Source organism: Nicotiana tomentosiformis, chromosome 4 (assembly GCF_000390325.3).
Source record: "Nicotiana tomentosiformis chromosome 4, ASM39032v3, whole genome shotgun sequence".
In the NCBI taxonomy this organism is placed as follows: domain Eukaryota; kingdom Viridiplantae; phylum Streptophyta; class Magnoliopsida; order Solanales; family Solanaceae; genus Nicotiana; species Nicotiana tomentosiformis.
Window position 1 is genome coordinate 52341421 of NC_090815.1, and position 72089 is coordinate 52413509.

At 39.9% G+C, this 72089-nt stretch overlaps 3 protein-coding genes across 3 annotated transcripts; 1 reads left to right on the forward strand and 2 right to left on the reverse strand.

The window, feature by feature from the left end:
* Positions 1-19391: 19391 nt before the first annotated feature.
* On the reverse strand, positions 19392-20012 carry LOC138909678 (uncharacterized). The gene has a single exon (XM_070200888.1). The coding sequence runs from the start codon at positions 20010-20012 to the stop codon at positions 19392-19394; it is 621 nt and encodes a 206-aa protein (XP_070056989.1).
* A 26685-nt stretch (positions 20013-46697) lies between these two features.
* On the reverse strand, positions 46698-47675 carry LOC104112418 (uncharacterized). Its single transcript, XM_009622341.2, has 2 exons — positions 46789-47675; positions 46698-46722 (listed from the first exon to the last, which is right to left on the reverse strand). Exons 1-2 carry the CDS (start codon positions 47673-47675, stop codon positions 46698-46700), a joined length of 912 nt encoding a protein of 303 aa, XP_009620636.2.
* A 12764-nt stretch (positions 47676-60439) lies between these two features.
* Positions 60440-61042, forward strand: LOC138909679 (uncharacterized). Its single transcript, XM_070200890.1, has one exon. The coding sequence runs from the start codon at positions 60440-60442 to the stop codon at positions 61040-61042; it is 603 nt and encodes a 200-aa protein (XP_070056991.1).
* Positions 61043-72089: the final 11047 nt, after the last annotated feature.

Consider the following 72089-nt stretch of genomic DNA (forward strand, 5'->3'; position numbering starts at 1 on the left):
TGAGCACATGCCTATCTTTACCAGCTAACATGAGGAATGATACATCTCTATGCCTACATGTCAAATATACATATCAAGTGAATGATTTCATGGTGTTATCCCCACGTACTCTCACTTTCAGCATACTCAAGTTGTCTGTCTCGAATGCCCACTTCATCACACGCACACAATCACTCAATATTGTATGGGTGCCTAGGATCAATGCCCCTCACCAAAGCACATGTATGTATATCATTGTGCCTGCGCTAACTACTAGTATGTCAGACTCCGGAGGGCGGATCCTACCCAAGCGCTAATCAAAAGCAAATATTGCCTATTGCAGCGTGCAGCCCGATCCAAATAATAAAAAAGCCAATATGGTCCGTTGTGGCATGCAACCCGATACAAATAACACTCTTAACACGGCTCTAAGGCCCACCTCTGTCATCAACCTCTCAAGTCTCACGGGCTCTCAAATCTCATATCACTCAGCCCAACAGCACCACATATGGAAAAGAATAACAACGTGCGATGTAAAAATGAATGATGAACAGAGACTGAGATATGGTATGCAAATGAAGAATCATGACTCAGTGTATAGTTACAGTTAAGTCAGATAACCTAAAATAACAGAAATAGTCTCATTAGGTATCAACCAAATAATCACATAGCCTTAACATGATTTCTAACATAAATCACATATCAGATAGTCAAACAAGTAGGGGGAACATGGATATACCAAGATATAACAGCAAAACAAGTCTGGTAATAGTCTAAAAATTAACTCGGATCTTGATTACCCCGATACACGCACGTGACCTAGCATGTGCATCACCTCAACACATCACAAATAACATAGTTCCCAGAGATAATTACCCTCTAATCCAAGTTTAGAAATATTACTTACCTCAAACCACACAACTCAATACTCCAAAAAGCCCTGTCCTCGTGAATCGGCCTTCGAGCGAGTCGAATCTAGTCAAAGCAACTTAATATCATCAATAATAGCCATAGAAAATAATCCCAAACAATAAACCTAAAGTCTTGAATCAAATATGCAAAGTCAACCAAAAAGGTCAACTCTGGGCTCGCACCCCGGAACCCGACAAAATTCACAAATTCCGAACACCAATTCAATTACGAGCCCAATCATACTAATTTTATCTAATTCCATCCACAAATTAAACCCCAAATCACCAAATCTTAGTCTCCAACAACACAGTCTAAAATCCCTAAATTTCACTTCAAATTCACATAAACTAGGTGTAATAATCAATGGGTAATCAATATCTAACATCAAAAGTGATTAAACTTTACTTACCTTTTCAATTGTAGCAAAAGGCCCTTAGCCGATTTCCACAAATTCACAATGAGAAAAATAACCAAAACCCTAGTCTTGAATCAAATATGCAAAGTCAACCAAAAAGGTCAAATCTAGGCTCGCACCTCGGAACCCGATAAAATTCATAAATTCCGAACACCCATTCAATTACGAGTCCAACCATGCTAATTTTATCCAATTCCATCCACAAATCGAACCCCAAATCATCAAATCTTACTCTCCAACAACATAGTCTAAAATCCCCAAATTTCACTTCAAATTCACAAAAACGAGGTGTAATAATCAATATCTAACATCAAAAGTGATTAAACTTTACTTACCTCTTCAATTGTAGCAAAAGGCCCTTAGCCAATTTCCACAAATTCACAATGAGAAAAATGACCAAAACCCTCGTTTTAAAAGTCTGCTAGTGATTCTAGCACCTGCAACTCACTTAACTGCATTTGCGGTTCCGCATGTGCCGTCCTAACGTCACATCTGCGATTCCTCATCAGCCTCTAGTTTTTCACTTTTGCAGATGCACCCTCACATTTGCGAGTCATCTTCTGCGAAAGTACAACCGCACCTACGAACTCTCAAGCTTCCATCCAACTCTGCATCTGCGGACCACTTAGTGCACGTGCACATCTACATCTACGGCTCCACCTATGCACCTGCGCACCCAGCCTTCCTCCGCTTATGCGTTCCTTTCTTCGCATCTCCGCGCTCGCAGATGCGAAAAATCCGTCGCATCTGTGGCCTTCTCCAGCTCCAGCCAATTATGCTTTTGCAATCACCGGGCCGATTTTGCGGCCTCGCACACGCGGCCAAATCATCACAGGTGCAATTGCACCAGAACCTGCAATCTTCAGCATTTTCCCCAAGTCCAAACATGATCCGTCAACCATCTGAAATACCCCCGAGGCCCTGGGACCCCATCCAAATACACTAACCAGTCATAAAACACGTTACGAACTTACTCGAAGTCTAAAATTACATCAAACAATATCAAAATCATGAATCGCACTCGAATCCAAACCTAATGAAACTAATGAACTTCAAACTTCTAAAACTCATGACGAACAATATCAAATAAACTTCAAATGACCTCAAATTTTGTACACTGGTCCCAAATAACATAATGGACCTATTCTAACTACCAAAACTAAAATTTTAGCCCGATATCAATAAAGTCAACTCTCGGTTAAACTTATCAATATTCCAAACCTTCAACTTTTCAACTTTTGCCAAAAAGCATCAAACCAACCTACGAACCTCCAAATAAACATTTGAACATATGTCTAAGTTCAAAATCACCATACGAAGCTATTGGGACCATCAAAAATCCATACCGGAGTTGTCTACTCAAAAGTCAAATTCCGATCAACTTTTTCAACTTAAGCCTTCAACCTTGGGACTAAGTGTCCCAATTCAATCTGGAACTTTCCTAAAACAAATCTAACCATCCCTAAAAGTCACATAACCACAAATTAAAATAGAAGAGTCAATAAATAGGGAAATTGGGCTATAATACACAAAACGACCGGTCGGGTCGTCACACTACACGAGCTGGAACCTGTGATGACCCGGTAGGTCACTTTTAGTTTTAACCTTTATTTCTGTGTTCCGAGACCTAGAATAGCTCTGTTTAGCCGTAATCGATATGTGTGCACAGTCCGTGTCTTTGTTCAAAAAATTAATATGTAAAAAACATAAGAAAATGTGAATTTTTGTGTATGTAATGACTTGAGACGACTATGGTCAATATTTTATGTACACGGACACAGATCAGTGTTTGGATGGTCTCGGTGGGTCCGTATGGTAATTTGGGACTTGGGCGTATGCCCGGAATTTAATTTGAAAGTTCCTAACTTCCTTTGACTCATTTTGCCGAAAATTAGCATTTTTTGAAGTTAAAAAATTCCTAAGTTTGACCGTAAGTTGACTTCGTTCGGATGTTGATGTTAAAACTTGGAATAGTTCTATATTTCTATTTGAAACTTGTCTGCAAAATTTGGTTCAATTCGGAATTGATTTGACATGATTCGGACACTTAAACGTGATTATAGTGTTCTTGAGTTTTACTTTGAAAGTTCATTCGTTTTGAGGATTGATTCGTTTAGATGTTATTTTGGTGATTTGATTATGTGATTAAGTTTGTATGATGTTATTACACTTGTGTGCATATTTGGTTTGAGAGGCTCAGGTGAGTTGCGGATAGGCTACAGATTGATTTTGGACTTGGGGAAATAGCTGATGCCTTCACTGTTGCTGGTGTGATCTGCAGATCTCGCATTTGCAAGGTCTGGCTCGCAATTGTGTGCATCCATTTTGCGAACAAGCGTTCACATTTGCGAGCATGGGCTGGATTGGGGAGTCTCGCATTTGTGAGGAGAAAGTTCGCATTTGCGAACATGCAATTGCCGCTTTTGCGAAGATAGAGTCGCATTTTTGACTCAGAGTGTTCCTCAGAAGCCTTCACATTTGCGAAGGGATGGTTCGTATTTACGAGGGCTCTGGGTTCGCATTTGCGACGACTGTTCTTCTGAGATAGGGTTCGTATTTGCGACCCCTTTCTCGAATTTGCGATGTTTGCAGTTGTGAACATGACATCGCAATTGCGACATCCGCATCTAGGTAAAATTGGGGGAAAATGGAATTTAACTCATTTCTCACAATCTCTCAACCCTAAACACCCTAGAGGTGATTTTCCAATAGACGGTTTTCCTAAATTAATTTGTAAGTGACTTTAGTCCACTTCTTTTTAATTACTCATTGCATTTCATGAGATTTCAACATCAAATTTAGGACTTCTCTGGTAAAAATTAGGGATTTGGGTAGAATTGGGAATTTTTGTAAAATTGAGGTCGAATTTCTAAACTAATCACATAATCGGGCTCGGAGGTGAATGAGTAATTGGGTTTTGGTCCGAATGTCTGGTTTTGACCAAGCGGGCCCGGGGTTGACCTTTTAGGATTTCCATGACTTTTTGCATTATCTATTGTAATTGATTTCCCTGGTATTGTTTGATGATATTAAGTTGATTTTGGTTAGATTCTATTGGTTTGGAGGCGGATTTTAGAGGAAAGACCCCGGCTGAGCTTTGATTTGGTTGCGGAGCAAGATAAGTGTATGGTCTAACCTTGATTTGAGGGATTTAAGAACCCTTGAACTATTTGCTATGTGAATTGCGTGTGTAACGGCGTATATACGAGGTGACGAGTGTATATACACCGTCAAAATAATTGTTTCCATGACTTCTTTTCATATTTCATGAATTATCTCACTCTATGCCTTAACTGTTACATGCTTTAATTGCTTCATATGCCGTAAATTGTTACTTCTCATTAATTATTCTTGTTTTGAATTGTTCGTTCCCTTGTTAACTCCATGATTAATTTCTACTTGCCTTAACTATCTTACTTGCACACCTTAACTGTCACATACTTGGCTTGTTTTGGTTGCTTTTGTATTATTTGTAGCATTCCTTTGATCAGTACATGGTTCCTTTATTGCTTTGCTTTCATATTCTTTAATCGTAGATTTTCTTGTGAATTGAGGTATTGGATTGATTACATTTATTGAAATTGTTTATGGATCGGGTTGCACGCCACAATGGTTGTAATGTGGTTGAATAAGGGAGGATTTTGTTATTGATATGGTTGGATCGGGTTGCGCGCCGCAATGGTTATGAATGTAATACTTGATATTGATAAATTGTGACATGGTGATATAAGAGAGGATTATGACATTGATTATGATGATATAGTGGGATCAGGTTGTGCGCCACAATGGATTTTATACGTGATTTCTGATACTGATAAATGACTCTATGGTTAAATAAGGGAGGATTGTGTGTGTACGGTGGGATCGGATTACGCGCCGCAACGAATTATGTGTGTTGTATTCGTTGTTGTTATTGTGTTGGTTTCCAGCATTGTTACATGAAATGAAGAGATCGGTTATTCTGGATTCTCTGATCACAAGGATTGAGTTCTATTTTCATAAATTAACTACCTTACTTTCACTTCCTGTTTTCTTTACCTATTATTATTATTATTATACTGCATACAGGTTATTGTAAGCGACCCGCTTTAGCCGCATCACTATTTCTTCGAGGTTAGACTCAGAACTTGCAGAGTGCATGAGGTCGGTTGTACTCATACTACACTCTGCACATCTTGTGTAGATTTTGGAGTCGGTCCTAGCGGCGGTCAGTACATTGATAGGATCCGGTGCTTGACGGAGACTTGAGGTATAGTTGCACAGCGTTCGCAGCCCTGAAGTCCCCTTCTATATTACTCTAGCTGTTTATTTCGATTCAGACAGTTATGCTTTCATTCAGACTTTTATTTCTAGTACTCTAGACACTCGTGTATTCGTGATACCAGTTCTGGGATTTGTATTTTAATATCGTCGTATATCAGATTTATCTACTTTATTTCAGTTTATTTAGCTTATTGGTTTTCATTTGATTTGATTTATTAAAAGTGGTTAAGAAAAATATCTAATGTTGGCTTGCCTAGCAAGTGAAATATTAGGCGCCATCACAGTCCCAATGTAGGAATTTCGGGTCGTGACAGAACCACACCAAAATTAGCAACCGCCAGAAGAACAAGAAACTCACTAGCACCACGGGATTCCCGACACTTGATTTGTGTTGTTTATCCTTTGTTTGGATCTTGGATCATGATAGAACTTTAGGAGAAGGTTTTTAGGTGTCTAGGCTCTGGAGAGAGTGAAAAAGGAGTGAAACAAGTTCAAGGCGTCATATATATATATATATATATATATATATATATATATATATATATATATATATATCAAGATATCTCAACCGCCTATGTGGGTCCCATAAGGAGCTGCTTGTGCTGTTTCGCAAAAATGCGAATATCTCTCTACTTCAATGCCTTATCGACGAACGGTTTAATGCATTGAAAACTACACTCGTATATCTTCAATTTGGTGGGTGGATCACCCCGTAAATCCAAGTACATTGAGAGAAACGTTCAGTCACATTAGACCCAAAGTTTCAGTAACAATATTAACGTAACTTGCAACTTCTTTTGTTTCATTACTCGGTTGATTTCAAAACTTATGATACGGATATCATATGATTCAAATAACAAAAAACACGACCTCCTAAGCACTCCTAGTTTTATGCTGAAAGTATGGGTTACAATATCTTTGATCCGTTTCACTTCTAACTTCTAATACTTGTTAACCACTCTTATACACCCTTGTAACATTTAAGACCGACAGGATTAACTTCTTATCATCTCAAAGATAATATCTTCTCGGATTTACGTCGACTAACTTACGACGTGATTTAACATACGCGAATATGGGTTGTAACATTTATATTCAGTGAACTGATGCCTACAGCACCACTTTTGCTTGGATTAATGTATTCCAGAAACTCAGTCCAAATACTAAAGATTCTGCAGTTAATGGCCTGTTTTTGTTGACAAGATTCATGACAACTTTGATTTAACTAGTACGTTTATTTGGATTAAGGTTTCATTATGAAATTTAAGTGTAGTACACATATTTAATTTGTAAAAAAGAAGAAATAGAAATGATTATTTGGCATACTCAAGGTGGAAATTTTGCGAAGTACTTATGCAAGTAGAGAAAAAGAAGAATTTGCAAAATTGTTTGTAAACTTGGATCCACTACCTTAAACTCAGAAAGGTAAAACATGGGATTATGGTCGTAAAAGTTCTCGTTACTTTTCGTCTCTCTATACAAATGACTGGAATGTTTCATGGGAACATTTTTGCTGGAAGGTTTCTTTTTTCTTTTGTTGCATGGGCGAGGTGGTAATTGAGGGCAAGAAAGTTGGATATATATGTGCAATGGTGTCAATTGACACTCCTTCACCGGAAAATTACACTGTGTAGCTAGGTAAAAATTCTTTTTAATGTATATATACTATATAATGACTCTCCTTGGCTTCTTCGGGAGTTACTCCTTCATTGTTTGACATCCCTTAGCGAAAAGTTTTTGACTCCGTCACTGTTACTAGTTAGTTGGAGAATTGACACCCGAATCGGTGAGACGGCAGCAGTTCGGGTCAAGAACTAATTATACGTGCTCTAACAGTTTAAACTTTTAAATGAAACGGTCGCACAATTGAACATTCAACTTCTTATCGTGACCGAGCGAGGCTTCTTTATGTTAAATATAATTGGCACACTTTGGCTTCATCCTCTTGATTGATGTTCCCTGGTATTTTAACTTTTTGCGGCCAACTCATTGCTACAAACAACATTCCTACAGGTCCTTAAGATTTGTCGAGACCCACCTCACTCATAGTCTTCATGCATTTCTCTCAGAATTAAGTTTCAACACTTGTAACTACAATATAGGAAGAGAATCAATAACAGAACTCCAGCAAACTTAGGTTTTCCTTTTTTCCACCTTCAATAACTAATATTTTACACAGTTATGGCAAATAAAGCAGAAATGGAGGATATTTTTTGGAAAACCATATGACATTTTGAGTTTGACCTTCTACTATTATTACCACTCTAAGATTTTGTGCATATGGTAATAGGAGTAGAAAAGCAGCATGTGCAATCATAAAAATATGCTAAAGAAATTTCTCAAGAAAGAAGACTCCCTGAACTCCTCCCCCAATGATATCTTCACCAAAATGTCTCAATACCAGAAATAACAGAAGGGTAGTATCAACCTAGAACTGCATCAAAGGAAAAAATATTGTCAGAACGTCATAAGGCAATTACTACCAAAATTTATCTCTCCTCCTTTAAGAGAACTAATCTGTTAAAACAAAAAGAAATCCATAAATGTTGATGTATGTTTTTTTTCCAAGGGCGTAGTAGCGTGTAAAATAATATGATAATGACCATAAACAGAAAATCTAAAAATAGAGAGGCATGTTCATGTCTTGCGTATTTAGTATCACAGTAAGTTTCCCACACAGTGTCTTAACTCTAAGCAGCATCCTTCCTTTTTTATAAAGTACTCTAAATAGAATCTTAAAATACAACACATAAAATCCCGGAACAGACTGTTGCAATAGTATATATTTGTTCCTCTCACAAATTACTACTATAATAGAAAAAATCAAATGCTTTCTGTTTGTGCTCTATACAACAGGTGAAGACATCATCAAAAGAGAACAACTAATATCTCGAAAGAATACATTTATTTTTTTCTTCTTAACCTAAATCAATTTGATAGCAGACAACTCGTGTCTCCATTTAAAGCAGAAGAAGACATTATTAATGTAAGATCTTCCATGCACAAGCAATAAATTACAAAAATTTCTACCTTAGGACCATCCATCAATAGATTCATAAGCATTTTACATTTCTTCCATCATACCATTGTCTGTAGCTCTACAGGATTATAAACTTTAAATCGGCCAAGCACCCTATATGAAGAATTAAATGAAAAACCCTTGCCTAGAAATATTGTGGATTGCCTGTGAAAGTTTCTTTTTAGTACCCTACTTCTTTAGGAAAATCACCTAAAAAATAATAAACTATTAGTAACTGTGACCATGATTGATCTTAATTTTCTTTAATTGTAACGACCGGGCCCATTTATTATTCTATATTCATTTGTGGTTATGTGACTTGCCGGGATAGTTGGTATGCTTCCGGGGATATTTCGGAATAAATTGGGACACTTAAGTTGAAAGAGTTGATCGGATATTGACTCATATGTGAACGACTCCGGAATAGAGCTTTGATGGTTCTGATAGTTTCGTATGGTGATTTTGCATTTAGAAATATGTCCGGATATTGATTTGGAGGTCCGTAGGTCATTTTGGCTTCAATTGGCGAAAGTTGGAATGTTGAAGGTTTGGAAGGTTGAGAAGTTTGACCGAGAATTAACTTTGTTAATACTAGGCTTGGATTTTAGTTCCGGGAGTGGAAAAAGGTCGGTTGTGTCATTTATGACTGGTGTGCAAAATTTAAGGTCAATCGGATTTGGTTTGATAGGTTTCGGCATCGATTGTAGAAGTTGGAAATTCATTAGTTTCAATAGGCTTGAATTGGGGTGCGATTTGTATTTTCGATGTTGTTTGACGTGATTTGAGGCTTCGACTAAATTCGTATTGTATTTTAGGATATGTTGGTATGTTTGGATGGGGTCTGGTGGCCTCGGGTGTGATTCAAATTGAAATAGGAATGAATTTTGGACTTATGGAAAATCTGTTGGGTTCAGGACTGGTGTAACTGCACCTGCATGGAATTGGCCGCAGGTGCGGAGCCACAAAAGCGGCCAGGAGGGCGCAGATACGGAATTGGGCAAGGCTGGGTAGTGGTCGCAGCTGCGGGCAGTTGGTCGTGGAAGCGGATGTTGGTCTTGGAGGCTTTTGTCTTTGAAGTGGAGTTGACTCTGCAGCAGCGGGGAAAGGGCTGCAGAAGCGGCTGGTCGGGACTTAAGAGAGCTTCGCAGAAGCGGTGGATTTTCCGCCAAAGCGGAACCGCAAGTGCATCCTATTTGTCCGCGTGTGCGAGATGCCTAGACAGGATGTTATAATCGAAGGGTTTAGAGATTTCTCTCATTTTTGGACTTTAGAAGCTCGACTAGTGGCGATTTTGGAGAGGGATACCACCATAATTCATGAGGTAAGTGATACGCTCAAATTACACCTAAATCAATGGTGTAAGGCGATCGACGTCAAATATAATAACCCAACTAGGTTAGGGTCGAATCCCACAGGGAATATATGTGAAAAGATTACTTGAGTAGTGTGAAACTTGACTTAAATAGTAATTCTACTCCGTTAGTTTCAAAAGAGTGTTGTAATTGTGAATTGTCAAGAAAACTATTTTGTTAAGAGAATGCGATTGATTTGATTAAGGAAAGCAAGGTTGTGTCCCAATCAATGGAATGTAATGCTATCGGTGTTAATATGATATATTGGCTTTGATATGCAAATAGTTCCTAAATGACTACCCTATATTTTCCAATAACTAAGTAGTATTTTCTCTTTATGATCTTCCAAAATATAAAAGAGTTACAATTAAGAGCAACTAATTTATACCAAGTAGAATCCTCTTATCCCTAAGCGATTCTATTAAACAAGGTTTAAAGCCTTGAGTTCTTGCTATTCAATTCTACCAAATGAAGCATAAGAAATGAATAGAAATCAACCAACTATTATATATATATTTAATGGTAAACATCCATTAATATTACACCTACTTAGGGTCCACAACCTTAGTATTTAAAGTTAGCTACTCATACTAGAATACAAAAACAAAGTAATAAATAAAGTCATAAAGCGTACGAAGAGAATAAAGTCTTGGATTCTATCCCAAAAGCTTCCAAAATAATGGTGTATTCAATGCTCTAAGTGTAGCCTCTTTTTCATACAAGATGGTCCACAAAAACCTTAATCATTCTTTTTATAATGGTCTAAAAGTCGTGGTGAAAAAGTCACAAAAATGACCATGCAGATCATGTCTGCGACCGCAGAACACTTTCGCGGTCCGCACATCTTCATTTTTCACCGCAGAATTGATCACAAAGTTTTCCAGTTTTCTATCGCATTATGGTTATGCGGTTCGCATATTGGTTTCACGACCGCATAACGTACCGCAAAGTCATCTTCACTGGAAATCCTTTTGCATTTGTGCGATCACTATGCGGTCTGCATAAGAGTTATGCGACCGCACAATGGATCGCAGACTAGACTATCAAAAACTGGGATGTTCTGCTTCATTCTGCGTGGATCTGCGGTCCGCACAATATTTTTGCGGTCGTAGACCTGCCGCATTTCTGCCTTTCCATGGATTTTTGTCATCTTTTTCATGTGCTTAGCTATTCAAGTCTGGTTTCCTGCAAAACACCAAAACTACATAAGAAATGACTCATAATGTTTTAAAAGATGAGCTAAAGTCTATGTAATTAGTATCAAAAGTGCCGCATTTGTACGACACATCAACAACCCCAACTTAGACTCTTGCTTGCCCTCAAGCAACTAAAAAGTCAACCTACCAAATACTAATATACTTCCAACTGATCACAAAGCAGCAGTGACTATGGATGGTGTTGACTGTTAGCTAACAAGCATGAAACTTCTTTTATTCACCCTTCTTTGAAGACAAAGATCATTAATCAGTTCGAATAATCAATTTGTGAACTTCGAGCCTCGAGATCAATGACAGAATGCTACCCACAGCTAGATATGCACTTGTATCCTATTTCAAGAAGCCTAACTTATGCTAAATATTGCAATTCATGCGTGCTCACATCAAAGAAAAGCCCCAACTCAACATATATGCACAAGGGATACAATCAAACACTCTTGCACTCAGGAAGAAGGCTAAGTGCTACAAGTATCAGTCCATATGCTTGCCCTTGTTTTAACTCATTGCTATCTCATGAATAATTCGTTGTAGATCAAAAAGGACTTTTTAAGGGTTGTAGTATAGGCTTCGGGACAGGTTGGATGAATATTTTGGAATATAGTGACTGTACCCTCCTTGAATGCTACCGCATATTTTTTTATTTTTGCATTTTGCTTCTTTTTGTTTTGCCACATAGTCCTTGTTGACCACTAGTACCAACATGGAACCACCTCAAAGTACCTCTCTAATTTTTTCAAAACTCCATATATATATATATATATATATATATATATATATATATATATATATATATATATATATATATATACACCTATACTTTCTTTTGTTTTTCTATTGGAGCTTGAGTATATTCATCTAACATAACTTTGAGGTATTTGCTTCTACACACAATGAACATCTTAACCATTTCCCAATTGATACCAACACCCCCAACTTAGTCTTTTAGCCGCATTCTCAACATTCAAGGAGAGACGAGTTCAAAAGAGGGAATTATTTCACAAAAAGATAAATGTTTGTAATGTAGTAGCCAAATAAAAGGTTAAAGGCTCAACAGAGATAACTATGTTTATACATGCACCAAGGAGGTCAATTTGGTCAAAAAACTAGTTAGCAATCACAAAGAGAGCCTAAGATCATTTCGACACCCAGTCATCAACCTGAGATTTGCATTGAGGAAAGAACCGGGCAAGTTCTAGACATTACAAGTTGAGCACATGCATTATTTACACAAATTCTCACCACTCACGATGCATGAACTGTTCAAATCGGCATAATATGAGCTCTCAAGTGAATGCAAGGCAATTCAATGCTTCATCACATGATATTTGAGATTCTTAGTAAGGACAAAGTCAAAGAACGAGCCTCGATTTCTCAAGAATGACTACCCGTTTATTTACAAAATTAGAAGGGTGCAATGTATTCCACAATAACTTATCACTTGCTTGAATCTAGAACAAAAGCACCAAACAAGTCAAAATGTTTTATGCTACGACCACAGTTCTACTATTACACCTTTGGAAAAAACCCAAGAGGAATTCATTATTATATACAAATCTCCATCATTAAGACTAAGAGTTTATATACAAGTTTCAAAAGTTGACTACCCCACCCCAACTTAAGAGCATGCATTGTCCACAATGCATTGAGAAAGTAAGAGCAAAGTTTAGGGGCTTCCTGGGGCGCATTAGGCGCTTGGAGAGGTTGGTACATTTGAGGCGGCCATGGGGGCGGGAGTTGACACTGTGGAGGCAGTGGGTGGATCCTCTAACAATACAGTGGGTGAAATATATGAGGCAGTTAGGGGGTCAGGAGCTGACACTGTGGAGGCAGTGGGTGGAGCCTTTGACTAGACAATGGTGTCCGAGGCCAAAGTAGGAAGGTCCGCCAGTTGCAGAGTTGGGTCCTGGACCTGGGAGCTGCTGGCCTCACCAGATGATGGCTGTGTGGTCGTGGTAGTAGCCCTGGCAACCATATCTGCAAAGGGAGTGTGCGATAGCTGCCTGCACATCTACTTCCACCTCACGCGGTGCATCTGTAGAAACGGCAACCTGTTTGCCTCTGTTGTCATTATGATCATCACCCTCCACAAGTATCTCATCCTCATCAATTTCCTCACGAGACTCTCAATATTCCTCATTTGAATGATCGTCGATGTTTACAACGGAACCCAAAGCTTGTGAGATGTCAGTGTCATGTGCCTCCTCAGCTGACAGAAGGTCTGTGAAATCCAGATCGAAGCTTGGTACGTGGGAGGTGCCAGTGCCGTGCTCCTCTTCCATTGGAAGAAGGGTGGTCAAATCAAACTCCAGTGTCTGCATCTTATGCAGCCCTGACTTGAGCTCAGCTACATCTTTTTTGAGTTGAGGCATGTCCCCAACTTCACCTTGGTCAACCTTCTCAAGGCGAGCTTTAAAGTGCTTGAGTCGATCCTTATATGATAGATGTTTCTTCTGAAGATCACTTACTGAGGTTTGGATCGGGGCCAATGCTTGTCGGATGAGCGATGGAAGTTCTTTTGTCAATTTGTCTACTTTGGCATTTGCATGTTGTGTTAGTAGACAAAGCTTGGAGAGTGCAGGCAGTGAGGCAGGTGGTGTCGTAGTGGCTGATCTGGAGTGGATGTGGAGGTAGCTGGTGCGGAAGAGGTGTCTGGCACTGATGAGGCAGCAGGTGTTGCTAAGGCAAAAGAGTCTGGAGGGAGAGTGAGTGATTGCTCTGGTGGATCTTCGATCATTTTATCCGCAGCATCATTGTGCCGAGTGATGTCAATGTCCAGAACAGCCTTTTCTATGTGGTCATGTTTGGGCAACAGAGGAACCATTGCGTCTTTACACAAAGCATGTATTAAGCATGGAAAAGGGAGCGAGGTTTCTTTTTGGTTTGCCCGGATCCCAATCTCAGGGAATATTAGCTCTACCACATCAATCTTGATACCCGACATGATGCAAGAAATAAGGATCGCCTTCTCGATACTGATGTCGGTCTCATTTCTTGTAGGCAATATACGAGAATAGACAAAACTTAGCCAATACCCGACCTTCTTGAGTGAATCCCTCTTGTGAATCTTTTGGTGCGGTGCAATCCAGGGCGGAGTTCACTTGGCTATGACAGAGGCTACCCAAGCACGCTCATATTCCTTATTTGCAATCTTTGCCTCATATTCTGCCATGCCTGCTCCCACTCTTCGAAATATACTTCATTGATTGATGGGGAATCACAGAGTATTTCAACTCCTCAGACTAAGACAGAGTTCAAGTATTTATGTTTTCTCTATGTTCTGAGTTCCTGGATGTAGCATAAAACTCCCTAACAAGTGTCTCGTTGTACTCCCCCGGAACCTTAATGAAGAACTCACATGCCCTTTTTTGATGTTTTCGAGCACATGGGGGTAGTGTTCTTTAAGAATGTTCAAACTCAACTGCTTTTCTTCGAGGATCTTTCGTTTTTCCAGGCCATCTCTATACAGAGTCCAAGTGCCGGTAATCCTAAACCTGAGATCTTTACCACTCTTTCTGCGTGCTTTGTCCTGGAGGTCAACTAGTGGCATAAGGTCAAGCTGTACCTCCTCATCTTCAGACTGGGAGGTAGGCTCAGATGAATTTTTAGATGTGCCGGGCCGTTTGTGTTGGGATTGCTGTGATTGTGGGCTTATAGTTGCAGCCCTTTTCTTTCCTCGAGTGGTGGGTGTTCGCGATGCTAAAGATTACTTTGGTGCCATTCCTGCCAATTAACGAGGAGTTAGTACAAGGTAGGGCATGTATCATATGCTAGAGCACTTATGCGATCGCAGAACAACTCTGCGGACCGCAAACCACAACGCAGAAGATAACCATCAGAAGTGAAAAAGAATTATGCGGGTCGCAGAAGTGGTCACAGAACAAGTTTGCGACCGCAGATCGGTCACATTTTGAACTTTGAATAAAGCTTGATTCTGATTAGGACTGCGATTATTGTGCAGTCCGCAAACCATTTCTGCGGCCGCAGACTCAACCGCATATTGCCTCTTAGAAAACTCTCAAGCATACAGAATGCGATGACTCTACGGATCGCAAAATAGTTATGCGGACCGCAAAGATCATCGTCTCTACTAAAAAATGCACTCACATGTAACCTTTATGCACACTCAGTACCAAATGCTCAAATTGTAAGAGAGAATTACACACACTCAACATCAAATCGATTTCATGCTCAGCCTAACAATATTTAATGCAAATTGTCACAAATCACAAACCCTCATACTCGACCCACAACATATATTTCACCCCAAAGTTGATTCCAGTACAAGAGATAAGAAGTTGGGTAGATAGAGAAGGGTATCATGGATGAGAGGGGAGAATGAGGCGTGTGAAAACACATGACAATCTTGAACTTAACTGAGTAAGAGAAATGTTGGAACTTTACATACCAGTTGACAGACGATCGAGCAAGCCACTTTGGTGTGAATCGCGAGCAGGGTGAGCCTTTCTTTTCAAATTCCTTTTATTTTTCTCAATGTTTTTCTTTTGCGTTATGTTTCATGCTCGGGTGTGTGAGATTAGAGATGATAGATGGAAGTGAGAGACAGAAAGAAGTAGGGTTTAATACCTGAGGATTTTTCGGTAAAACGACCATCGCGTAACATTATGCGGCCGCATATGTGTTTTGCGATGGTTTAGTACCTGGGTGGTGCGCAACAGATTTGCGATCCACTCTGCGGTCGCATAATGATTCTGTGGTCTGTAGAAGTTGAATTTCCTCCGCATTTTTAAGGCCTAGTTTGAATGGTGTTTTGCTTGTGTCTGCGGCCATTATGCGGTCCGCGAACCCTTTATGCGGTCGCATATGTTGCCACAGAACAACAGCTAAAGCTCAGCTTATTTTCCTTCATTTTACCTCTGCCTTTGCATCCTATTTCTTTGTATTTTGGGTAACCTGCATTCTAAAACACACGGCAAACTGTTCAACACTTACAAATAAACCTACCAAAATTAAAAGCTAATCAAAAAATTGTTACCAACACATGGGTTGACTCCCAAGAAGCGCTTGATTTAATGTCGTGGCACGACGATGTTGCCCCTATTTTGGCTAATCAGTGGTGGGGATTGGTACATGACCATCCTTGATTGCGAATCGTTCTACCAATTGCCTTTCTCCAATGGTTCCGAGGTAATTCTTTACCCTTTGGCCATTTACTTTGAAAGTTCGAGTCCCGTCCTCGGATTCTAATTCAATAGTGCCATAGGAAGACACACTCACAACTTTGAACGGGCCAGGTCATTTGGATTTGAGTTTGCCCGGAAAGAACTTCAATCTTGAGTTGAAGAGTAAGACCAAGTCACTATATTTGAATTCCCGCTTCAAAATCTTCTTGTCATGAACAAACTTCATTCTTTCTTTATACATGGTTGAATTCTCGTTTGCATGGAAATAGAACTCTTCCATCTCGTTGAGTTGTGTCATCCTTAAATTAGCAGCTTCGGTCCAGTCAAGATTTAACTTTTTCAATGCCTACATGGCTTTGTATTCAAGTTCCACTGGCATGTGAAAAGCCTTACCAAAAAGCAATCGGTAAGGTGAGGTGCCAATGGATGTCTTGAATGTTGTTCGATAGGCCCACAATGCATCATCCAGCTTCTTTGACCTGTCAGTTCTGTTTGCATTAACAATTTTTGCTAGAATAGTTTTGAGCCCCTGGTTGGAGACTTCAACTTGACCGCTTGACTGAGGATGATAAGGGGTAGCCACCTTGTGCTTAACTAAATATTTTACGAGCAACTCGGCAAAAGCTTTGTTGCAAAAATGAGAACCACCATCACTAAGGATGGCCCTTGGGGTTCCAAACGAGTAAATATGTTCTTCTTCAAGAATGCGGTTATACTTCTTGCCTCATTGTTCGGCAAGGTAATTGCCTCAACCCATTTGGAGACATAATCTACTGCCACCAAGATATATGCCATGCCGTAAGAACTTACGAAGGGACCCATGAAATCTATCTCTCACGCATCAAAGATCTCTACCTCCATCAAAAATTTCATAGGCATCTCATGCCTTCTAGAAATTGACCCTTGTCTTTGACATTGATCACATGCCTTGACCATTTGGTTTGCATCTTGGTAGATCGATGACCAATAATAGCCACATTCAAGCACTTTTGCCAAAGTACAATTTCCACCGTGGTGACCCCCAACTGGGGAGTCATGACATGCTTTGAGAATTTTAATTACTTCATCGTATGGAACATAATGTCGAATGATGTTGTCGGCGCAAATCCGGAACAAAAAGGGTACCTACCAATAGTATTGCCTACACTCCCGCAATAATTTTTTCTTTTGATAAGCTTCCGATCCATCGGGGATAAGGTCATTAACCAAGAAGTTAGCGATGTCGGCATACCAAGGAGTGGAGGTGCAAGATATTGCTAATAAGTTCTCATATGGGAAATCATTATTAATTTCAAGATCTTCTTTTGGTCTCCCTGCCTCTTCAAGCCTAGATAAGTGATCTGCAACTTGATTCTCTGTTCCTTTGCGATCTTTGACTTCAAAGTCAAACTCTTGTAACAAGAGAACCCACCTAGTTAATCTTGGTGTAGCAACCTTCTTCTCCATAAGGTAGCGGAGAGCAGCATGATCATTATAGACTATCACTTTGGATCCTAACAAATAAGCCCTGAAATTTTCAAAAGCATAGACAATAGCAAGCAGTTCTTGCTCAGTTACAGTTTAATTCATATGTGCAGCATTGAATGTCTTGCTTGCATAGTAGACAGGATGGAGAATCTTGTTATGTCGTTGACCAAGTACTGCTCCAATAGTTACACCACTGGCGTCACACATGAGTTCAAATGGAAGAGACCAATCGGGTGTGACAATAATAGGTGCCGCGGTGAGCCTTGCTTTCAATTCCTCAAAAGCTTTGAGGCACTTCTCATCGAACTCAAACTTAGCATCCTTTTCAAGGAGCTTCCATGTGGGACTTGCAATTTTTGAGAAGTCCTTGATAAATCGCTTGTAAAAATCGACATGCCCCAAAAAGCTCCGAACACCCTTTATCGAAATGGGAGGAGGAAGCCTGGAAATGATCTCAATCTTTGCCCGATCAACCTCTATGCCTTGCTTGGAAATTTTGTGGCCAATAACAATACCCTCATCCACCATTAAGTTACATTTTTCCCAATTTAGTACAAGATTTGTTTCCTCACATCTTTTGAGCACTTGCCTAAGGTTGGCAAGGCAATGCTCAAAAGAATCACCAACTACAGAGAAGTCATCCATGAATACCTCTATGAAGTCCTCCACCATGTCCGAGAAGATTGACATCATGCATCGTTAAAAGGTAGTCGAGGCATTGCATAGCCCAAATGGCATGCGGCTAAAAGCAAAGGTTCCATACAGACATGTGAATGTCGTCTTCTCTTGGTCCTCCAAGGCGATGTTGATTTGGTTGTAGCCGTAGTAACCATCCAAGAAGCAATAAAATGACCTCCTCGCTAGCCAATCAAGCATTTGATCAATAAAAGGCATAGGGAAATGGTCCTTGCAAGTAGCACTATTGAGCTTCCGGTAGTCCATGCAAACTCTCCACCCGGTCATCGTCCTCGTTGGGATGAGTTCATTTTTGTCATTTTGAATAACGGTCATACCCCCTTTCATTGGCACACATTGCACCGGACTTACCCAAGGACTATCGGCAATGGGGTAGACAACCCCGACATCCAACCATTTTATGATTTTTTTCTTCACCACCTCTTGCATGGAAGGATTTAACCTTCTTTGATCCGCCACACTAGGTTTGCTCTCGTGCTCCAATTGTCTCTTGTGCTCACAAATTCCAGCGGGAATCCCTCGGATATCTGCTATAGTCCAACCAATGGCCTGCCTTTGCTCCCTCAAGGTATCCAATAAGTGTTCAACATGCACATCATTCAACAAAGACGAAACAATTAAGGGTAGAGTTTCGTTAGAGCCAAGAAATTTATACCTTAAGTGTGGCGGAAGTGGCTTGAGCTCAAGTTGTGGAGGCTCGATAATTGAAGGCTTAGCGGGAGGAGTGAATCTATTTTCTAAGTTAAGAGAAAGCTTCTTTGGTGCATAAGTGTAGGACCCAATCCCTTCCAATGTATTCACCGATTCCACGTATCCTTCCATGTCCTCACCATAGAAATTTACCAAAATAGCCGCCAATGCGTCACCAAGGCATTCCTCTTCCATCTTCACCTCGACTGCATCCTCTACCTCATCAACAACATCAATGACTCAGATACTCTCGTATGCATGTGGCAATTTCATACCCTTACTTGCTTGAAAGGTAACTTCTTCGTCATTTACTCGGAACTTGATCTCATTTCGTTCTGAGTCCATGAGTGCCCTCCCGGTAGCAAGGAAAGGTCTCCTCAAGATGATAGGGATCTCTTTATCAACAGCACAATCGAGAATAACAAAGTCAGCGAGGAGGAAAAACTTACCCACTTTCACAAGTACATCATCAACTATACCCACTGGTCGCTTTATTGAACGGTCGGCTATTTGCAACCTCATAGTTGTAGGGCTAGGCATTCCTAATCCCGCTTGCTTGTAAATAGCAAGGGGCATTAAGTTGATGCTATCCCCATTATCACAAAAGGATCGTGCAAAATCACGCAATCCAATAGTGCATGGAATGGTTAAGTCCTTCAAGTACTTAGCAAAAACTGGCATCTCTTGAAATGCTTCCACAAATGAAATGTTCACTGATAATTGCTTAAGAATGTCATAGAACTTTTCGATTTTGCTATCATCAACCTTTCTAGCTAGTCTTTGAGGGAAAGGAGGAGGAGGTCTGGGAATTGGCGCTTGAGTTATTGGTGCCTCTATTGACTTTTCCCTTAACCTATTCATGGTTCACTTCTTGAGTTCTCACCTTCTTCAGGAGTCTTTCAACTTCAACAACATTTGGCACCTCAACTTGTGACTCGACTTCTTGTTCAGAATCTTCCACTTCAACCACTTGTTCATTCTCTCTTTGTAGTAGTTTCCCACTTCGAGTTGTGATTTCCATACAATAAAAAGTTGGACCACTTGCAATTGTATCACTTGGGAGCGTGCCTTTTTGCTTCGAATTTTGATCTCTTGAGAGATCCCTCATTTGCATCTCCAACTTTTGAATAGATGCGGTGTGAGAACCCACAAGCTCGGTCATATTTAGAACCTTGGTAGGGTTGTCTTTGATATCATCCTTGAGGATTGTTGACATAATTTGCTTCTCCGTACTCCTCATTTGACATGAATTGCACATCTTCCACCACATTCACCTTTTTTGTTTGGCTTTCAGTGAACATTTTCGTCAACACGTTGGCATTGGTGGCAAGCCCGGCAATTAGTTGATTCATTTAACTTTTAACTTCTAATACTTGTTAACCACTCTTATACACCCTTGTAACATTTAAGACCAACATGATTAACTTCTTATCATCTCAAAGATAATCTCTTCTCGGATTTACGTCGACTAACTTACGACGTGATTTAACATACGCGAATATGGGTTGTAACATTTATATTCAGTGAGCTGATGCCTACCGCACCACTTTTGCTTAGATTAATGTATTTCAGAAACTCAGTCCAAATACTAAAGATTCTGAAGTTAATGGCCTGTTTTTGTTGACAAGATTCATGACAACACTGAATTAGCTAGTACGTTTATTTGGATTAAGGTTTCATTATGAAATTTAAGTGTAGTACACATATTTAATTAGTAAAAAGAATAAATAGAAATGATTCTTTGGCATACACAAGGTGGAAATTTAGCGAAGTACTTGTGCAAGAGAAAAAAAAGAATTTGCAAAATTGTTTGTAAACTTGTATCCACTACCTTAAACTCAGAAAGGTAAAACATGGGATTATGGTCGTAAAAGTTCTCGTTACTTTTCATCTCTCTTTAGAAATGACTGGAATGTTTCATGGGAACATTTTTGCTACAAGGTTTCTTTTTTCTTTTGTTGCATGGGCGAGGTGGTAATTGTGGGCAAGAAAGGTGGATATATATGTGCAATGGTGTCAATTCACACCCTTCGCCGCGAAATTACATTGTGTAGCTCGGTAAAAATTTATTTTAATATATATATATATATACTATATAATCACTCAACTTGGCTTCTTCAGGAGTTTACTCCTTCATCGTTTGACACCCCTTAATGAAAATTTTGACTCCGTCACTGTTGCTAGTTAGTTGGAGAATTGCCACTCGAACCGGTGAGACAGTAGCAGTTCGGGTCAAGAAGTAATTATAAGTGCTCTAACAGTTTAAATTTTTAAATAAAACGGTCGCACAATTGAACATTCAACTTCTTCTCGTGACCAAGCGAGGCTTCTTTATGTTAAATTTAATTGGCGCACTTTGGCTTCATCCTCTTGATTGATGTTCCCTGGTATTTTAGCTTTTTGCGGCCAACTCATTACTAAGATTTGTCGAGTCCCACCTCACTCATAGTCTTCATGCATTTCTTTGAGAATTAAGTTTCAACACTTGTAACTACAACATAGGAAGAGAATCAATAACAGAACTCCAGCAAACTTAGGTTTTCCTTTTTTCCACCTTCAATAACTAATATTTTACACAGTTATGGCAAATAAAGAAGAAATGGAGGATAATTTTTGGAAAACCATATGACATTTTGAGTTTGACCTTCTACTATTATTACCACTCTAAGATTTTGTGCATATGGTAATAGGAGTAGAAAAGCAGCATGTGCAATCATAAAAATATACTAAAGAAATCTCTCAAGAAAGAAGACTCCCTGAACTCCTCCCCCAATGATATTTGTACCAAAAATATCTCAATACCAGAAATAACAGAAGGGTAGTAACAACCTAGAACTGCATCAAAGGAAAAAATATTGTCAGAACGTCATAAGGCAATTTCTACCAAAATTTATCTCTCCTCCTTTAAGAGAACTAATCTGTTAAAACAACAAACCCATTATTGAATTCTTGAAACAGTATTGAGTAACAAAATCCTATATCTCTCTCAACACCCCAACGGTAACATTTCTCTCGCGAGTATCCCACACGCTCCACCCCATGGACCCACCGGACGGCGGCATTCCGGCGCGTCTGGATGGGCAAAACACTGCTACCACACAAGCGAAGCAAACCAATGAAGCAATCGAAGGTAAATCATCTTATGCAACCACAATCACAAATTCCCCAAACTCATCTGCGAGCCCTAACTGCCAGGATCGAGATTCATTGATTGCAACACATACCACCCACGATGGTATGCCGGCAATCATGTTCAAAGCATCAGACTATTATGGAATCATGGCATCCGAATATAAATTCACTCTTGGTGGCAGATTTCTTAAACCTCATCCCCAAATAGACCGAATTAGGTCTAAATTTAAGGAATTGATCTCACTAAAAGGATCGACCAAAATTGGGGTGTACGATAACTTCAATGTATTTCTAGATTTCACTAATGATGAAGATTTCTCCATGGTTTGGTTCTAACGAGTCATGGAGATTGAGGGCCAACAAATGTGGCTTCAAAAGTGGTCACCAAATTTCAAACCGGAAGAGGACCTCCCAATTGCTCCTGTATGGGTACTCCTTCCTGGCCTTCCTTTTCATATGCATACATGGCAGTATGTCAAACAAGTGGTTAGTACTATTGGTACTCCGCTCGAAATGGATTTGGCAACTAGAGGCAGAACTAGGCCAAGTGTGGCTAAGGTAAGAGTTGAAATTGACTTGTTAACACCACAACCAGAATCAGTGTATGTGGGACAACTTTATGACAATGCTCCTCAAAAAGGATTTGTACAAAAACTCGAATATGAAGGAATACCTAAGTACTGTAAATACTGCAGAAAATTGGGGCACAATCTACTAAATTGTCGGGCCATTGAAAGGAAGAAAGTTGCGGAGGAAAGGGAGGCTGAGATCAAGAGAAGTAAAGAAGCTATTGAAGCTGAACTTACCTCATTCAAAGAGATAGGAAATGCCCAGGGAATTGTGGAAGTAGCAGCATCAAAGGGACATAGCAAAAATCGAATCTGTTTCGGACCAATGATGCTATCAGACAAACTGAAGCGAATGAAAAAATTCAAAATCATGGAGATCTTCAAAGAGACGTGGCCATCAAACACAAAGATAAGATGGAAGAAGTCAAATACATTAAAGCTAGAACCTCCAAGAAAAAGAAGAAAATCAGCAAACAAAAGAGGCTTCCCAAAAAGAAAGCCAATGTGACCTTTAAGCCTATGTGGTGTCAAACTAGTGGCAGCAAAAAAAATTAAGAAAGACAAGGTTGAACAGGCCATTTGACAGCAACAAGAGCAAGGAGATAAGGCAGATGATAGTAACATTTGTGTGAACCAAGATATAGGAAACAAAGAGGAAAACAGCGAAAGCGACACTAACAATGATTCCAAAGAGTGTTGTAACTTCAATCAAGCAAACAGAAATTATGAGGGGCGGAACAGATAGTGCAAGAATCTACCAATATTCAAGGAAATATGGCTCATGAAAAAGGACAGGCTCAATACGACCTAACTAAATACCTCACAACAAACGAGGTATCAGTTAGCATACCTTCAGAGATCAAAGTAATGCCAGGAATTAATATGGTGGTTCAACTTGAGCTAGAATCTCCACAGACATCGACAAATAAACTACAAACTAGGAAGGAAGCAGATCAACAGATAAAGGTTAATTCTCCAAATAAAGTCACAATGAGGATTTCCGAGGATCAGATACAAAGTGCCCAAAGCAACCATGAAGATAATGATGGTTTCTCCCTGGTCAAAAAGGGTAAGAACGGAAACAAGAAGATCGGAAAGAAAATAAAAGACAAGCGGAACACTTCCAATGTGGAAGGGAGTACAAACTAATTTTCTCTCGATTTCATGATTAATTCCATCTTTTGGAATATTAGAGGTGTGAAATCAAAAAAAGTCATTCCCAGGCTTAAAAAACTCATCAACATGTACAATGTGGAACTTGTCGCTATTTTTGAACCTTTTGTTAGTATAAACAACATTGACAGGTACATGAAATTCTTAGGCTTTCAACACTGTGTGCCCAGCACGAATGGTCAAATTTAGTTTCTTTGGTCGGGCAACTGCCAAACCAGTGTGATTGATAATAATGACCAGCAGCTTACCATCAAGATGCACTACAATCCTGCAAACTGTGATATATACCTCACAGCAGTATATGCAAAATGTACTGCTAACAAAAGGAGAGAACTTTGGAGCAGTGTGGAAGATATTCACATGCATATCAAAGGTCATTGGTGCATTGGGGTGACTTCAATGTCATAATGGATCCAGATGAGAATAAAGGAGGCAATCCTCACAGAATGCATAAGAAGTTTTGAGTTTAGTAGCTGTATGGATAATTGCCAGGTTGCGGATTTGGGTTTTTTAGGCCCTAAATTCATATGGTGCAACAACTGAAAAGCTAGAAAAAGGATTTGGAAGAGACTCGACAGAGTCTTTGTTAATGATCCATGGGCCCAATTATTCCAGAGTAACATGGTCAAACACCTTGCTAGCTCAGATCATAGGCCACTCCTCATCAAGTGTCAGAAGGAACTTCAAGCTGGTATCAAGTACTTTAAACTTCTGGATTTCTGGGCAGAGAAACCATCATTCATGAATCTGGTAGAAGAGGTTTGGGGCACACAATTTCCTGGAAATTCCATGTGGAGGCTACAACAGAAATTGAAACTACTTAGTAAGGAAGTCACTCGATGGTCGAAAGAGATGGTAGGGAATGTTTAAGAACAAGTCAACATCTGGGAAGCTAAAATGGTAAACCTTGAAGAGATTGACACCCTTAATAATACTGATCAATCCAAAAAGAGCTCAATAAAGGGCAGGCTGAATACATCAAGTGGTTGGGTATGCAAGATGCTCTCCTAAGACAGAAAGCTCAGCAAAATGGTTTGAAGAAGGGGAAAATAACACCAAATACTTTTATAGCTTAATTAGAAATAGAAGAAGTAGACTTCAACTTCACACAATCAAGGATTACAGAGGCTCCTGTGTCCAAGGTGATGATAATATTTCTAAGGTGGTTGTGCATCACTTTAAGTACCTCTTTAACCTGCAACATCAATTCCGGGATTATGATATGCTTAACTGTATCCCAAGATGTATCACTGAGGAAGATAATGATCTGCTCAATGCTATTCCAGATGATGAAGAAATTAGAAACGTCGTGTTTAGTATGAATGCTTCAAGTGCAGCTGGACCAGATGGATTTAATGGCACCTTTTATCAAAAGTGCTAAAATATCATCAAGTATGATATAATAGACTTTGTGCAGAACTTTTTCAATGGCAAAGGCATGACCAAATTCTATACTCACACATGCCTGATTCTATATATATATATATATACATACACCTATATTTTCCTTTGCTTTTCTATTGAAGATTGAGTATCTTCATCTAACACAACTTTGAGGTATTTGCTTCTACACACAATGAACATCTTTACCACCCCCCAACTTAGTCTTTTAGCCTCATTCTCAACATTCAAGGAGGGACGAGTTCAAAAGAAGAAATTATTTCACAAAAGGGTAAAGGTTTGTAATGTAGTAGCCAAATAGAAGGTTAAAGGCTCAACGGGGATAACTAGAATGATACATGCACCAAGGAGGTCAATTTGGTCAAAAACTAGTTAGCAATCACAAAGAGAGCCTAAGATCATTTCGACACCCAATCATCAACCTGAGATTTGCATTGAGGAACGAATCGGGCAAGTTCTAGACATTACAAGTATAGAACATGCATTATTTACACAAATTATCACCACTCAAGATGCATGAACTGCTCGAATAGGCATAATTTCAGCTCTCAAGTGAATACAAGGTAATTCAATACTTCATCACATGATATTTGAGATTCTAAATAAGTACAAAGTCAAAGAACGAGCCTCGATTTATCAAGAATGACTACCCGTTTATTTACAAAATTTGAAGGGTGCAATTTATTCCACAAAAACTTATCACATGCTTGAATCTAGAACAAAAGCACCAAACAAGTCAAAACGTTTTATACTACGACCATGGTTCTACTATTACACCTTTGGAAAAAAACCAAGGGGAATTCATTATTATATACAAATCTACATTATTAAGACTAAGAGTTTATATACAAGTTGCAAAAGTTGACTACCCCACCCCCAACCTAAGAGCATGCATTGTCCCTAATGCATTGAAAAGGTAAGAGCAAAGTTTAGGGGCTTCCTGGGACGCACTAGGCGGTTGGAGGTGTTGGAATATCTGAGGAGGCCGTGGGGCCTGGAGTTGACACTGTGGAGGCAGTGGGTGGATCCTCTAACAGGATATTGGGTTAAATATCTGAGGCAGCCGTAGGGTTGGGAGCTGACACTGTGGAGGCAGTGGGTGGAGCCTCTGACTGGACAATGGTGTCTGACACCAAAGTAGGAAGCTCTGCCAGTTGCGGAGTTGGGTCCTAGACCTGGGATCTGCTGGTCTAACCAGATGATGGCTATGTGGTCATGATAGTATCCCTAACAACCATATATGCAAGGGAGTGTGCGATAGCTGTCTGCACATCAACCTCCTCCTCGCCCGATGCATCTGTAGAAATGGCAACTTGTTTGCCTTTATTGTCCCTCTGATCATCACCCTCCTCAAGTATCTCTTCCTCATCAGTTTCCTCACGAGACTCTACAGATTCCCCATCTGAATGATCGTCAGTGTTTGCAACGGAACCCGAAGATTGTGAGATATCAGTGCCATGTGCCTCCTCAGCTGACAGAAGGTTTGTGATATCCAAATCAAAGCTTGGTACGTGGGAGGTACTAGTGCCCTTCTCCCCTTCCACTGGAAGAAGGGTGGTCAAATCAAACTCCAGTGTCTGCATCTTATGCAGCCCTAACTTGAGCTCAACTATATCTTTTTTGAGTTGAGGCATGTCCCTAGCTTCACCTCAGTCAACCTTCTCAAGGCGGGCTTCAAAGTGCTTGAGTCGATCCTCATACGATAGATATTGCTTCTGAAGATCACTTACTGAGGTTTGGATCGGGACCAATGCTTGTCGGATGAGTGATGGAAGTTCTTTTGTCAATTTGTCTACTTTGGCATTTGCGTGTTGTGCCAGTAGACAAAGCTTGGAGAGTGCAGGCAGTGAGGCAGGTGGTGTCACAGTGGCTGATCTGGGAGTGGATGTGGAGGTAGCTGGTGCGGAAGAGGTGTCTGGCACTGATGAGGCAGCATGTGTTGCTGAGGCGGAAGAGTCCGGAGGGAGAGTGAGTGATTGCTCTGGTGGATCTTCGATCACTTTATCTGCAGCATCATTGTGCCCAGTGATGTCAATGTCCTGAACAGCTTTTTCTATGCGGGCATGTTTGGGGAAGAGAGGAACCGCCGCATCTTAACACAAAGCATGTATTAAGCATGGAAAAGGGAGCGAGGTTTCTTGCTGGTTTGCCCGGATCCCAATCTCAGGGAATATAAGCTCTCCCACATCAATCTTGATACCCGACATGATGCAAGCAATAAGGATCGCCTTCTTGATACTGATGTCGGTCTCATTTCTCGTAGGCAGTATACGATAACAGACAAAACTTAGCCAATACCGGCCTTCTTGGGTGAAATCCCTCTTGTGAATCTTCTAGCGCGGTGCAATCCAGGGCGGAGTTCCCTTGGCTATGACAGAGGCTACCCAAGCACGCTCATATTCCTTATTTGCAATCTTTGCCTTATATTCTGCCATGCCTGGCTCCCACTCTTAGAAATATACTTCATTGATTGATGGGGAATCACAGAGTATTTCAACTCCTCGGACTAAGACAGAGTTCAAGTATTTACGGTTTCTCTTTTGTTCTGAGTTCCTGGATGCAGCATAAAACTCCCTAACAAGCGTCTCGTTGTACTCCCCCGGAACCTTAGTGAAAAACTACCATCCCCTCTTTTTGATATTTTCAAGCACATGGGGGTAGTGTTCTTTAAGAACGTTCAAACTCAACTGCTTTTCTTCAAGGGTCATTCGTTTTGCCAGGCCATCTCTGTACAATGTCCAAGAGCCAGTAATCCTAAACCTGAGATCCTCACCATTCTTTCTGCGTGCTTCGTCCTCGAGGTCAACTAGTGGCATAAGGTCAAGTTGTGCCTCCTCCTTTTCAGACTGGGAGGTAGGCTCAGATGAATTTCTCGATGTGTCGGGCCATTTTGTGTTGGGATTGCTGTGATTGTGGACTTATAGCTGCAGCCTTTTGCTTTCCTCAAGTGGTGGGTGTTCGCGATGCTAAATATTTCTTTGGTTCCATTCCTACCAATTAACGAGGAGTTAGTACAAGGTAGGGCATGTGTAATAAATGGCATAGAAATGAGAGACATAAATTGTTCTGCGAGCAGTTATGCGATCGCAGAACAACTCTGCGGACCGCAAACCACAAGCAGAAGATAACCATCAGAAGTAAAAAAGAATTATGGGGGCCACAGAAGTGGTCGCAGAATAAGTTTGCAACTGCAGATCGGTCGCATTTTGAAATTTGAATAAAGCTTGATTCTGATGAGGTCTTCGATCATTTTGCGGTCCGCAAACCATTTCTGCGGCCGCAGACTCAACCGCATTTTGGCTCTTAGAAAACTCTCAAGCGTACAGAATGCGATGACTCTGCTGAATGCAAAACAGTTATGCGGACCGCAAAGATCATCGACTAAAAAATGCACTCACATGTAACCTTTATGCACACTCAGTACCAAATGCTCAAGTTGTGAGAGAGAAATACACACACTCAACATTAAATCGATTTCATGCTCAGCCTAAAAATATCTAATGCAAATTGTCACAAATCACCAACCCCCATAATCAAATCAGTCCCCTAATTCTAACCCCCAAATTTTGATCGACCCACAACATATATTTTCCCCCAAAGTTGATTTCCATAACAAGAGATAAGAAGTTGGGTAGATATAGAAGGGTATCATGGATGAGAGGGGAGAATGAGGCGTGTGAAAACACACGACAATATTGAACTTAACTAAGCAAGAGAAATGTTGGAACTTTAGATACCAAATGTCAGACGATCGAGCAAGCCACTTTGGTGTGAATCGCGAGCAGGGTGAGCCTTTCTTTTCAAATTCTTTTTATTTTTCTCAGTGTTTTTCTTTTGCGTGATGTTTCTGCTTCGGTGTGTGAGATTAGAGATGATAGATGGAAGTGAGAGACAGAAAGAAGTAGGGTTTAATACCTGAGGATTTTTTTGGTATAAAGGCCACCGCATAACATATTATGCAGCCGCATATGTGTTTTGTGATGGTTTAGTACCTGGGTGGTGCGCAACAGATTTGTGATCCACTCAGTGGTCGCAGAATGATTCTGCAGGCCACAAAAGTTTAATTCGCTCCGCATTTTTAAGGCCTAGTTTGAATGGTGTTTTGCTTATGTCTGTGACCATTATGCGGTCCGCGAACCCTTTATGCGGACGCATAAGTTGCCGCAGAACAACAGCTAAAGCTCAGCTTGTTTCCTTCATTTTCCCTCAGCCTTTGCATCATATTTCTTTGTATTTTGGGTAACCTGCATTCTAACAGACATGTCAAACTGTTCAACACTTACAAATAAACCTACCAAAATTAAAATCTAACCAAACAATTTAATGTCGTGGCACGATGATGTTGCCCCCATTTTGGCTAATCATTGGTGGGGATTGGTACAAGACCATCCTTGAGTGCGAATTATTCTACCAGTTGCCTTTCTCCAATGGTTCCGAGGTAATGCTTGACACTTTGGCCATTTACTTTAAAAGTTCGAGTCCCGTCCTCGGATTCTAATTTAATAGCACCATAGGAAGACACATTCACAACTTTGAACGGGCCAGACTATTTGGATTTGAGTTTGCCCAGAAAGAACTTCAATCTTGAGTTGAAGAGTAAGACCAAGAGACCAGATTTTAATTCCCACTTCAAAATCTTCTTGTCATGAACAAACTTTATTCTTTCTTTATACATGGCTGCATTCTCGTAGGCATGGAAACGGAACTCTTCCATCTCGTTGAGTTGTGTCATCCTTAAATTAGCAGCATCGGCCCAGTCAAGATTTAACTTTTTCAATGCCCACATGGCGTTGTGTTAAAGTTCCACTAGAAAGTGACAAGCCTTACCAAAAATCAATAGGTAAGGTAAGGTGTTAATGGGTGTCTTAAATGTTGTTCGATAGGCCCACAATGCATCATCCAGCTTCTTTGACCTTTCAGTTCTGTTTGCTTTAACAGTTTTTGCTAAAATATTTTTGATCCCCCGGTTGGAGACTTCAACTTGACCGCTTGACTGAGGATGATAAGGGGTAGCCACATTGTGCTTAACTCCATATTTTTCGAGCAACCCGGCAAAAGCTTTGTTGTAAAAATGAGAACCGCCATCACTAAGGATGGCTCTTGGGGTTCCAAACCGAGTAAATATGTTCTTCTTCAAGAAAGCGGTTATACTTCTTGCCTCATTGTTCGGCAAGGCAATTGCCTCAGCCCATTTGGAGACATAATCTACTTGCACCAAGATATATGTCATGCCATAAGATCTTATGAAGGGACCCATGAAATCCACCCCCCACACATCAAAGATCTCGACCTCCATCACAAAGTTCATAGGTATCTCATGCCTTCTAGAAATTGACCCTAGTCTTTGACATTGATCACATGCCTTGACCATTTGATTTGCATCTTGGTAGATCGATGGCCAATAATAGCCACATTCAAGCACTTTTGCCACAGTACAATTTCCACCGTGGTGACCTCAAATGGGGAGTCATGACATGCTTTGTAATTTTAATTACTTCATCTTCCGGAACATAATGCCGAATGATGTTGTCGGCGCAAATCCGGAATAAAAAGGTTCCTCCCAATAGTATTGCCTACACTCCCGCAATAAGTTTTTCTTTTGATAAGCTTCCAATCCATCGGGGATAAGGTCACTCACCAAGAAGTGAGCGATGTCGGCTTACAAAGGAGTGGAGGTGCTAGATATTGCTAATAAGTGCTCATATGAGAAGGCATCATTAATTTCAAGATCTTCATTTGGTCTCCCTGCCTCTTCAAGCCAAGATAAGTGATCTGCAACTTGATTCTTTGTTCCTTTTCGATCTTTGACTTCAAAGTCAAACTCTTGTAACAAGAGAATCCACCTAATCAATCTTGGTTTAGCATCCTTCTTCTCCATAAGGTAGCGTAAAGAAGAATGATCGGTATAGACTATCACTTTGGATCCCAACAAATAGGCCCTAAATTTTTCAAAATCATAGACAATAGCAAGTAGTTCTTGCTCAGTTACAGTGTAATTCATTTGTGCACCATTGAGTGTCTTGCTTGCATAGTAGATAGGATGAAGAACCTTGTTATGCTGTTGACCAAGTACTGCTCCAATAGCTACACCACTGGCGTCACACATGAGTTCAAATGGAAAAACCAATCGGGTGTGACAATAATAAGTGTCGCGGAGAGCCTTGCTTTCAATTCCTCAAAAGCTTTGAGGCACTTCTCATCGAACTCAAACTTAAAATCATTTTCAAGGAGCTTGCACATGGGACTTTAAATGTTTTAGAAGTCCTTGATAAATCGCTTGTAAAAACCAGCATGCCCCAAAAAGCTCTGAACACCCTTTACCAAAATGGGAGGAGGAATCATGGAAATGATCTCGATCTTTGCCCAATCAACCTCTATGCCTTGCTTGGACATTTTGTGGCCAAGAACAATACCCTCGTTCACCATGAAGTGACATTTTCCCAATTGAGTATAATGTTTGTTTCCCCACATCTTTTGAGCACTTGCCTAAGGTTGGCAAGGCAATGCTCAAAAGAATCACCAACTACAGAGAAGTCATCCATGAATACCTCTATTAAGTCCTTCACCATGTCCGAGAAGATTGACATCATGCATCTTGGAAAAGTAGTCGGGGCATTGCATAGCCCAAATGGCATCTAGCTAAAAGAAAAGGTTCCATACTGACATATGAATGTCGTCTTATCTTTGTCCTCCAAGGAGGTGTTGATTTGGTAGTAGCCAGAGTAACCATCCAAGAAGCAATAAAATAACCTCCCCGCTAGCCGATCAAGCATATGATCAATAAAAGGCATATGGAAATGGTCTTTGCAAGTAGCACTATTAAGCTTCTGGTAGTCTATGCAAACTCTCCACCTGGTCACCATCCTCGTTGGGATGAGTTCATTTTTTTCATTTTGAATAACGGTCATGCCCCCTTTCTTTGGCACACATTGCACCTAACTCACCCAAGGACTATCGGTAATGGGGTAGACAACCCCGACATCCAACCATTTTATGATCTCTTTCTTCACCACCTCTTGCATGGAAGGATTTAACCTTCTTTGATCCTCCACACTAGGTTTGATCTCGTGCTCCAATTGTATCTCGTGCTCACAAATTCCAGCGGGAATCCCTCGGATATCTGCTATAGTCCAACCAATGGCCTATCTGTGCTCCATCAAGGTATCCAATAAGTGTTCAACCTGCACATCATTCAACAAAGAAGAAACAATTACGGGTAGAGTTTCATTAGAGCCAAGAAATTTATACCTTAAGTGCGGCGGAAGTGGCTTGAGCTCAGGTAGTGGCGGCTCGATAATTGAAGGCTTAGCGGGAGGAGTGAATCTATTCTCTAAGTCAAGAGAAATCTTCTTTGGTGGATAAGTGTAGGACCCAAGCCCTTCCAATATATTCACCGATTCCACGTATCCTTCCATGTCCTCACTATCAAAATTTACCAAAATAGCCATCAATGCCTCGCCAAGTCATACCTCTTCCATCTTCACCTGGACTGCATCTTCTACCTCATCAACAACATCAATGATTGAGATACTCTAGTATGCATGTGGCAATTTAATACCCTTACTTACTTGAAAGGTAACTTCTTCCTCTTTAACTCAGAACTTGATCTCATTCCGTTCCGAGTCCATGAGTGCCCTCCCGGTAGCAAGGAATATGTCTCCTCAAGATGATAGGGATCTCTTTATCAATGGCACAATTGAGAATAACAAAGTCAGCAGGGAGAAAAAACTTTCCCACTTTCACAAGTACATCATCAACTATTCCCACCGGTCACTTTTTTGAACGGTCGGCCATTTGCAACCTCATACTTGTAGGCCTAGGCATACCTAATCCCGCTTGCTTGAAAATAGCAAGGGGCATTAAGTTGATGCTAGCCCTATTATCACAAAGGGCTCGTGCAAAGTCACGCAATCCAATAGTGCATGGAATGGTGAAGGCTCACGGGTCCTTTTTCTTTTGGACGTCGGTTGTTGCAATGATGGAACAAACCCGGTGAGTCACATTCACCACTTCATTCTTGGGGTTTTCTTTATAGTGATCAAGTCCTTCAAGTATTTAGCAAAACCCGGCATCTCTTGAAATGCTTCCACAAATGAAATGTTCACTGATAATTGCTTAAGAATGTCATAGAACTTTTCGAGTTTTTTATCATCAACCTTTCTAACTAGTCTTTGAGGGAAAGGAGGAGGAGGTCTAGGAATTGGTGCTAGAGTTTTTGGTGCCTCTATTACCTTTCCCTTAACCTATTCATGGTTCACTTCTTGAGTTCTCACCTTCTTCGGGAGTCTTTCAACTTCAACAATATTTGGTACCTCAACTTGTGCCTCGACTTCTCGTTCAGAATCTTCCACTTCAACCACTTGTTCATTCTCTCCTTGAAGTACTTTCCCACTTCGAGTTGTGATTACCATACAATAAGAAGTTGGACCACTCCCACTACCTTTTGGGTTTGCAATTGTATCACTTGGGAGCGTGCCTTTTTGCTTCGAATTTTGATCTCTTGAGAGATCCCTCATTTGCATCTCCAACTTTTGAACAGATGCGGTGTGAGAACCCACAAGCTCGGTCATATATTGAACCTTGGTAGGGTTGTCTTTGATATCCTCCTTGAGGATTGATGACATAATTTGCTTCTTCGTACTCCTCATTTGACATGGGTTGCACATCTTCCAACACAGTTACCTTTTTTGTTCGGCTTTCAGTGAACATTTTCGTCAACACATTGACATTGGTGGCAAGCCCGACAATTACTTGATTCGTTTAACTTCTACCTTCTGATACTTGTTAACCACTCTTATACACCCTTGTAACATTTAAGACCAACAGGATTAACTTCTTATCATCTCAAAGATAATCTCTTCTCGGATTTATGTTGACTAACTTACGACGTGATTTAACATACGCGAATATGGATTGTAACATTTATATTCAGTGAACTGATGCCTACAGCACCACTTTTGCTTGGATTAATGTATTTCAGAAACTCAGTCCAAATACTAAAGATTCTGAAGTTAATGGCCTGGTTTTGTTGACAAGATTTATGACAACTCTGAATTAGCTAGTACGTTTATTTGGATTAAGGTTTCATTATGAAATTTAAGTGTAGTACACATATTTAATTAGTAAAAAGAATAAACAGAAATGATCATTTGGCATATTCAAGGTGGAAATTTAGCAAAGTACTTATGCAAGAAGAGAAAAGGAAGAATTTGCAAAATTGTTTGTAAACCTGGATCCACTACCTTAAACTCAGAAAGGTAAAACATGGGATTATGGTCGTAAAAGGAATGTTTCATGGGAACATTTTTGCTGGAAGGTTTCTTTTTTCTTTTGTTGCATGGGCGAGGTGGTAATTGAGGGCAAGAAAGGTGGATATATATGTGCAATGGTGTCAATTCACACCCTTCGCCGCGAAATTATATTGTGTAGCTAGGTAAAAATTTATTTTAATATATATATATACTATATAATCACTCAACTTGGCTTCTTCAGGAGTTTATTCCTTCATCGTTTGACATCCCTTAGTGAAAATTTTGACTCCGTCACTGTTGCTAGTTAGTTGGAGAATTGCCACTCGAACCGGTGAGACAGTAGCAGTTCGAGTCAAGAAGTAATTATAAGTGCTCTAACAGTTTAAATTTTTAAATAAAACGGTCGCACAATTGAACATTCAACTTCTTCTCGTGACCAAGCGAGGCTTCTTTATGTTAAATTTAATTGGCGCACTTTGGCTTCATCCTCTTGATTGATGTTCCCTGGTATTTTAGCTTTTTGCGGCCAACTCATTGCTAAGATTTTTCGAGTCCCACCTCACTCATAGTCTTCACGCATTTCTTTGAGAATTAAGTTTCAACACTTGTAACTACAACATAGGAAGAGAATCAATAACAGAACTCCAGCAAACTTAGGTTTTCCTTTTTTCCACCTTCAATAACTAATATTTTACACAGTTATGGCAAATAAAGAAGAAATGGAGGATAATTTTTGGAAAACCATATGACATTTTGAGTTTGACCTTCTACTATTATTACCACTCTAAGATTTTGTGCATATGGTAATAGGAGTAGAAAAGCAGCATGTGCAATCATAAAAATATGCTAAAGAAATCTCTCAAGAAAGAAGACTCCCTGAACTCCTCCCCCAATGATATCTGCACCAAAATGTCTCAATACCAGAAATAACAGAAGGGTAGTATCAACCTAGAACTGCATCAAAGGAAAAAATATTGTCAGAACGTCATAAGGCAATTACTACCAAAATTTATCTCTCCTCCTTTAAGAGAACTAATCTGTTAAAACAAAAAGAAATCCATAAATGTTGATGTAAGTTTTTTTTCAAGGGCGTAGTACCGTGTAAAATAATATGATAATGACCATAAACAGAAAATCTAAACACAGAGACATGTTCATGTCTTGCGTATTTAGTATCACAGTAAGTTTGCCACACAGTGCCTTAACTCTAAGCAGCATCCTTCCTTTTTTATAAAGTACTCTAAATAGAATCTTAAAATACAACACATAAAATTCCAGAACAGGCTGTTGCAACAGTATATATTTGTTCCTCTCACAAATTACTACTATAATAGAAAAAGTCAAATGCTTTCTGTTTGTGCTCTATATAACAGGTGAAGACATCATCAAAAGAGAACAACTAATATCTCGAAAGAATACTTTCATTTTTTTCTTCTTAACCTCAATCAATTTGATAGCAGACAACTCGTGTCTCCATTTAAAGCAGAAGAAGACATTATTAATGTAAGATCTTCCATGAACAAGCAATAAATTACAAAAATTTCAACCTTAGGACCATCCATCAGTAGATTCATAAGCATTATACATTTCTTCCATCATACCATTGTCTGTAGCTCTACAGGATTATAAACATTAAATCGGCCAAGCACCCTATATGAAGAATTAAATGAAAAACCCTTGCCTAGAAATATTGTGGATTGCCTGTGAAAGTTCCTTTTTAGTATACTACTTCCTTAGGAAAATCATCTAAAAAATAATAAACTATTAGTAACTGTGACCATGATTGATCTTAATTTTCTTTAATTGTAATGACCCAGCTCATTTATTATTCTATATTCATTTGTGGTAATGTGACTTGCCGGGTAGTTGGTTTGCTTTCGGAGATGTTTCGGAATAAATTGGGACAATTAAGTTGAAAGAGTTGACCGGATATTGACTCATATGTGTGAACGGCTCCGAAATGGAGATTTGATGGTTCCAATAGCTTCGTATGGTTATTTTACACTTAGCAATATGTCCGGATATTGATTTGGAGGTCCGTATGTCGTTTTGGATTCAATTGGCGAAAGTTGGAATGTTGAAGGTTTGGAAGGTTAAGAAGTTTGACCGAGAATTAACTTTGTTGATACTAGGCTCGGATTTTAGTTCCGGGAGTGAAAAAAGATCTGTTGTATCATTTATGACTGGTGTGCAAAATTTAAGGTCAATCGAATTTGGTTTGATAGGTTTCGGCATCGATTGTAGAAGTTAGAAATCCATTAGTTTCAATAGGCTTGAATTGGAGTGTGATTCGTGTTTTAGATGTTGTTTGACTTAGTTTGAGGTTTTGACTAAGTTTGTATTGTATTTTAGGATATGTTGGTATGTTTGGATGGGGTCCAGGTGGCCTCGGGTGTGATTCAGATTGAAATCGGAATGAATTTTGGACTTATGGAAAATATGTTGGGTTCAGGTCTAGTGTAACTGCACCTGCGTGGAATTGGCCGAAGGTGCGGAGCCGCAAAAGTGGCCAGGAGGGCGCAGATGCGGAATTGGGCAAGGCTGGACAGTGGTTGCAACTGCGGGCAGTTGGTCGTAGAAGCGGATGTTGGTCTTGGAGGCTTTTGTCGTTGAAGCAGAGTTGACTCTGCAGATGCGGGGAAAGAGTCGCAGAAGCGGCTGGTCGGGACTTAAGTGAGCTTCATAGAAGCGGTGGATTTTCCACAAAAGCGGAACCGCAGGTGCAGCCTATTTCTCCGCAGGTGCGAGATGCCTGGACAGGATGTTATAATCGAAGGATTTGGAGATTTCTCTCATTTTTGGACTTTAGAAGCTTGGCTAGTGGCGATTTTGGAGAGGGATTCCCCCATAATTCACGAGGTAAGTGATACGCTCAAATTACACCTAAATCAATGGTGTAAGGCGATCGACGTCAAATATAATAACCCAACTAGGTTAGGGTCGAATCCCACAGGGAATATATGTGAAAAGATTACTTGAGTAGTGTGAAACTTGACTTAAATAGTAATTCTACTCCGTTAGTTTCAAAAGAGTGTTGTAATTGTGAATTGTCAAGAAAACTATTTTGTTAAGAGAATGTGATTGATTTGATTAAGGAAAGCAAGGTTGTGTCCCAATCAATGGAATGTAATGCTATCGGTGTTAATATGATATATTTCTAATTAAAGGTCCTTTGATATGCAAATAGTTCCTAAATGACTACCCTATATTTTTCAATAACTAGGTAGTATTTCCTCTTTATGATCTTCCCAAACATAAAAGAGTTATAATTAAGAGCAACTAATTTATGCCAAGTAGAATCCTCTTATCCCTAAGCGATTTTATTAAAAAAAAAGTTTAAAGCCTTGAGTTCTTGCTATTCAATTCTACCAAATCCTAACCCACTTTTCCAAGTAAAGATAGAGTCAAATGATACTAGTCAATGTTTGCAACCATCAACCATAAATGAAGTATAAGAAATGAATAGAAATCAACCAACTATTATATATATATTCAATGGTAAAAACCCATTAACATTACACTCACTTAGGGTCCACAACCTTAGTATTTAAAGTTAGCTACTCATACTAGAATACAAGAACAAAGTAATAAATAAAGTCATAAAACTTACAAAGAGAATAAATTCTTGGATTCTATCCCAAAAGCTTCCAAAATAATGGTGTATTCAATGCTCTAAGTATAGCCTCTTTTTCAGACAAGATGGTCCACTAAAACCCTAATCATTCTCTTTATAATGGTCTAAAAATCGTGGTCAAAAAGTGACAAAAATGACCCTGCATATCATGTCTGCGACCGCAGAATGGGTCGCAGAACACTTTCGCGGTCCGCACATCTTCATTTTTCACCGCAGAATTGATCACAAAGTTTTTCAGTTTTGCATCGCATTATGGTTATGCGGTCCGCATATTGGTTTCACGACCGCATAACGTACCGCAAAGTCACCTTCACTGGAACTCCTTTTGTATTTGTGCGATCACTATGCGGTGCGCATAAGAGTTATGCGACCGCACAATGGATCACAGACTAGACTCTCAGAAACTAGGATGTTCTGTTTCATTCTGCGATGGGTCGGCGGTCCGCACAATATTTTTGCGGTCGCAGACCTGCCGCATTTCTTCCTTTCCATGAATTTTTGTCATCTTTTTCATGTTCTTAGCTCTTCAAGTCTGGTTTCCCCAAAATTACATAAGAAATGACTTATAATGCTTTAAAAGATGAGCTAAAGTCTATGTAATTAGTATCAAAAGTGCCGCATTTCTACGATACATCAACACCCCCAACTTAGACTCTTGCTTTCTCTCAAGCAACTAAAAAGTCAACCTACTAATCTACTTCCGACTGATCACAAAGTAGCAGTGACTATGGATGGTGCTGATAGTTAGCTAACAAGCATCTAACTTCTTTTATTCACCCTTCTTTGAAGACAAAGATCATTAATCAGTTCGAATAATCAGTTTGTGAACTTCGAGCCTCAAGATCAATGACAGAATGCTACCCACAGCTAGATATGCACTTGTATCCTACTTCAAGAAGCCAAACTTCTGCTAAATCTTGCAACTCATGCGTGCTCACATCAAAGAAAATCCCCAACTCAACACATATGTACAGGGGATACAATCAAACACTCTTGCACTCAGGAAGAAGGCTAAGTGCTACAAGTATCAGTCCATATGCTTGCCCTTATTTTAACTCATTGCTATCTCAGGAATAATTGGTTGTAGATCAAAAAGGACTTTTTACGAGCTGTAGTGTAGGCTTCGGGACAGGTTGGATGAATATTTGGGAATATAGTGACTGTACCCTCCTTGAATGCTACACATATTTTTTTCCTTTTGCATTTTTTTTACCACATAGCCCTTATTTATCTCTAGTACCAACATGGAACCACCTCAAAGTACCTCTCTAATTTTCTCAAAACTCCATATTTATTTTTATATATATATACACACCTATATTTTCTTTTGCTTTTCTATTGGAGCTTGAGTATCTTTATCTAACACAACTTTGAGGTATTTGATTCTACACACAATGAACATGTTCACCATTTCCCAATTGATACCAACACCCCCAACTTAGGCTTTTAGCCTCATTCTCAACATTCAAGGAGGGACGAGTTCAAAAGAGGGAATTATTTCACAAAAGGGTAAAGGTTTGTAATGTAGTGGCCAAATAAAAGGTTAAAGGCTCAACGGGTATAACTAGGATGATACATGCATCAAGGAGGTCAATTTGGTCAAAAACTAGTTAGCAATCACAAAGAGAACCTAAGATCATATCGACACCCAATCATCAACCTGAGATTTGCATTGAAGAACCAACCGGGCAAGTTCTAGACATTACAAGTTGAGAACATGCATTATTTACACAAATTCTCACCACTCACGACGCATGAACTGCTCGAATCGGCATAATTTCAGCTCTCAAGTGAATACAAGGCAATTCAATGCTTCATCACATGATATTTGAGATTCTAAGTAAGCACAAAGTCAAAGAACGAGCCTCGATTTCTCAAGAATGACTACCCCTTTATTTACAAAATTTGAAGGGTGCAATTTATTCCACAAAAACTTATTACATGCTTGAATCTAGAACAGCACCAAACAAGTTAAAATGTTTTATTCTACGACCATGGTTCTACTATTACACCTTTGGAAAAAACCCAAGAGGAATTCATTATTATATACAAATCTACATTATTAAGACTAAGAGTTTATATACAAGGTGCAAAGGTTGACTACCCCACCCCCAACCTAAGAGCATGCATTGTCCCCAATGCATTGAGAAAGTAAGAGCAAAGTTTAGGGGCTTCCTGGGGCGCACTAGGCGCTTGGAGGGGTTGGAATATCTGAGGCGGCCGTGGGGCCGGGAGATGACACTATGGAGGCAGTGGGTGGAGCCTCTGACTGGACAATGGGTGAAATATCTGAGGCGGCCATGGGGCTTGGAGGTGACACTTTGGAGGCAGTGGGTGGAGCCTCTGACTGGACAATGGTGTCCGAGACCAAAGTAGGAAGCTCCGCCAGTTACGGAGTTGGGCCCTGGACCTGGGATCTGCTGGCCTCACCAGATAATGGTTGTGTCGTCATGGTAGTAGCCCTGGCAACCATATCTGCAAGGGAGTGTGCGATAGCTGTCTGCACATCCACCTCCTCCTCACCTAGTGCATCTATGGAAACGGCAATATGTTTGCCTCTGTTGTCCCTCTAATCATCACCTTCCTCACGAGACTCTCTAGATTTCTCTTCTGAATGATCGTTGGTGTGTGCAACGGAATCCAGATCTTGTGAGATATTAGTGCCATGTACCTCCTCAGATGACAGAAGATTTGTGAAATCCCGATCAAAGCTTGGTACGTGGGAGGTGTCAGTGCCCCGCTCCCCCTTCCATTGGAAGAAGGGTGGTCAAATCAAACTCCAGTGTCTGCATCTTATGCAACCCTGACTTGAGCTCAGCTACATCTTTTTTGAGTTGAGGCATGTCCCCAGATTCTCCCCGATCAACCTTCTCAAGGCGAGCTTCAAAGTGCTTGAGTGGATCCTCATATGAGAGATGTTGCTTCTGAAGATCACTTACTGAGGTTTGGATCGGGGCCAATGCTTGTCGGATGAGCGATGGAAGTTCTTTTGTCAATTTGCCTACTTTGGCATTTTCATGTTGTGCCAATAGTGCAATCTTGGCTAGTGCAGGCAGTGAGGCAGGTGGTGTCGCAATGGCTGATCTGGGAGTGGATGTGGAGGTAGCTAGTGCGGAAGAGGTGTCTAGCAATGATGAGGTAGCATATGTTGCTGAGGCAGAAGAGTCCGTAGGGAGAGTGAGTGAATGCTCTGGTGGATCTTCGATCACTTTATATGCAGCATCATTCTGCCGAGTGATGTCAATGTCCTGAACAACTCTTTCTATGCGATCATGTTTGGGGAACGGAGGAACCGCTACATCTTTACACAAATCATGGATTATGCATGGAAAAGGGAGCGAGGTTTCTTTCTGGTTTGCACGGATCCCAATCTCAGGAAATATAAACTCTCCCACATCAATCTTGATACCCTACATGATGCAAGAAATAAGGATCTCCTTCTCGATACTGATGTCGGTCTCATTTCTCGTAGGTAGTATACGAGAACAGGCAAAACTTAGCCAATACCGGCCTTCTTGGGTGAAATCCCTCTTGTGAATCTTCTGGCGTGGTGCAATCCAGGGCAGAGTTCCCTTGGCTATGACAGAGGCTACCCAAGCACGCTTAGATTACTTATTTACAATCTTTGCCTCATATTCTGCCATGCATGGCTCCTACTCTTCGAAATATACTTCATTGATTGATGGGGAATCACGGAGTATTTCAACTCCTTGGACTAAGACAAAGTTCAAGTATTTATGGTTTCTCTTTTGTTCTGAGTTCCTGGATGCAGCATAAAATTCCTCTCAAGCATCTCGTTGTACTCCCCCGGAACCTTAGTGAAGAACTCCCATCCCCTCTTTTTGATGTTTTCGAGCACATGGGGGTAGTGTTCTTTAAGAACGTTCAAACTCAACTGCTTTTCTTCGAGGATCTTTCGTTTTGCCAGGCCATCTATGTACAGATTCCAAGAGCCGATAATCCTAAACCTGAGATCCTCACCACTCTTTCTACGTGCTTCGTCCTGGAGGTCAACTTGTGGCATAAGGTCAAGCCGTGCCTCCTTCTCTTCAAACTAGGAGGTAGGCTCAGATGAATTTCTGGATGTGCCGAGCCGTTTGCATTGGGATTGTTGTGATTGTGGGCTTATAGATGTAGCCCTTCGCTTTCCTCGAGTGGTGGGTGTTCGCAATGCTAAGGATTTCTTAGGTATCATTCCTGCCAATTAACGAGGAGTTAGTACAAGGTAGGGCATGTGTAAGATATGGCATAGAATGAGAGACACAAAATATTTTGCGAGCAGTTATGTGATCGTATAACAACTCTGCGGACCGTAAACCATAACGCAGAAGATAACCATCAGATGTGAAAAAGAAATATGCGGGCCGCAGAAGTGGTCGCAGAACAAGTTTACGACCGCAGATCGGTCGCATTTAAACTTTGAATAAAGCTTGATTCTGATTAGGTCGGTGACCATTGTGCGGTCCGCAAACCATTTCCGTGGCCGCAGACTCAACCTCATATTGGCTCTTAGAAAACTCTCAAGCATACAGAATGTGATGACTCTGTGGACCGCAAAATAGTTATGCAGACCGCAAAGGTCATCCTCTCTACTCAAAAATGCACTCACAGGCAACCTTTATGCACACTCAGTACCAAATGCTCAAGTTGTGAGAGAGCATTACACACACTCAACATCAGGTCGATTTTGTGCTCAGCCTAAAAATATCTAATGCAAATTATCACAAATCACCAACCCCCATACTCAAATCAGTCCCCTAATTCTAACCCCCAAATTTTGATCGACCCACAACATATATTTTCCCCCAAAGTTGATTTCCAGAACAAGAGATAAGAAGTTGGGTAGATATAGAAGGGTATCATGGATGAGAGGGGAGAATGAGGCGTGTGAAAACACACGACAATATTGAACTTAACTGAGCAAGAGAAATGTTGGAACTTTAGATACCAAATGTCAGACGATCGAGCAAGCCACTTTGGTGTGAATCGCGAGCAGGGTGAACCTTTCTTTTCAAATTCTTTTTATTTTTCTCAGTGTTTTTCTTTTGCGTTATGTTTCTGCTTCGGTGTGTGAGATTAGAGATGATAGATGGAAGTGAGAGACAGAAAGAAATAAGGTTTAATACCTGAGGAGTTTTCGGTAAAAAGACCACCACATAACATATTATGCGACCGCATATGTGTTTTGCGATGGTTTAGTACCTGGGTGGTGCGCAACAGATTTGCGATCCACTCTGCGTTCGCAGAATGATTTTGCGGGCCACAGAAGTTGAATTTCCTCCGCATTTTTAAAGCCTATTTTGAATGGTGTTTTGCTTGTGTCTGCTACCATTATGCGGTCCGCGAACCTTTTATACGGCCGCATATGTTGCCGTAGAACAACAGCTGAAGCTCAGCTTATTTTCCTTCATTTCCCTCTGCCCTTGCATCCTATTTCTTTGTATTTTGGGTAACCTGCATTCTAACACACATGTCAAACTGTTCTACACTTACAAATAAACCTACCAAAATTAAAATCTAACCAAACAAGTGTTACCAACACATGGGTTGCATCCCAAGAAGCGCTTGATTTAATGTCGCGGCACGACGATGTTGCCCCTATTTTGGCTAATCAGTGGTGGGGATTGGTACAAGACCATCATTGAGTGCGAATCGTTCTACCAGTTGCCTTTATCCAATGGTTCCGAGGTAATGCTTGACCCTTTGGCCATTTACTTTGAAAGTTCGAGTCCTGTCCTCGGATTCTAATTCAATAGCGCCATAGGAAGACACACTCACAACTTTGAACGGGCTAAACCATTTGGATTTGAGTTTGCCCGGAAAGAACTTCAATCTTGAGTTGAAGAATAAGACCAAGACATTGAATTCTCGTATCAAACATTTCTTGTCATGGACAAACTTAATTCTTTCTTTATACATGGTTGCATTCTCGTAGACATGGAAACGGAATTCTTCCATCTCGTTGAGTTGTGTCATCCTTAAATTAGCAGCTTTGTCTCACTCAAGATTTAACTTTTTCAATACCCACATGTTTTTGTGTTCAAGTTCCACTAGCACGTGACAAGCCTTACCAAAAACCAATCGGTAAGGTGAGGTGCCAATGGGTGTCTTAAATGCTGTTCGATAGGCCCACAATGCATCATCCAGCTTCTTTGACCAGTCAGTTATGTTTGCATTAACTGTTTTTGCTAGAATTTTTTTGATCCCCCGGTTGGAGACTTCAACTTGACCGCTTGACTGAGGATAATAAGGGGTAGCCACCTTGTGCTTAACTCCATATTTTTCGAGCAACCCGACAAAAGCTTTGTTGCAAAAATGAGAACCATCATCACTAAGGGTGGCCCTTGGGGTTCCAAACTGAGCAAATATGTTCTTCTTCAAGAAGGCGGTTACACTTCTTGCCTCATTGTTCGGCAAGGCAATTGCCTCAACCCATTTGGAGACATAATCTACTGCCACCAAGATATATGCCATGCCGTAAGAGCTTACGAAGGGACCCATGAAATCTATTCCTCACACATCAAAGATCTCGACCTCCATCACAATGTTCATAGGCGTCTCATGCCTTCTAGAAATTGACCCTTGTCTTTGACATTGATCACATGCCTTGACCATTTGGTTTGCATCTTGGTAGATGGATGGCCAATAATAGCCACATTCAAGCACTTTTGCCGCAGTACGATTTCCACCCTGGTGACCCCCAACTGGGGGGTCATGACATGCTTTGAGAATTTGAATTACCTCATCTTCCGGAACACAACGCCGAATGATGTTGTCGGCACAAATCCGGAACAAAAAGGGTTCCTCCCAATAGTATTGCCTACACTACCGCAAGAACCTTTTCTTTTGATAAGCTTCCAATCCATCGGGGATAAGGTCACTAACCAAGAACTTAGCAATGTCGTCATACCAAGGAGTGGAGGTGCTAGATATTGCCAATAAGTGCTCATAAGGAAAGGCATCATTAATTTCAAGATCTTCTTTTGGTCTCCCTGCCTCTTTAAGCCTAGATAAGTGATCCGCAACTTGATTCTCTGTTCCTTTCCGATCTTTGACTTCAAAGTCAAACTCTTGTAATAAGAGAACCCACCTAATTAATCTTGGTTTAGCATCATTCTTTGACATAAGGTAGCGGAGAGTAGCATGATCAGTGCAGACTATCACTTTGGATCCCAAAAAATAAGCCCTGAATTATTCAAAAGCATAGACAATAGCAAGCAGTTCTTGCTCAGCTACAGTGCAATTCATTTGTGCACCATTGAGTGTCTTGCTTGCATAGTAGACAGGATGAAGAATCTTGCTATGTCGTTGACCAAGTACTGCTGCAATAGCTACACCACTGGCGTCACACATGAGTTCAAATGGAAGAGACCAATCGGGTGTGACAATAATAGGTGCTGCAGTAAGCCTTGATTTCAATTCCTCAAAATCTTTGAGGCACTTCTCATCGAACTCAAACTTAGCATCCTTTCAAGGAGCTTGCACATGGGACTTGCAATTTTTGAGAAGTCCTTGATAAATCTCTTGTAAAAACGGCATGCCCCAAAAAGCTCCGAACACCCTTTACCGAAAAGGATGGAGGAAGCCTGGAAATGATCTCGATCTTTGCCCGATCAACCTCTATGACTTGCTTGTAAATTTTGTGGCCAAGAACAATACTTTCTTCCACCATGAAGTGATATTTTTCCCAATTGAGTACAAGGTTTGTTTCCTCACATCTTTTGAGGACTTGCCTAAGGTTGGCAAGGCAATGCTCAAAGGAATCACCAACTACAGAGAAGTCATCCATGAATACCTCTATGAAGTCCTCTACCATGTCTGAGAAGATTGACATCATGCATCGTTGAAAAGTAACCGGGGCATTGCATAGCCCAAATAGCATCCGGCTAAATGCAAAGGTTCCATACGGACATGCGAATGCCGTCTTCTCTTGGTCCTCCATGGATGTTGATTTGGTTGTAGCCGGAGTAACCATCCAAGAAGCAATAAAATGACCTCCCCGCTAGCCGATCAAGCATTTGATCAATAAAAGGCATAGGGAAATGGTCCTTGCAAGTAGCACTATTGAGCTTCCGGTAGTCCATGTAAACTCTCCACCCGGTCACCGTCCTCGTTGGGATGAGTTCATTTTTGTTATTTTTAATAACGATCATGCCCTCTTTCTTTGGCACATATTGCACCGGACTCACCCAAGGATTATCGGCAATGGGGTAGACAACCCCGACATCCAACCATTTTATGATTTCTTGTATGGAAGGATTTAACCTTCTTTGATCCACCACACTAGGTTTTTTCTCGTGCTCCAATTTTATCTTGTGCTCACAAATTCCGGTGGAAATCCCTCGGATATCTGCTATAGTCCAACCAATTTCCTATTTGTGCTCCCTCAAGGTATCCAATAAGTTTTCAACCTGCACATCATTCAACAAAAAGAAACAATTACGAGTAGAGTTTCATTAGAGCCAATAAATTTATACCTTAAGTGCGGTGGAAGTGGCTTGAGCTCAAGTTGTGGCGGCTCGATAATTGAAGGCTTAGCGGGAGGGGTTACTCTGTTCTCTAAGTCAAGAGAAAGCTTCTTTGGTGCATAAATGTAGGACCCAAGACCTTCCAATGCATTCAATAATTCCATGTATCCTTCCATGTCCTCACCATCAAATTTTTCCAAAATAGCCGCCAATGCCTCACCAAGGCATTCCTCTTCCATCTTCACCTCGACTGCATCTTGTACCTCATCAACAATACCAATGACTAAGATACTCTCGTATGCATGTGGCAATTTTATACCCTTACTTGCTTGAAAGGTAACTTCTTCGTCATTAACTCGAAACTTATTCTCATTTCGTTCCAAGTCCATCAGTGCCCTCCCGGTAGCAAGGAAAGATCTCCCCAAGATGATAGGGATCTCTTTAACAACATCACAATCGAGAATAACAAAGTAAGCAGGGAGGAGAAACTTCCCCACTTTCATAAGTATATCATCAACTATTCCCACCAGTCGCTTTATTGAACGGTCGGCCATTTGCAACCTCATACTTGTAGGCCTAGTCATACACAATCCCACTTTATTGTAAATAGCAAGGGGCATTAAGTTGATGCTAGCCCCATTATCACAAAGGGCTCGTGCAAAGTCACGCAATCCAATAGTGCATAGAATGGTGAAGGCTCCCGGGTCCTCTGTCTTTTGGATAGTGGTTGTTGCAATAATGGAACTAACCCGGTGAGTCACATTCACCACTTCATTCTTGGTGGTTTTCTTTTTAGAGATAAAGTCCTTCAAGTACTTAGCAAAACCCGGCATCTCTTGAAATGCTTCCACAAATGAAATGTTCACTGATAATTGCTTAAGAATGTCATAGAACATTTTGAGTTTGCTATCATCAACCTTTCTAACTAGTCTTTGAGGGAAAGGAGGAGGAGGTCTAGGAATTGGTGCTAGAGTTTTTGGTGCCTCTATTACCTTTCCCTTAACCTATTCATGGTTCACTTCTTGAGTTCTCACCTTCTTCGGGAGTCTTTCAACTTCAACAACATTTGGCACCTCAACTTGTGCCTCGACTTCTTGTTCAGAATCTTTTACTTCAACCACTTGTTCATTCTCTCCTTGAAGTAGTTGCCCACTTCGAGTTGTGATTTCCATACAATAAGAAGTTGGACCACTCCGATCCCACTACCTTTTGGGTTTGCAATTATATTACTTGGGAGCGTGCCTTTTTGCTTCGAATTTTGATCTCTTGAGAGATCCCTCATTTGCATCTCCAACTTTTGAATAGATGCGGTGTGAGAACCCACAAGCTCGGTCATATCCTTAAACTTGGTAGGGTTATCTTTGATATCCTCCTTGAGGATTGTTGACATAATTTGCTTCTTCGTACTCCTCATTTGACATGGGTTGCACATCTTCCACTACATTCACCTTTTTTGTTTGGCTTTCAGTGAACATTTTTGCCAATACGTTGACATTGGTGGCAAGCCCGGCAATTACTTGATTCGTTTAACTACTAACTTCTACGATTTGTTAACCACTCTTATACACCCTTGTAACATTTAAGACCAACAAGATTAACTTCTTATCATCTCAAATATAATCTCTTCTCGGATTTACGTCGACTAACTTACGACGTGATTTAACATACGTGAATATGGGTTGTAACATTTATATTCAGTGAACTGATGCCTACAACACCACTTTTTCTTGGATTAATGTATTTCAGAAACTCAGTCCAAATACTAAAGATTCTGAAGTTAATGGCCTGTTTTTGTTGACAACTCTGAATTAGCTAGTAGGTTTATTTGGATTAAGGTTTCATTATGAAATTGAAGTGTAGTACACATATAAAATTAGTAAAAAGAATAAATAGAAATGATTCTTTGGCATTCTCAAGGTGGAAATTTTGCGAAGTACTTGTGCAAGAAGAGAAAAAGAAGAATTTGCAAAATTGTTTGTAAACTTGGATCCACTACCTTAAACTCAGAAAGGTAAAACATGGGATTATAGTCGTAAAAGTTCTCGTTACTTTTCTTGTCTCTATACAAATGACTGGAATGTTTCATGGGAACATTTTTGCTGGAAGGTTTCTTTTTTCTTTTGTTGCATGGGCGAGGTGGTAATTGAGGGCAAGAAAGTTGGATATATATGTGCAATGGTGTCAATTGATACCCCTTCACCGGGAAATTACATGGTGTAGTTAGGTAAAAATTCTTTTTAATTTATGTATACTATATAATGACTTCCCTTGGCTTCTTCAGGAGTTTACTCCTTCATCATTTGACATTCCTTACTGAAAATTGTGACTCCGTCACTGTTGTTAGTTAGTTGGAGAATTGCCACCCGAATCGGTGAGACAGCAGAAGTTCGGGTCAAGAACTAATTATAAGTTCTCTAACAGTTTGAACTTTTAAATGAAACGGTCGCACAATTGACGTTCAACTTTTTCTCGTGACCAAGCGAGGCTTCTTTATGTTAAATATAATTGGCGCACTTTGGCTTCATCCTCTTGATTGATGTTCCCTGGTATTTTAGCTTTTTGCGGCCAACTCATTGCTACAAACAACATTCCTACAGGTCCTTAAGATTTGTCGAGACCCACCTCACTCATAGTCTTCATGCATTTCTTTGAGAATTAAGTTTCAACACTTGTAACTACAACATAGGAAGAGAATCAATAACAGAACTCCAGCAAACTTAGGTTTTCCTTTTTTCCACCTTCAATAACTAATATTTTACACAGTTATGGCAAATAAAGCAGAAATGGATGATAATTTTTGGAAAACCATATGACATTTTGAGTTTGATCTTCTACTATTATTACCACTCTAAGATTTTGTGCATTTGGTAATAGGAGTAGAAAAGCAGCATGTGCAATCATAAAAATATGCTAAAGAAATTTCTCAAGAAAGAAGACACCCTGAACTCCTCCCCCAATGATATCTTCACCAAAATGTCTCAATACCAGAAATAACAGAAGGGTAGTAACAACCTAGAACTGCATCAAAGGAAAACATATAGTCAGCACGTCATAAGGCAATTACTACCAAACTTTATCTCTAAACACAGAGAGACATGTTCATGTCTTGCGTATTTAGTATCACAGTAAGTTTGCCACATAGTGCCTTAACTCTAAGCAGCATCCTTCCTTTTTTATAAAGTACTTAAAAGGTGGCCTTATTTTTAGGCTTTTCATTTGTGAGCATTGTTGGCACATTTTGGAGCCTTTTATTTTAGACCTTGTTGGCCAAATAAATGGCATTGTATTTTGAGAGGACGTGGCCAATTGTTGGCCAAGCATTTCTTTCTTCTTTTCCTAAATAATGAGGATTCTCTGCTCATTTGAAGACACACCAACAAGACTTAGTCTTCATTTCTTATTTCTCCCTTGCTTCCTTTATTAAGAGTGTTTTGTATGAGAGTTAGTGTTGGGAGGCACTGGTGTGAACCCTTTCTTTGGAGTAATCTTGTGAGGTTTTGTCACACCTCCTTTTTTCCGAGGGAATGGTGCCAAAGAAGTTTTTCCAATTTAAGTAACATTAATCGAAATGGGATTATTTATTAGATTTAGAGTCGCCACTTGGGATAATTTCTGGTGTCCCAAGTCACCAGTTTATTTTAAATCCCAAATCAAGGAAATTTAACTCTGTTTTACGGTCCGCGAACACAGAAGACCGGGTAAGGAATTCTGTTAACCCGAGAGAAGGTGTGAAGCACTGTCGGATTTCGTGATTTTAGCACGGTCGCTTTAATCATACCTGGCTTAATTAAATTGTTTAATTACTCATTTTAGAACCTGTGTACATTTACCTTTTTACCGCTTTTAATTGCTTGATTATTCGTGATTATGAAATTATCTTGAAACGAATCACGCGTACGTGTATTCGTTTTGTTTGGTGTATCAAGAATCATGTAACGCGTACGTATATACAATTAATTTGCCGTTATTATTTTTAAGATTGTTTAGTCAAAGTTGCGCGAACGCATACTTTGCCTTTAGTTTGGCAAATCATAACTATGTCACTCGGACGTGTACATAATCACGATAATGAATTGATTAACACGTTCCTAAAGCATACTAGTGTATTCAGAGTATTTCATTTATTTATGTTTTTAGATCTGAGATATTTATTTGTATAATTACTATTATAATTTTTTTAATTAACGGCAACTAAAAATCTAATGATCTTTTAATTTTTTTTTTAATCTATCACTACGATTGAACTATTTAATATGCTACTATCTCTATTATTTTCTAAATATCTAAAAGTAGAAATTAAGAAAAGAATTAAAATGAACTAACTAAATCATCTTAAAATTAAAACACATACAGAATATCTATTATATTAGAATAAAATCCACCACAAATATCTGCTAATTACTAATTCAACATTTATTAATGCTTATAATTTGCACAAAAACAAAAAAGATCATATGGAAAATTATATGAATTTCTACATTGAAGGTAAATTTGTTCTTTTATGATGCAAAATTGACTGTCTTTTATTAAACAATCTTACTAGGGCACAAAATTTAATGTCCTAAGTTTTCAGATTTTTTAATTCATCAACATAGAATCAGACAAATGAAAAGTCTTTAAGAATCAAAGTCTAAAAAAATGACACTAAACTTTTATATACCTTAAGACAATCAACTGTACATTAAAGACAAAAGGCGAAGTTGAATCAAAAGAAGACAATATGAACAAAAATATTATCACAAGCTAAACACCTAAATAATATTCAAACATTTTAAAATTAAAGAACTGAAACTACAAAAAATCCTTTAAATGGCTCAAGTTCATATTCAAAGTAGAACATAAATATATAAAACAATGATTAGAAGAAAACCTATAGAATGAAACTTCTTTAAGAATAATAGTAGGAAACTGATATATGGTTTCAACTCTGTAATCCCAAGCGAAGTGACAACAATGAGTGGAGATAAAACCACGGTCAGAGCCGAAATCTCTAAGGAAAATCGGAACCCGAATCTCGAACTTAACCTCTACTCGAACGCCATGTTTTCTGCCTGGTAATCTTTATTGAAAAAAGGATGTAGAACCTTTTCCTTTTACAAAGAATTTCTGCTTTCTCTCAATATTTGTCACTTGGATATTCTTCAAATCTTTTTTTTTCCGTCCCCTCTTTTTGCTCAGTATCCGTTTTTCTCTTTATAGAGAATAATATTAGTAGTTTTTTTGTTCCTAGAATTTGGAGTAGGGGACGTGGGTTTTTGAAGTGAAGTTGAGGAGTTCAGTTTGTGTGCTAGTGTGGATAGAGAGATGTGAGGGAGTGGGGGTGAGACGTGTGTGAAGTGGTGTGTGTAGGTAGTGGTTAGTTAGATTAGATATAAGTTAATCTTTTGGTTTTTTTTTTCTTCTTCTTTTCCTTTTTGTTTTTCTTTAAAAGAAAAAATATAAAGATAAAAAAAATTAACTACCTAATTTTTAGACTAAAATAATATAGGCAAACTAAATATTTACAATATAATTTAAATGACACCCAAAATATACTAAAGCTAAGCTAACTTATTTATTATAAATCTGATTTAAAGAAATCATATATTTTTTGTAAATTTTCTTTTTCTCTTTATAAATAGGATAATGATTTATACTATAAGCATGTGAATCATTTTTGTTTGTAATTTTTAATTTTTCTCAAATAAAACCTATTAAAAAGAAGATAAAAGTTTAAAATATCAGGATTAGGCCTAGAAAAAATATTTACACTAAAATAGTATAGAATTCGAGTGTGGTAAAAAATTAAGTATTCACAAGGTTATTCTCTTACGGTATTTGGGATTAATTAGAGTATTTACTCTAATTTTGTACTCTTATTGGTATAGTAAAATTGTTCATCTTCGCTTGTGGACGTAGGTCACACTGACCGAACCACGTTAAATTGGTATCTTCTTTATCTTATTTAATTGCCGTTATTATCAACTTTCATTGTCTTTGTTATTGTCATTATACCATTGTTTGACTAAATTTTGCACTACCCGAGTTTCCGATCCTAACAAATTGGTATCATAGCCGGATCTAATCGGGTTTGTTTCAGTAGCCAATATGACTTTAACAAAGACTTATGTTGAGAAATTTGATCGAAGTGCAAACTTCGGAATGTGACAATTAAAGATAGAAGCTATCCTAATTCAGGATGGCTAAAATTTGGCGTTGCAAGGAAAGAAGAAGAAGCCGGATAAAATAACGGATGAGGAGTTTGCCATCATAGATAAAAAGGCAAAATCAGGTATCATCTTAAATCTCTCAAATGAGGTTTTACGCGAAGTTTCTGTAGAAACCACAGCCAAAGGCATGTGGAAAAAATTGAAAACCTTATATATGAAGAGGACAGTGGAAAATAGACTTTACCCGAAACATAAGCTTTATACAATTCGTATGGGTGAAGGTACCTCTATTCTCTCTCATCTTGACACCTTTGATTTCATTCTTATGGATTTGAATAATATAGATGCTGAAATTAAAGATGGGGATCAAGTTGTGTTACTGATTTGTTCTCTACCCCTATCTTTTAAGCAAATAAGAGGTACTATACTTTATGCAAAGGATAATATCTCTTATAAAGATATTAAATCTATCTTAAAATAAAAAGAACAGATAGATAGTGATATTATTGGGGAAGCTAGTGGAACTCAAGTAGAAGTTGGCTTGTTTGTTAGGGGCAAATCTGACTCCATATCAAGATATAATAATTTAGAGTGACGCTATTGTCATAAGAAATGTTACATTATCTCTGAATGTTATAAACTGAAAAATAAAGAAAATCATAAAGAAACAAAAAATGAGCACAAAAATACTGACACCGTCGAAGCTAGTGTAGCAACTGATGAGATTGAGGGAACTATATTTTTAGTAACTGAAACTAGTTTCAGATCAGACAATGAGTGGATTTTAGATTCCGATTGTTCATATCATATGTGTCCTAGCAGGGACTTGTTTTCTATATATGATTCAGTTGCAGGTGGAGTTGCCCAACTGGGTAACAATATTACTTGTAACGTTATTGGCAAAGGTACAATTCGGATCAGAATGCACGATGGTGTAGTGAGAACTCTCACCGATGTTAGATATGTTCGTGAGTTGCAGAAAAATCTCATCTCTTTGGGCACTTTAGAATCCTTTGGGTGCAAATTCACTGGTAAAGGTGGAGTTTTAAAAATATTTTAAGGTGCTCTTGTGATCATGAAAATACACAGATCTGGTCGTTGTATACTTTATTAAGCTCCACTATTATAGGCCCTACTACAGTTTCGGTATCAGACAAAATGTGTGATTTTGATGGTATTAAATTTTGACATATGCCTATTGGGGCTCTTGGGGAGAGGGTGAAGCAAATTTACTATATCAGTCAAAATTAGGCCAAGGTGGAGATTTGTAAAAGGTGGCCTTATTTTTAGGCTTTTCATTTGTGAGCCTTGTTTGCACATTTTGGAGCCTTTTATTTAAGGCCTTGTTGGCCAAATAAATGGCAATGTATTTTGAGAGGATGTGGCCAATTGTTGGCCAAGCATTTCTTTCTTCTTTTCCTAAATAACGAGGACTCTCTACTCAATTGAAGACACACCAACAAGACTTAATTTTCATTTCTTGTTTCTTCCTTTCTTCCTTTATTAAGAGTGTTTTGTATGAGAGTTAATGTTGGGAAACACTGGTGTGAACCCTCTCTTTGGAGTGATCTTGTGAGGTTATTCTCTTATGGTATTTGGGATTAATTAGAGTATTTACTCTAATTTTGTACTCTCTTTTGTACTCTTATTGGTATAGTAAAATTGCTCATCACCCCTTGTGAACGTAGATCATACTGACCGAACCACGTTAAATTGGTGTCTTCTTTATCTTCTTTAATTGCCGTTATTATCAACTTTCATTGTCTTTATTATTGTCATTATACCATTGTTTAGCTAAATTTCGCACTACCCGGGTTCCCGATCCTAACAAGTACTCTAAATAGAATCTTAAAATACAACACATAAAATCCCAGAACAGACTGTTGCAATAGTATATATTTGTTCCTCTCACAAATTACTACTATAATAGAAAAAGTCAAATGATTTCTGTTTGTGCTCTATATAACAGGTGAAGACATCATCAAAAGAGAACAACTAATATCTCGAAAGAATACTTTCATTTTTTTCTTCTTAACCTCAATCAATTTGATAGCAGACAACTCGTGTCTCCATTTAAAGCAGAAGAAGACATTATTAATGTAAGATCTTCCATGAACAAGCAATAAATTACAAAAATTTCAACCTTAGGACCATCCATCAGTAGATTCATAAGCATTATACATTTCTTCCATCATACCACTGTCTGTAGCTCTACAGGATTATAAACTTTAAATCGGCCAAGCACCCTATATGAAGAATTAAATGAAAAAACCCTTGCCTAGAAATATTGTGGACTGCTTGTGATAGTTCCTTTTTAGTACACTACTTCCTTAGGAAAATCATCTAAAAAATAATAAACTATTACTAACTGTGTGACCATGATTGATCTTAATTTTCTTTAATTGTAACGACTCAGCCGGTCGTTTTGAGTATTATAGCGGCTGAGATAATTTTCCGAAGAGCCTCGGGCGAAGCGGGCGGGAACTCCCAAAACATAGCTGTTGTGGACAACACCTTTCTCGGCACTCGTTGTGACTTCATGTTCTATTGTTCTTGCTTAGAATTTGCTATTTGTTAATATTGGGTCAGATGCCTTTTATCCTTTTAGCAAAGGCAATTCCAAGGTTCTACTCGCGGGAGTTGGTACCTCCCGTTTTACAGTTTTTCTTTGTTGCTTGAGTTAAATTGTTGTCATCTTAGTTCGTATTAGTTTATTCACCGTATTAGTGTGCCTGTTGTTGCAACTTGTCTTCTTCTGGTTTGGTCTGTTGCTTTGTGTGTGATAGTGATTCCCCTTACTCTGCCGTAGGTATAGTGGCTATTGTCTGGGATTGTCGAGTGAGGTCATGTCCTCGGGGGGAACGGGGGTGGGGCGGGAGGTAGGGCAGGGTTTAGGGGGTGGGGCTGGAGGCAAGGGAGGTAAAGGGAACAAGGGTTTCTGTAGGTTGAGAATTGGGTCATGGAATATAGGTACATTGACGGGTAGGTCTATAGAGTTGGCGAAGATCCTCCAGAAGAGAAGGGTCAATATAGCGTGTGTCCAGGAGACAAGGTGGGTAGGGTCGAGGGCGAGGGACGCAGACAAGTATAAACTTTGGTACTCAGGAGTCCAGAAAGGTAAGAATGGAGTGGGCATCTTGGTGGATAGGGAACTTAGAGAGTCTGTGGTTGAGGTTAGACGAGTGAATGATAGATTGATGATTATTAAGTTGGTGGTTGGAGAGTGCACCATAAACGTCGTTAGCGCCTATGCACCGCATATGGGCCTAGATGAGGAGGTTAAACGGCGCTTCTGGGAGGGGTTAGATGAGATTGTGCGCCAGGTTCCGCATGCTTTAGAAGTTATTCACAGGAGGGGATTTCAATGGGCATATTGGGTCGACCGTAGGTGGTTATGGCAAGGTGCACGGAGGCTTCGGTTTTGGATAGAGGAACGGAGGAGGTACATCATTGTTGGACTTCGCTAAGGCTTTCGGGTTAGTGATTGCGTACTCTAGCTTTCGGAAGAGGGAGGGGTATTTGGTTACTTTTCAAAATGAGGTGGCGAAGACTCAGATTGACTATCTCCTCCTCAGGAGGTGTGACAGAGGGTTGTGCAAGGATTGCAAGGCAATTCCGAGTGAGATATTCGCGACGCAGCATAGGCTCTTAGTAATGGACGTTAGTATTATGTTAAAGAGGAGGAAAAGGTTTACTCGAGGAAGACCAAGAATCAGGTGGGGAGCCTTAACTAAGGATAAAGCCCAAGAGTTGGAGTGGCGGTTGTCGGCTATGGGAGCTTGGAGGAGCAGTGGTGACGCAAGCTCTATGTGGTCAGTGACAGCAGACTGTATTAGGGAGGCTGTGAGAGAGGTGTTAGGGGTCTCAACGGGCATCTCTGGTGGGCACAAAGGAGACTGGTGGTGGAATAAAGTGGTTCAAGGTAAAGTGGAAGAGAACAAGGCGGCATACCTGAAGTTAGTGGGGAGCATAGGTGAGGAGGAGAGGCGAGCGTGCATGGAGAGGTATAAGGCAGCTAGGAAGGAGGCAAAGATAGCGGTCATGGAGGCTAAGACTGCGGCTTATGGTCGTATGTACGAGTAATTGGGGAAAAAAGGTGGGGAGAAGAAGTTATTCCGTCTGGCCAAGTTGAGAGAGAGGAAGGCTCGGGGTTTGGACCAAGTGAGATACATCAGGGACGAAGATGGTAGAGTATTCATGGAAGATGCCCAGGTTAAGAGGAGATGACAAACTTACTTTCATAAACTTCTGAATGAAGAAGGGGATCGGAATATTGTGCTAGGCGAATTGGAGCATTCCGAGAGTCACCGTGACTTTGGGTACTGCAGGCGTATCGAGGTTGAGGAGGTCGTGGGAGCTATGCGTAAGATGAGTAGGGGAATAGCGGCCGGTCCAGACGAGATTCTGGTAGAATTTTGGAAGTGTGTGGGGAGAGCAGGTTTGGAGTGGTTGACTAGGTTGTTTAATGTTATTTTTAAGGAGAAGAGGATGCCGGAGGAGTGGAGGTGGAGTACGGTGGTTCCATTGTATAAGAACAAAGGTGATATCCAGAGTTGTAATAATTATAGGGGTATCAAATTACTGAGTCATACCATGAAAGTGTGGGAGAGGGTGGTAGAAGCGAGGGTGAGGATGCCAGTGTCTATATCCGACAACCAGTTCGGGTTCATGCCGGGTCGTTCGACTACATAAGCTATACACCTTGTTAGAAAGTTGGTGGAACTATACAGAGAGAGGAAGAAGGATCTGCACATGGTATTTATTGACCTAGAGAAAGCGTAGGACAAGGTTCCTAGAGAAGTTCTCTGGAGATGCCTGGAGGCAAAAGGTGTGTCGGTTCCCTACATTATGGCAATTAAGGACATGTATGATGGGGCTAAGACTCGGGTTAGGATAGTAGGAGGCGACTCTGAGAATTTTTCAGTTGTAATGGGGTTACACCAAGGTTTTGCGCTCAGTCCATTCATATTCGCCCTGGTGATGGACGCGTTAACTCACCATATTCAAGGGGATGTGCCATGGTGCATGCTATTCGCCGATGACATAGTTCTGATTGATGAGTCGTGAGCCGGTGTTAACGAGAGGCTGGAGGTTTGGAGACATGCTATTGAGTCTAAGGGTTTCAAGCTGATCAAGACGAAGACGAAATACCTAGAGTGTAAGTTCAACGTTGAGCCAGGGGAAGTGGGCGTGGATGTGAGGCTTGATTCGCAGGTCATCCTTAGTAGAGGCAGCTTCAAGTACCTTGGTTCGGTTATCCAAGGGGGAGGGGAGATCAACAAGGATGTCACACACCGTATTGGAGTAGGATGGAGAGTGTTAGCCCGTTAAGAACTCACATATCCAGAAGATGAAAGTAGCAAAAATAAGGATGTTGCGGTGGATGTGCGGGCATACTAAGATAGATAAGATTAGGAATGACGACATTCGGGAGAAGGTGCACGTGGCTCCCATTGATGACAAGATGCGGGAAGCGAGGCTTAGATGGTTCGGACATGTTCAGAGGAGAAGCCTAGATGCTCCGATACGGAGGTGTGAGTGACTGGTTGTGGAGGGCACGAGAAGAGGTAGAGGGCGGCCTAAGAAGTATTAGGGAGAAATGATCAGGCAGGATATGGCGAGGCTCTAGATTTCTGAGGACATGACACTTGATAGGAAGATGTGGAGGTTGAGTATTAGGGTTGTAGGTTAGGAGGTAGTTTAGTCGTGCCTTACTTCGTACCATTGTAGGACTAGCCATGTAGGGTTTTTGTCTATGATAACTAGTGGCAATGTTGAGTCTTACTATTTCAATTTTCAGTGCAGGTCCTATTTACTAGCTATCGCTTTTGCTTTGCATCTTTCTTCTGGATTTCATGGTGTTCCTATTTTTCTTATGATTGTTCTGGTGATATTAATATTGTCTCCCTTTGCTTTGCATATTTCTTCTGGATTTTTTGTTCCTATTTTTCCTATGATTGTTGTGGTGTTACTAACATTATCTCCTTTTGTCCTTTTGTCTTTTTGTTTTCTTGAGCCGAGGGTCTTTCGCAAACAGCCTCTCTACTCCTTTAGGGTAGGGGTAAGGTCTGCGTATACTCTACCCTCCCCAGACCCCATTAGTGGGATTTTACTGGGTTGTTGTTGTTGTTGTTGATTCATTTGTGGTTATGTGACTTTCCGGGTTAGTTGGTTTGCTTCCGAGGATGTTTCGGAATAAATTGGGACACTTAAGTTGAAAGAGTTGACCGGATGTTGACTCATGTGTGAACGGCTCCGGAATGGAGCTTTGATGGTTTTGATAGCTTCGTATGGTGATTTTAGACTTAGGAATATGTCCAGATATTGATTTGGAGGTTTGTAGGTCATTTTTGCTTCAATTCGTGAAAGTTGGAAAATTGAAGGTTTGGAAGGTTGAAAAGTTTGACTGAGAATTAACTTTGTTGATACTAGGATCGGATTTTAGTTTCAAGAGTTAAAAAAGGTATGTTGTGTCATTTATGATTGGTGTGCAAAATTTGAGGTCAATCGGATTTGGTTTGATAGGTTTCGGCATCGATTGTAGAAGTTGGAAATCCATTAGATTCAATAGGCTTGAATTGGGGTGCAATACATGTTTTTGATACTGTTTGACGTGATTCATATATCTTGTATTGATTATATTAAGTTATTTTTTACTAGATTCGAGTCATTTGGAGGTAGATTCACGAGACCAGGTTTTGTTGGAGCATTGAGTTGCGCATTTTGAGGTAAGCAACATTTCTAAACTTGGAACTGAGGGTATAAATCCCTAGAAAATGTGTTATATGGTTTGTGTTGGAGTGATGCACATGCTAGGTGAAAGGCGTGTGGGCGTGCACCATTGTATTCATGATTCAGTTGATTCTTTTGGACTGTGTTGTTAGCAAGACTTGTTCTATCCTTGAAATCCTTACTTGTTAGAGTAATTGGATTGTAATTCATGTTAGAAAAATATGTTTAGACTATTTGCTTATTCTGTTGAGGCCTAGTGAGGTTACTTCTGCTGTTTTGAGTTATCTACTTAAGTTGCAATTATGTGCTCAGTCACGATTCATCATTTGCATATCATATCTCATTCTCTATTATCATTCACTGTTACATTGTGATTCTAGACCTTCAGGAGGCATTATCCCAGATATTGATTGTATGCGCGAGCCTTGCTCGGGCTGTTTTGGTTCCGGTTGCACCAGCTAATTCTCAGGCCGGGGGAGGTGCTCAAACTCCCGCCGCCCGTACTCAAGAGTAGGTAGCTCAGGGACTCCAGATACTAGGGGTACTGCCAGCCCAGTCAGTTATAGCTGGCCGGGCCCATGTTGGCCCACCTATGAGTGATGAGGAGCATAAGAGACTTTAGCGGTTTGGAAGGCTTAAGCCTCCAGAGTTCAGTGGGGCCGAGTCAAAGGATGCTCAGGATTTTATCGATAGATGCTAGCGGATCCTTTGCACGGTAGGTATTTTGGAGACCAGTGGAGTTTCATTCACTACTTTTCAGTTGACGGGGCATCCTACCGATGGTGGAGGCCTATGAGTCTACACCACTAATGTGGCATGAGTTCTCAGTCCTCTTTTTAGAGAAGTTTGTTCCACAAACTCCTAGAGAGGAGTTGCGTAGGCAGTTTGAGAAGCTATGCCATGAGGGTATGTCAGTGACCCAGTATGAGATAAGGTTTTTAAAGTTAGCTCATCATGCAGTATGGTTGGTTCCCACTGAGAGGAAGAGGATTAGGAGGTTCATTGATAGCCTCAAGGCCATCAACTATGGTCTACGTTTCATCATGTCTCGGGAGATCATGGCGGGTGCGAGGTTTGATGAGGTGGTTGAAATTGCTATACGCCAAGAGATGGTTCGCAGTCAGGAGCATGAGGAGAGGGAGGCCAAGAGTCCTCATGGTTCAGGTGGTTTCAACTGTGCCTCATCTGGAGGACAGTCCCACCACAACAGGGGTCGTCCTTATATGCCCACTCAGATGGCTTGTCCGGTGCGTCGTGGTGAATCAGCTAGCCATGGTTCATACAGTGCTCGACTGGGTGAGTCATCTTTCAGTGCCCTCCCAGCTCAGATTCCATCCTGTGCTCCATCAGTTCAGGGGTTCATCTGTATCGGGTCCTTCTAGTGGTTATTCTGGTTCTCGGGGTCCGATTCAGTCTCTGCCGCCATTATCGTATCGGAATTTCTTCGAGTGAGGAGAGTTGGGGCATGTGAGAAAGTATTGTCCCCGCCTTATAGGAGGTCCAGTTCAATAGAGAGGTCAGGCTATGACTTCCACACAAGTTACTTCACCACCCTCTCAGCCAGCTCGAGGTCGCCCTAGAGAAGGAGGTTGATCAGGTGGTGGTCAGGCTCGATGCTATGCTTTTCCCGCCAGGCCAAAGGCTGTTGCATCAGACGCAGTGATCACAATTATTGTTTCATTGTGCCACATGGATGCTTCCATATTATTTGACCCTAGTTCCACTTATTCATATTTATCATCGTATTTTGCTCGTTATTAGGATATGCCCCCTGATTCCTTAGTTACGCATGTTCATATATCTATACAAGTTGGTGATTCTATTGTGGTGGATCGTGTGTATTGGTCATGTGTGGTGACTATTGGGGGATTGGAGATGAGAGTTGATATTTTACTACTTAGTATTGTTGATTTTGATGTGATTCTAGGCATGGATTGGTTGTCACCATGTCATACTATTCTGGATTGTCACTCTAAGATTTTGACGCTGGTGATGCCGTGATTGCCTAGGATTGACTGGAGAGTTTCTTTGAATTATGTTCCCAGTAGAGTGATTTCACATTTAAAGGTCTAAAGGATGGTAGGAAAGGGATGTTTGGCATATTTGGCCTTCGTGAGGGATGTTAGTGCTGATACTCCTACTATTGATTCCATTCCGGTGGTGCGAGACTCTCCAGATGTGTTTCCTGTAGACCTGTCGGGCATGCCACCCGATAGGGATATTGATTTGGTGTTGACTTTGTGTCGGGCACTCAACCCATTTCTATCCCTCTGTATCGTATGGCACCAGCAGAGTTGAAGGAATTGAAAGAATAGCTTCAGATGCTTCTTGATAAGGGGTTCATTAGGCCTAGTGTGTCGCCTTGAGGTGCACCGGTACTATATTTGTCACGACCCAAAATCACGTGACCGGCATCCGGCACACTACCCGACCCAAGCAAACCAAACCATGTGATGCACCCAATTCATATGTATGGAAACCAGTTTAACTGCGGAAGCTCCTTGAAAATCATATACATTTTCAAGTTAAATGATAAAAAATTTCCAATTTCAAAATCACACATGACGCCATCCATGATAATAACAATAGGACTAAGTAAAATAAATATATATTCATTTATGTTGTGTATAACACCATCACTACAACTTTCCACATCTATCTATGGAACCTCTAAAGAATAGAATTAAACACTTGGACTAATACCCGACTAGCATAAATTAAGTAAACAACATGATAGCTACCACGAAATAGGAGTGATGCCTCACCATATACCTCAGGAAGAGAGTCATCCTAGCCCTGACCACATGCCACGTATCATACCTCATCCTGAAATATGTAAAATAAGTGGGACCCTGGAGTTTGGGGGGAGGGGTCTATGGGCTGAGTATACCACAACGGTACTCAATAAGTGTCATAGACTCTCTCTAACTTAAGTTATTGGGACAAACTTTATAAAACAATAATGCATCAATATTTGATATAAATCGATAAGAAATTTTATCCATTCATGATCCTTGTCATTTTAAATAAAAGCCAAGTGAAATATAACCCACATTGTAAACTTTTAAAACATTTATATCAACCCAAGACTTTGGATAAAATCATACAAAATTATTCCATTTGCTTTAAGTCATTGAAATCACTTTCGGCTTCTTAGGCCTAAACATAAGAAAATCATCTTTACCTTTCATCGGGAGTACTATACCATCACCGACATAAGAAGGTCAACAAGGTTATGTACCTAGCGGCAAGTATCATATATCCTACTTGCTCAGGTCGTCTCATCGTAGTGCCGTACGAATCGATCAGCCATGCTAATAATAGCATAAAATAGTACCCTCTTGAGTGAGAGCACTCTGTCGTAGTCTATACCACAAAGTGGCCATCTACGACTACACCGGCACGTGTAGTTTCATGACGACGAACACAATATATCCGAAGTCAATCTCGGTGAACATAATTAACTTCAAAACATTTGATACTTCAAAAATATATTCATAGCATAGTAGCCTCAAAGGATCTACTTTTATCAAATCATAGCATTAATAGAAGATCTAAGCCATTTGAACAAAATTTAACTAAACAACCTTTTACATGTTAAAGCCTTTAGCAATTTAACATCAATCTTTAAAAGATACAACAAATGCTATTCTGCTCATCAATTTCCAAAAGGAATACTTTCCATGAAAACTTATCTTCAACACTCAAATATGTATACTTTTGTCAATACGAAAGTTTTGATAAAAAATTATAAAATTTACCTTGATTGTCATTTTGCCAACAAGATATAAAATAAAATTTTATAAAACAGCATGACACTACATATGCAACATAATATTTTTGTACATGGAGACATCCGTACTTGTTTGTCCCCATAAGTACGAAAGCACATTTGCAAACAACTTAAGTTTTAACTCGAAACATGCTTTTAGAGAAAGTCCCTCAAGAAGAGTAAGTTTTAATCAACTTACCTCGCTTTCGCTTTATTAACATTCACAAGCTTTTAATCCTCATCCATCGTTTCAATGTTGATTAAAGTACTCAAACATCACCAACAAGTCGATATCTACAATTAGATATCCTAATTACATCAAAATATGACCTAAAATATTTATCAATATCCATTTATGGATCATAAGTTGGCTACAAGCCTCCAACAACTCAAATCACCGAATAAAGTCACATGCTAGTCCATTCAACTTCAATCTTATATTTTAATACCCATTCGAAGTCATTAATGATACTATATCAATTGTTTAATACCACCAAGTTACTATTCATCATCTTCCATAATCAATACTTGCAAAATATACAATTCGAATGATTACTTAGTTGATCACCTCCAACTTTTGTTAACAAATAATTCCATAGGTTCATTGTATTCATCAATTTCATCGCCAATATTACTATTCATCTTCTCTCTTATTTTCTCAAAAGAAATATTCATGCCATGAACTTGAGTCTTATAATCCAATATTTCAACCATTAAAACTTGTAACAAATACTTCTAACTACTCATAATAAACGAGTTTGAAGCATTGGAATTACCTCTAGTAGATCAATCTTGACAAATTACAACTTTGGTGATTTTTGTGTTCTTGAGGATTTGATGAAGAAATCTAGTATTTGGATGCAAGAATGATATTAGAACTCATGTATATTGAGTAAGAATCAACACAAAATATCATTAACAACTTACCTTAGTTCATTAGACTTGATTTAAGCTTAAAAGTGCCCCTTCACCTCAAAAACCCTAACCCCCAATACTCAAAATACTCTCTTCCCCTGATTTTGTACTTATAGGCCCAGATTTTAGGGTTTCGGGCGTGGCCCCGGATGCTTCGCATCCCCAGTTCACTCCTCTTCGAAGCACGGATGCGGACTCGGACGCTATGGCAGTACTTCACTCTCAACCTTCGGTAATTTGATCATAACTTCTTGTAGTAATGTCCAAATGACGAACGGTTTAAAGAGTTAGAAAATAGACTTGAAGACCTTTTATTTGATAGGTTGTCCCCCACATAACTCCTTATATATATCTATATACACTTATCCAAATTTAGGTCTTGTGCATACGCATTTGGAACTTTAGTCTATCATGTAATTTCCAACTTGATTTGGACTTAGGGCTATCCTTAGACCCCACATATCATATTAATAGTCTTCGTCCGCACACAAAATAATATAATTAGCACACATGAACTTTCTTAATATATCTTAAGCACTTCGAAATTTTTCGGGATGCTACATTCTCCCCCACTTAAGAATATTCGTCCTCGAATGTTTTACAAGTCACTTATAAGTATAGAGTTACCATCCTTTTATCTCCAACTACCATGAATATGCACTTATGACTTTATATGGGTCTTATACTTCCTTTCCAAAATCTCAATTTACTCATAGGCTTCAAAATTTAGCTATTTTTACAAATTTTTAAATATTTTGGCAGAGTTTCCCCTCTAATTGGGATTACCTAAAAATTCCATCCTATCAAGAATAATCTCCCACACGGGCACCAACAATAACATAGCTCAACAACCAACAATATACAACACAATGTACCATCTTGGCCCCACTAGGCCGTACATATACTACAAGTGCATCAAATGTGAATCTTTGAAACTTTTAACTAGTAACATATATGAATACCGTTAAATATCAATAATAGCTACTATACATAGCTCCCATATCACTATTATACATGCCTTCATTTTCTTTAGTCATGCATACGTCAAGTTGTACCTGAAAAATATTTTCAAATAAATCAAAAATCTCTCTGTGATTGGACTTCCTTAATAATTTTTTTTTGTAACGACCCGATCGGTCATTTTGAGCATTTGCACTTTGCTCGGTAGTTTACGGGCATGAGTAGCTCCGTATGATGTATTATGACTTATGTAAATCATTGGTTTTGATTTTCAGGTTATTCGGAATAGATTTGGAAGAATACATTTCATGGTTTAAGCTTTAAGTTGGAAGAGTTGACCAAGTTTGACTTTTTAGTATTTGACCTTGGATGGTGATTTAGGACTCGGGCATATGCCCGGATTTGCATTTGGATGTTTCTAAAAGGTTTCGGCACAAATTGGCAAAAATTGAAAATTTGAAGGCTTGGAAAGTTCAAAAGTTTGACCGGAAGTTGACTTTGATGATATCGGGTTCCGATTGTGGTTCCGGGAATTGGAATATCTTCGTTATGTCATTTGGGATTTGTGTACAAAATTTGGGTTTATTCCGGATTGATTTGATATGTTTCGGCGCGAGTTTTGGCAGTTGAAAGTTCAAAGTTTATTTAAGTTTGATTTGAGGTGCGATGATGTTGTTATGTGTGATTTGAGGCCTCGAGTAGGTCCGTGTTATGTTATGGGATTTGTTAGTATATTCGGACGGGGTCCCGAAGGGCGCGGGTGAGTTCGGGGCGAGGTTCGGACCATTTCTTAATTGTGTTTGGTTGCTGGTAGCTGCTGGTACTGGTGTTCCGCACCTGCGATTGAAATTGTGCAGGTGCGATGACCGCAGAAGTGACAAAGGGATCGCAGAAGCGAGTATAGAGCTGGAACAGAGCTCCGCAGATGCGTGAGATGGGCCGCACCTGCGGAATCGGTGCCTTGGGCCGCAAAAGCGATGGTTGTTGAGTTTGGTTTACTCGCAGAAGCGAGATATGTACTGCATAAGCGGTGGTCGCAGATGCGACGAGTTGATCGCAAATGTGATGAAGCTGGGCAGAATGTTTTAAATTCCATGGTTGGTCATATTTATCACATATTGTACTATAGACTTCGGAATAGGGTGAATTTTGAGGCAAATTTCATCACAAGGATTGGGGTAAGTGTTCTACACTCGGTTTTGATTATATTACGTGATTTTATCTTCATTTTTGGTAATTGGATTATGAGTTTTAAAGAGAAAATTGGGGATTTTAGCCTAAAGTTTTATAGAGTGAGTTTTTGAGTTTTGAATATCGAATCGGAGTCGGATTTGAGTGAAACTAATATGGTTGGACTCGAAATTTAATGGGTTGTCAAATTTTGTGAGTTTTGTCAGGTTCTGAGGTACGGGCCCGAGTTTGATGTTTTGGTTGATTTTGGGCTTTTGAGTAAAGATTCGACCTCTATCAATTGGAATTGTTTCCTTAGACTTTATTTGATGTATTTGAGTTGTTTTTGGCTACTTCGAGCCGTTCGGAGATCGGTACGCGTGGGATGGAATTTTTGGAGCATCGCTTGGCCTGCTCGGTATTGAATTTGGCTTGTTCGAGGTAAGTAACACTTCTAAACTTGGAGCTAAGTGTGTGAACCAAGAAATCTCTACGTACTAGAGCTTTTGAGCTTATTTTGTTGGGGCCCACCGAGGTCATTGATGTTGTTGAATTATTTGTTTACATTTCAATTACATACTCAGTCATATGCATTCATTGCATATCATATCTCAGTCTCTGTCACCATTTATTGATACATAACATTATCATTTTTGGGCTGATTTTCATGACATTGTGAGCCCGAGAGACTGGAGAGATTGATGACTGAGTGAGGCCGAGGGCCTGATGGTGAGGATATTTATGGGATCGGGCTGCACACCGCATCATGTTTTATTGATTTACACCATGATTGGCTTGTCATAGCGCTTGGGCTGAAGGAGCCCCTTCAGAGTCTTTACATACCCCTAGTGAGCGCAGGTACCTACTAAGTGCGAGTGCCGAGCGATTGGGAGGATTGAGTGACTGTGAGGACAGAGTGACTGGGAGGACTGAGTGAATTGATACTCAGAGAGCATACTTATGGTTTTATCACTGAGTTGCATCGCATTGACATGCACACTTGACATACAGGCATAGAGATGCATTTGCCTCATGTTGTACGATATTGCGTCATTCATGACTTCACATACTCATTGACATGTAGGCATAGAGATGTATTTTCATCATGCCATTTTAAAATGAAATATTTACCTGTTGAAAGATTTTGGGAAAAATCACAGTTTTACAAAACGTACTCATATTTTGGTGATTTCGGTAAAAGATTTGGCTTTTCACTAATATACTTGAAAAGCAAGCCTATTTTTTCTGGAACTGTGAATGAGCTGAGCATTTTATTTCTGAGCTACTTCTTTTATTACTTCCATTATATTGTTATGAACTGTTGTTGGCTATTGGTGTTGGACCTCGACCTGTGTTCCAGCTTGTCACTACTTTCAATCTAAGGTTGGGTTTGTTACTTATTGAGTACATGGGGTCGGTTGTACTCATACTACACTTCTGCACCTTGCGTGCAGATGTTGGATGATGATGTTGTTATGATCGACGGGAGATGGATTTGAAGACGTACCTGCATTCCGGTTGTAGCTGCCTCTTGTTCATGGTAGCCTTAGATTTATAAAAGTCTGTTTATGTACATTTTGAATAGATGATGTATTTATTTCATACCAGCTTTGTAAATTCTAATCTTAGAAGCTCATGATTTGTACTACCAGTCCTTGGGAAGTTCTTGTATAAAAATAGTTGTATTTTCATTTCTTTTTTTTTTAATAAATCTCATTTAAATTGGATAGTTGTTAATGGGCTTACCTGACGGGTTAGGTTAGGTGCCATCACGACTAGGTGGATTTTGGGGTGTGACAAGGTGGTATCAGGGCTCTAGGTTCATAGGTTCTACAAGTCATGAGCAAGTGTCTAGTAGAGTCTTGCAGATCGGTATTATGACATCCATACTTATCTTCGAGAGGATACAGGGAATTTTGGATAATTTCCCACCTTTCTTTCCTTATCGTACGGAATTAATTCAGCTTGAAACATAACTCTTTGAATTCTCTCCACGCATTCGTGTGCGCATGTGAGCGCTCGGTATCAGTTATGCATCGCCGGCTTGCGATTCCATGGACGAATTGCGAGATATAATTTCTGTGTGTTGATGATGGGCCAGTCTAGAGGACTTGAGGCCGGGTTATGACTGTAGCTTGAGCATGGGGATATCGGTTGTGTGAGCACGTGATTTTGGACTTATAAGTTCGGTAATGACCCTATAAATGAAATTTGTGGCTCGATAAGTGGTTGGATGACCATATAGTGAGCATGATGTGACTGCGGGATGTGTTTAGATGGTTTGAATGTGACGGGAAGAGTTTGCTTGAGATGTGAGAAGGACTATTGGGTGCTTGATTTTCATCTTGATGTGGCGTATAGTCTCGAGTTATGAGTGTGTTGAAAGATTTTTCATGTCTTGTTGTGAGTTTAGACTTAGGAAGATTAAGTGATGGTGTAGTAATCCTGGTTGTGAAAGGGTACAGCAAGATGCCAATTTGAGGCTAAGCAGGTGGGTTATCTCCTGCAAAGTAATCTACGGAGGTGTGATCCTGATGATGTTGTGTGGAGAGTTTCTTTTCTACCATCGGGGTATATGTATTGAGATTTGAATTTGAATTTATTTGAGAAAGTTGACTTGATTGTCATGTGGATGTCTGCAAGCTTAGTAGATGATTTGAGGTACTATATGGTTTGTGTTATGTGAGCTTATGAAGGATTTAGTTGAACTTCGGTGCGGGATTATGGCAGTAATAGATTATGGATATTATGAGTTATCGAGTATTTTATTCTATGACTTTGAGCCAAGTGGGGGAGTCTGCTATAGATGATTTGATTGTATGGTTATGTGTTGTACTGGTTTCGGTTTGAGGCATACTTGTGAATCAGATATGACTTGAAGAGATTAAGATCGAGGGTGACTCGAGTAAAGGAATTTTTGGATACGGGTTATATTATACTGTATGGGTATATGGAAATGATTGAGTTGTTATGTGTGAAGGATGTAGTGTGCATGGAGTATGAATTTAATCAGTTGTGTTAAGGCAAGGTTACTTCCTTGGGTGTTGTTGTGCTAATGGGGTACATGTTGTTTGGCCCGTTTGGGCGGCACAATTGAGATTTGAGCAGAATGGATGACTCTCGAGAAGGTTCTAATGGATTCAAGATTAATATGTGGCAATTGAGAATTTTGCGAATTTGTATATGGCTAGAATCTGAGATTTAAGTTGAATGGTGTCGAGACTTGAGTCATTTCTATATCATTATGGATTCTACATTTTAGCGTCAGGAAGGTGAAGGAAACGGCTTTAGATTCACAGAAGGTCTCTTCATAGTGAGTGTCTCGGTGGTGGTACTTTTGGGGTGCATAAGAGGGAATACAGTGGCTTATGGGCCTTAGGGCAGTGTGGTTATATGCTAGGATCTCCGGTGGTGAGTTTTGGGTAAGGATCGGGTGTTCTGGCAAGGAGAAGTGTCAACTTGAGGGTAATTAGGAAGGAACTCGGAGAAATATGATAGCCTAGTAGTAGGTTGGATCAGCACGGTAATGGATATGGTCAGCTCTTTGGGTACTTATAATGTGGTGAGTCTCTATAGGTGTTTTGTGGCAATACTCTTGGGTTTGGCAACCTGCGTGGCTTGGTTAAGTTAGAGAGACTCAGTTCTGATGGTTTGGTTATGGGCAAATGGGTTTCAAAGAGTTCTCGACTGTTTCTATTATGTCTTGAGATGGATATTTCCTACCAGCGTGAGGAGCATGTTGCATATTGTGATTTTCTCCTGGATGGGATCAAATGGAAGGTTTCTGACTGATCGGGTATGTATTTTGCCTGTGACTCAGAGTGATTATGAGATTCTCGTACTTTTCATATTCATGATAGATGCGGAAGGTTGTGTAGGATTAAGATTTGCACGTGCAAGGTTACTGTTTAGTTTTGAAAGGAAGGACTTGAATTCTTAGACAACATGGGCAGTTTCAGATGATTAGATGAATGATATTACTACTTGGTATTGCCTGAGGAGGGCGTATATTTTAGAAGGTGCACTGAGTGTTGACTTACGGATGCTTTATTGGTATTATTGTACTCGCCTGATCGATCGATTGCTGATATTTAGGTTTTGCTATGTAGCACGGAAGAATCATAGAAGTATTCCTCATGGGATGATTGTGTATGAGAGATGTGTTAGACATTCAGGCGGTGGAGTTGGGAGCAGATGTGGTGGTTCGTGTGTTCTATGAATTTGGAGACTGGCAGTTCTCAGAAGCAGAGTGTTTCGTAGTTGTGGACTGTGAAGTTGTGGCTAAAGCTAGCCAGATGAGAGTTTGCGTTATGATTCAGACATTGTAGACTTTTGAAAGGTTATTTATCTATTTGTGGGTGACCAGAGTTGATTTGGGGTCCATTGGTAGGCCCAATGAGGATGTGTATTCTACACCGGGTCGGATTGGTTGACTATGAACTGCTATTGTTGAGGGATATGCCATTCCGTCAGAGTTGAGCGTATTCGTGTTCTGATATGTTCTATGAGTTACCCTTCCATGCCACGAGGGGTTTTGATTTGTTGGTTGTAAGCACACATGGTGCGGTTCTATTTGGGTCTTGTAGTGGGATTTGAGCGAGATGGATATTGGGGTGTCGGATGGTTGACTGCGCCTTGGTTATGTTCTCTCTAGACTGTGGTATATTGTGTTATTCACTTCTGCATGGTTATGGTCATGCACTTTTGCGACTAGGCGTCAAATTGCGCGTGGTTGTTGATTTTGAGCATGGTGGCTTGAGGTATTTCATATGGACTAATATTTGGATAGGGTTGCGCATTGCAGCGGAGTTATGTTGAGATATGATCCTTTGTTTTAGATTCGTGTGTCTTGGTTCTACTATGTAAGATGGCTTTGTAGCATTGCGGTTGTTGTAGTACTTGTTGAACTTGCGGGATGGTGCTCTCGTTTGAGTCATTTTCCATTTTTGGGGTACATTTGAATTGTTGCTTATTGGTGCACGGATTGCATGGTTTGTGGCTCTAGGTTGAATTGGTGCGGTATGTCAGTAGGGCGGCTGTATTTGATAAAGTAGGGTCATTGGACTAGAATGGGTGATATCGGATTTGTTTGCGGTATATTTGCAAGGATAATGTCACTGATCGAGAGGAGCAGACTCAAAAACATTGCTGGAACAAATCGTATTTTGGAGATTTCTGCATGACTTCTCTCTCGACGCACGTTTAGACAAGGAAGGCTAACTTGCACCAATGATGGCAAGGCGGCGGAAACAACCTGTAACGGCGAGCTCAACCGTAACTCCAAAAACTACTACACAACATGCATTCACTCCGTTAATGTTTAGAAGCTTTCTCCCAACTCAATTTCAACCAATTAGAGAGGAAAGTGAAAGCAACTCTGAAAAGGAATGTAATAGTGAAAACGAATGGAATAGTGCAGATCAAATTGCGGTGGAGGAGAATCAAAAGGATAAAATCCAAGTGCCAGCAATACCTCAGAGACTACAATTCTCAGAGGCAGGATCTTCTGTGCAGCCTTCCCCAACCCTAGAAGAACAAGTACCAGCAGCTCAAGGAGAAAACTCGACGAAGCAACATGCAAAAGACCTAAGGAAGCTAAATGGCAGTTCTCA

Bases quoted from the DNA above. Each gene is read 5' to 3' on its own strand.
- LOC138909678 (XM_070200888.1), bottom strand. From the start codon at position 20,012: ATGAATAGGTTAAGGGAAAAGTCAATAGAGGCACCAATAACTCAAGCG.
- LOC104112418 (XM_009622341.2), bottom strand. From the start codon at position 47,675: ATGTTCTATGACATTCTTAAGCAATTATCAGTGAACATTTCATTTGTG. The intron at 46,723-46,788 runs GTATAAATTTAT...AATGATGTGCAG, and splicing joins CCACTTCCACCGCACTTAAG to GTTGAAAACTTATTGGATAC.
- LOC138909679 (XM_070200890.1), top strand. From the start codon at position 60,440: ATGGTGGAGGCCTATGAGTCTACACCACTAATGTGGCATGAGTTCTCA.